At 48.7% G+C, this 55,434-nt stretch overlaps 1 protein-coding gene across 4 annotated transcripts; it reads left to right on the top strand.

Moving 5' to 3' along the window:
• The first annotated feature begins 8,037 nt into the window (after window positions 1-8,037).
• elk3 (ETS transcription factor ELK3) lies at window positions 8,038-54,828 on the top strand. 4 transcript variants are annotated; one of them, XM_055652760.1, is made up of 7 exons: window positions 8,038-8,255; window positions 13,965-14,218; window positions 32,057-32,265; window positions 36,318-37,112; window positions 49,307-49,457; window positions 52,536-52,658; window positions 54,189-54,828. In XM_055652760.1, the coding sequence occupies exons 3-7, from the start codon at window positions 32,059-32,061 to the stop codon at window positions 54,203-54,205; spliced, it is 1,293 nt and encodes a 430-aa protein (XP_055508735.1). In that variant the 5' UTR covers window positions 8,038-8,255; window positions 13,965-14,218; window positions 32,057-32,058; the 3' UTR covers window positions 54,206-54,828. The 4 variants fall into 4 exon arrangements, with proteins under 4 accessions (XP_055508735.1, XP_055508734.1, XP_055508737.1 ...); XM_055652759.1 differs by lacking the exon at window positions 13,965-14,218 and having other exon boundaries at window positions 8,043-8,255; XM_055652761.1 differs by lacking the exons at window positions 8,038-8,255; window positions 13,965-14,218 and adding an exon at window positions 27,054-27,073.
• The last annotated feature ends 606 nt before the right edge of the window (window positions 54,829-55,434 follow it).

Here is a 55,434-nt window from a genome sequence, read left to right as displayed (position 1 = left end):
TAGCTAAGTTTTTGTTTTTTTAGGTTGTGTTTCTGTGTGTGGGGGGGGGTGGGGTGGGGGGTGGGGGGGTGGGGGGTTGAAACGGGACTTGCCGTCTCTCCCTTCGGGGGAATGCGACTTTTTCGTCGTATCCCCCTTCTCTGCCTCCGTCAGCGCTGAGGCCTAATGGCGGAGCTGGCAGCCTCGAGACTCCGGAGGCAGCCTGTCAGGACTCGCCTTGGGCTCGCTCCCATGAGGGCGGCCCATCTCGGGGCTGGAACAGCGCTCCCGTGAGGGGCTGAGACGCTCCCGTGTGGGCGGCCTGGCTCGAGGGTAACAGCGCTCCTGTTCTGGCGGCCCAGCCTGAGGGAAACGGCGCTCCCGTGAGGGCGGCCCAGCCCGAGGGTAACGGCGCTCCTGTGAGGGCGGCCTGGCGTGGGGCTGAGACGCTCCCGTGAGGGCGACCCGGCTCGGGGCTGGAACGGTGCTCCGGTGGCTGAGGCGCCGTTCTGGTGGCGGCGGCCTGAGACCGGGGTTCGGCCGAGGGCCAGTGGACGACGTCGTCAACAGCTGCGTCCGCTGGACAGGAGGGCGGCAGCTTCGACCACCCCGGGCCGCGGTGTTTGAACCGGTCCGTTCGCGGAGCTCGGTGAGCCGCGGGACTGATTTACTATCGCCCGGTGGGGTATCACCTCAGCGCAGAGGGAGAAGAGGAGGGAAGAGACCGCAGCCCTAAGATTTTTGCCTCCATCACAGTGAGGAGGTGCTTGGTGGACTCACTGTGGTGGATGTTAATTTGTGTTTACTGTCTGTTCTGTTGTCTATTATTGTATTATTGTATGTATGACTGCAGGCACAAAATTTCGTTCAGACTGAAAGGTCTGAATGACAATAAAGGAAATTCAATTCAATTCCATTCAATTCAATTCAATTCAATTCAATAGAGCTCTAGAGGCTGAATCAAGGGATATGGGGAGCAGGCAGGCACGGGTTACTGATTGTGGATGATCAGCCATGATCACAATCAATGGCAGTGCAGGCTTGAAGGGCCAAATGGCCTCCTCCTGCACCTATTTTCTATATTTCTAGGAGTGCAGGTGCATCGTTCCTTGAAGGTCCTCGGGTATATAAGGTGGTCACAAAGACATTTGGCACATTGGTCTTCATCAGTCGGGGTATTGAGTATAGAAGTTGGGAGGTCATGTTGCAGTTGTATAAGACGTTGGTGAGACTGCATTTAGAATATTGTGTTCAGTCTGGGCACCATGTTATAGGAAAGATATTGTCAAGCTTGAAAGGGTTCAGAGAAGATTTATGAGGATGTTTCCTGGACTATAGGGAGAGGTACTATTCCAATGAATTCCAAGGAGCACAGGAGGATGAGGGGTGATCTTGTAGAGGTGAATAAAATCATGAGGCGAATAGATCGGGTAGATGCACAGAGTCTCTTGCCCAAAGTAGAGGAATCGAGGACATAGGTTCAAGGTGACGGGGAAAAGATTTAATAGGAATCTGAGGGGCAAGTCTTTCACACAAAGGGTGGTGGGTGTATGGAACAAGCTGCCAGATGAGGTAGGTGAGGCTGGGACTATCCCAACATTTAAGAATCCATGTACATGGATACGACAGGTTTGAAGAGACCAAGCACAGGAAGGTAGGACTAGTGTAGCTGGGACATGTTGGCCGGTGTGGGCAAGTTGGGCTGAAGAGCCTGTTTCCACAATGTATCACTCTATGACTCTTTGTCTATGGCTCTCTATCATATGTTAACCCACTCATTGATGGGATCATTGTTGTAAACTTCCTCTGGACCCTCTCCAGAGCCAGCACATCCTTCCTCAGATATGGGGCCCAAAACTGCTCACAATATTCCTAATGCAGCCTGACCAGTGCCTTATCGAGCCTTAGCTCTATGCCTCTCAGTACATGACAAAGGCCTGGATAGAGTGGATGTGGAGAGGATGTTTTCACAAGTGAGAGAGTCTAGGACTGGAAGCCATAACCTCAGAATTAAAGGACTACAATTATAAAGGAGATGAGCAAGAATTTCTTTAGTCAGAGGGTGGTGAATCTGTGGGATTTATTGCCGCAGACAGCTGTGGAGGCCAAGTCAATTGATATTTTTTTATGGCAGGGACGGGCAGAATCTTGATCAGTGTGGGTGTCAGGGGTTATGGAGGGGAGGGCAGGATAATGGGGTTGAGAGGGAAAGATAGATCAGCCATGGTTGAATGACGGAGTAGACTTAAAGGGCCGAATGGCCTAATTCTGCTGCTAGAACATGAACAGATAAAGTACCATTGAACCATTGAGATGGTTCTGGTGACTGGAGGTGATTCAGCTCAGCCATAGAACATTTCTGCGGGCATTCCTCCCAATAGTATCCCTGGCCTAACCATGTTCAGTTGCTTCATCAGCAGCTTTCCCTCAGTCACAAGGCCAGTAGTCAGGATAAATACTGATGATTGTACCATGTTCAGCACTGGTCGCTACTCCTCACATAATGAAGCTGTTCAGAAACCAAAGCTGCACGACTTGGACAATACCTGGCTGGCCTGGCCTGGGCTGGCAGGTGGCAAGTAACATTCATCTAACACAAGTGCCAGGCAATGACAATATACAGGGAGAAAGCAGGAACAGGGTACTGATTATGAATGATCAGCCATGATCATATTGAGTGCTGGCGCTGGCTCGAAGGCACGAATGCCTAATCCTGCACCTATTTTCTGCGTTTCTAGGTAATATCCAACAATGGAAGCTCCACCCCCACCCCCACCCCCCCCATCTGAAGAAGGGTTTCGGCCCGAAACGTCGCCTATTTCCTTCGCTCCATAGATGCTGCTGCACCCGCTGAGTTTCTCCAGCAATTTTGTGTACCATGGAAGATCCATAGTGAGTCGGAAGGAACTTTGATTATGCTGCATCTAGATTATTGTGTGCAGTTCCGTCGTCCCATTATAGGAAGAATGTGGAGTCTTTGGAAAGGGTACAGGCTCTCAACGCGAAACATCACCCAATCCTTCTCTCCAGAGATGCTGCTGGTCCCGCTGAGTTACTCCAGCATTTTGTGTTTGTTATCAGTGTAAACCAGCATCTGCAGTTCCTTCCTACATAGAAGAGCTTTACCAAGATGCTGCCTGAATTAAAGAATAATAGCAATAAAGAGAAGTTGGAGAAATTTGGTGTAGGAAGGTGCACCGAAGATAGACACAAAAGACACAGATAAAGGGCCTGTCCCACTTTCACGACCTAATTCACGACCTTTTTTACTTGTGAACATTGTTCATCATGCTAGAAAAAACTCCCCGGACTACTTGATGCCACGAGTACCTACGACTAGCATCACGGCCAGATACAACCTACCTATGACCTTGTGACGACCATGCTGCGAGTATGAGTCAAGGGCAAACTCAGCAGAGGTCGTGAATAAGGTCGTGAAAGTGGAACAGGCCCTTAGCTCAGCGGGTCAGGCAGTGTCTCTGGAGAAAAGGAATAGGTGACATATCGGGTCGAGTCTGAAGAAGGGTCTCGACCAAAAACATCACCTATTCCTTTTCTCCAGAGATACTGCCAGAGCTGCTTAGTTACTCCAGCACTTTGAGTGTATCTTCAATGGAAATTACAGCTGTTATCCCCTGGCATTCAATGCCAATGCTATCGCTGAATGCTTCCACAATCAATATCATTGACCGGAATATGAACTGGGGTAGCATGTACATAAATTGGCTATAAGGAAGGTGGCGCAATGGTAGAGTTGCTGCCTCACAGCGCCAGAGACCCGGGTTCGATCCTGACTATGGGAGCTGTCTGTACGGATTTGTACATTTTCCCTGTGACCACAAGGGATTTCTCTGGGATCTCCGGTTTCCTCCCAAACTCCAAAGATGTACAGATTTGCAGGCTAATTGGCTTGGTATAATTGTAAATTATCCCCAGTGTGTGTAGGATATTGTCAGTGTGCGGGGATCGGTGGTCGGCACGGACTCAGTGGGCCGAAGGGCCTGTTTCTGCATCGACCAGTGATCCCCGCACATTAACACTATCCTACACACTAGGGACAATTTTCTACATTTACACCAAGCCAATGAACCTACAAACCTCTAGGTCTTTGGAGTGTGGGAGGAAACCAAACATCTAGTAGAAAACCCACGCAGGTCACGGGGAGAACGTACAAACTCCGTACGGACAGCACACGTAGTCAGGATGGAACCCGGGTCTCTGGCATTGTAAGGCAGTAGATCTACCACTGCACCACCCTGCTGCCCTGAGTGTGACTGTCTTACCAGAGAATTCCAGCTAAATGTGTTCCTTGCATGAATGGCCACACTGTTGAGCAGCTGGAAAGGGTGCAGAGAAGTTTTACGAGGATGTTGCCAGGACTCGAGGGCCTAAGCTATAGGGAGAAGTTGTGCAGGCTGGGACTATTCCTTGGAGTGCAGGAGAATGAGGTGATCTTATAAAGGTGTACAAAATCATGAGTGGAATAGATCGGGTAGGCACAGAGTCTCTTGCCCAGACCAGGTGAATCGAGAACCAGAGGACATATGTTTAAGGTAAGGGGGGAAAGATTTAATAGGAACCTGAGCAGTAACATTTTCACACAAAGGGTGGTAGGTGTATAGAACGAACTGTTGGAGGAACTAGTTGAGACAGGTACTTACTATGTGTAAGAAACATTTGGTCAGGTACACAGGCCGGCCAGGTTCAGAGGGTTATGGGCCAAATGTAGGCAGGTGGGACTTGTGTAGATGGCACATGATGGGCGGTGTGGGCAGGTTGGGCTGAAGGGCCTGTTTCTAGAGTATCTGTATGGCTGTGTGACTAACAGGGTCAAGGAAGGTTATTGGGAGATGGAAACTGTGGGTAGCTTTGTGAGGATATTATGGAGGAAGAAGGTTTAGGGAGGGCAGATTTATGAAGTGTGTATTATGGAGAGGGCTGGATTATGGAGAATGGTGAAGAAGGAGATGAGTGGTTGAAGATTAAAAAAGGGGAGGAGAGCATGCGTGACGAAAATGATGAAGTCACGGGGAAATGAGGGGGGTGAGAAGAGGAGAGTTACTGAGGATTGAAGGAAGAATTACGAGGAAGTTTTCTTGTAATGTTTTAGGGAAAAGAGAAGAGGTGGGTTTTGGGGAGGGGCAGATTGGGGTGAGAGGGTTATGGGGAGGTGATTGATTTTAGGGGACAAATAAGCAAGAGTTAGGTTATAGGGAGAGGGTGGGACTTTAAGATTGGAAGGGAGAAGGTAGCAGTGGGAAATTGAGTGTTTTTTTTTGGAGAAGGGTTACAAGGAAGGAAAGATTATGGAAAGGGGAAGGATGTATTTTTTGGAGAGGATTATAAAATAGATTACCAGAAGGTTTGAGAGGTGGAGACAGTTATGGAGAGTCCAGGTTAATGGGAAGGGAATGGTTGTGAAGGAAGGTTATGGGGCAGGTTGAACAGAGTATCTTTGGAAGATTGAAGGGGTGTGATATAGGGGTTGGGTGATTACTGTGAAGTTTAAATTATGGGGAACTAATGAGAGAAAAAATGGAGAGGAAATTATGTGGAGACTGTGGAGATGGGGAAGGGAGAGGGATGTGGAGGGGGGTGGGGGAGATAGTGGGGAAGTTTAAATTATGGAGAGGGGAAGTTATGTTGAATACAGAAGAGGGAAGGTGGAGATTGTGGATTATGTATGGTAGGTTATGGATGATGCGTGGGACTGTGGAACAAGAGTTACAGTGAGTTATGGAGTTACAGTGGGACATGAGTTATAGTGAGGTGTGTAGGAAGGAACTGCAGATGCTGGTTTAAACCAAAGACAGACACAAAATGCTGGAGTGACTCTGCAGGTCAAACAGTATCTACGGAGAGAAGGAATGGGTGATGTTTCGGGTTGAGACCCTTCTTCATAATGAGTCAGGATGGTGAACGATGGGGGGAGGAGAGAAACAGGTAATGTTTGTATGAGGGGAGAGGAGTGTAAAAGGCAGTGAAGCAGGAGGGGTTTGGGGTTTTATTAGAAGGTATAAAAAAGGTAGGAGAGGGTGTGAAAAGAGGAGCAGAGGGTTCAGCAGACTGGAGAGGAGGGGCAAGACACAATATGCTGAAGAACTCAACAGGTCGAGCAGCATCTGTGGCAGATTGGAATTGTCGAGGATTTGGTTTTTGACACAGCATCTGGTTATGGGGAATGAAGGATTATTAGTCAACTATGGAAGTGTGTTGAGGAAGGGAGAGGGGTGGAGCTGAGAGGACAAGGTTTGTGGGACGGGCAGGGGTTGAGGAAGGGGCAGTTGAAAATGTTTGAGGAAAGTTAAAATGGAAACAAAGCGGGTGAGTGAAGGGAGAAGAAGGTTATGGTGAAAGGAAAGGGGTGTTTTGGGGAAGGGGATGGAGAGAGGATTATTGAGAGGGGAGAGAAGGGCAGGGAATGCAGTAGGTGGGGGTAGGAAACAGAGCGAGTGAAGGAGGTGATTATAAAGGGGGTGAGGGGAATAAAGGTGCATCGGGAATGGAGAAGGGTGGGACAATGGCGCAGTGGTAGAGTTGCTGCCGAATTGGGCCTGTCCCACGTAGGCGATTTTTTTTAGGCGACTGCCAGCGACTGCCAAGTTGCCATCAGCCTCCTGAAAATCAGCAACTGGAACGGCGACTGTCAGAGTGGAAAACACACGCACGCGCACACACACACAAACGCACCCACGCACGCACACACACACGCACACACACACACGCACGCACACACGCACGCACACACGCACGCACACGCAAAGACACGGACAGACACGCACACACTCAGACACACCCACACACCCACACACCCACACACACGCACGCACACAGACACACAGAGACACACACACACACACATCGCTTCCTTCACCAGCCCGCTATGCAGGTGGGCGACAGGGCAAGGAAAGGGAGCGCTGTCTGAGTGAAATTCACACGGTGCAAAGCGAAGGTGATAGACACACACCGTGATGAACAGGAAGGTTGGCGCTGTGATTAAGCAATGTATGGTATGTCCTTTAAAAGAGGGGAGGGGGGGGGAGACAACTTTTAAGAAGCTAGAGATTCACAGCTGTGAAGCTCAACAGACATCAACGTTACCGGTCGGTTATCCTTGGTTCTGAAAACTACTGCTTACGGTTTTTTCCCCCAATGAGCCAATGAAATTCACCGGTCAGCACCGGCTACAACCTACGAGAACCTTCGACCTCCCGGCAACCCACAGGGACCTCCTGGTGACCACCCGCGACCATGTGGCGACTGCATAGTCTCCTGCAATCCCCTAAAAAAATCACCTAAGTGGGACAGGCCCATTACAGCGCCAGACGGGTGCTGTCTGTGCGGAGTTTGTACGCTCTCCCCGTGACCGCGTGGGTTTTCTCCGGGTGCTCCGGTTTCCTCCCACACTCCAAAGACGTGCAGGTTTGTAGGTTAATTCGCTTGGTCTAATTGTAAAACAAATGCCCGTCGTGTGTAGGATAGTGGTGGTGTGTGGGGACAGGTGGGCCGAACGGCCTGTTTCTATGCTGTTTCTGTAAACTAAACAAAAAGTATGTTTAGTGAGGGGGGGTGAGAGGGGAGGGGGAGACAGGGGAGAGAGGGTGAGAGAGAGGTGAGAGAGGGGGAAAAGAGAGGAGAGAGGGGAGAGGGGAGAGAGGGAGAGAGAGAGAGAGGGGGGAAGGAGAGAGAGAGAGAAAGGGAGGGGGAGAGGGGGAGAGAGAGGGGAGAGGTGAGAGAGATGAGAGAGGGGGGAGAGAGAGGGAGAGAGATGAGAGAGACGGAGGGGGAAGGGGGAGACAGAGAGGAAGAGTGAGAGAGGTAGAGGGAGGAAGAGAGGTAGAGGGAGGAAGGGAGGAAAAAAAGAGAAAGAGAGAGAGAGAGAGAGAGGGAGAGGTGACACGCCGAGGGGAGGGGGGTGCGCGGGGGGGTCCCGGGGGCGGCCGGAGCCGGAGCTGGGGGCGGGGGGGCAGGTCTGTCCGGGCGGGGGGGACGGGGACGGGGACGGGGACGGGGGGGACGGGTCGAGCCGGGCCGGGCCGGGAGGGGAGAGAGTTGTTTACACAGACTTGCCGAGCGCCCTGGGGAATAACGCGGAGAGGAAGTGATCCGGAGCCCTTGTCTGCCTGATCCAGTTTCCTGCTCCGGGGAGGATCTGGTTACCGCGGCCGCGCTCTCCGTCCGTCCGTCCGTCCGATCGGCCATGGGACGCCGAGGCGCCGATCCGCGCTGAGCTGAGCTGAGCCGAGCCGAGGGGAGCGGCGCCACCGGCTGTCGGGGTAAGACTCGCGGCCCAGGGCGGCGGACACTGGGGTCCCGGACACTAGCGGCCCGGGGGTGGGGGGGGAGAGAGGGGGGTAGGGGACAGGGGAGGGAGGTGGCGTGAGTGTGTCTGGTTGAGAAAGGGTCGGATCAAGTCAGGAGGGTAGTGGGACACTTACACCCCGCACCCCCTGTGGTCTGTGGCTCCTGTCCGGGGGGGTGAAGGCCCTGGGTTTGAGGGGCGAGGGGGGTGGTGGAGAGGGGTGGGGTGTAAGTGGAGGTGGAGGGGAGGGTGTCCGGGGGGTGGAGTGGGGATGCCATCCTGGTCTCTGTGGGGCTGGGGAACTTGGAGTGGGTGATGGTGGGGTACAGAAAGTGTTTGTTCTGTCTGTGGGGGGTGGGGGGTGAATGAGAGGGTCTGTTCTGGGGTGGGGTGGGCGTTTGCAAGGGTTGTAGTGATGTGGTTGTTGTGAGCTGGATCCTGTCTGTGGGGTGGGGTGGGCCGAGTGTGCAAATTGTGCAGTGTGACAGGATGGGCATTGATGGGCCGGTGCGAGCTGGAAGCACTGACAGGTGAGTGTGAGCAGGGAGCACTGACAGGTGAGTGTGAGCAGGGAGCACTGACAGGTGAGTGTGAGCAGGGAGCATTGACAGGTGAGTGTGAGCAGAGAGTATTGGTGGATGCATGTGAGCGGGGAGTACTGGTGGACGAGTGTGAGCAGGAAGTGCTGGCAGGTGAGTGTGAGCAGGGAGCGTTAGGGGGCCTGCCAGTCGAGTGTGAGTGGGGGTGTAGTGGGGGAGTGTGGACATGGAGTCTGGTGGGAGAGTGTGAGAAAAGGAGTGTTGGCAGCTGTGTGCGAACAGGGCATTGGCAGCGGAGTGAGCAGGAAATGCTGGAGAGCAATTGTGAGCAGGAAGTGTTTGTGGACAAGTGTGAACATGGGGGGGTTTGATGGGCAAGTGTGAGCAGGGACGTTGGCAGACACGTGCGCAGATTGCTGGTGGACAGGCGTGAGCAGGGAGTATTTGTGGATAAGTGTGAGCAGGGAGTGTTGGTGAACAAGTGTGAGCAGGGAGTGTTGGTGAACAAATGTGAGCAGGGACTATTGGTCGACAAGTGTGAGCACAGTGTTGGTGAACAAGTGTGAGCACAGGGTCTGGTGGGCAATTGTGAATGAGTGTCTGGTAGGCGTGTGGGAACAGGAGTGGTGACGAGTGAGTGTGAATAAGGCTTGTTGGCAGAGAAGTGTGAGCAGTGGTGTGTGAGCTGTGATGAGTGTGAGCAAGAGGGGGGGTTCATTAGGGAAGGGTGCATTGGACGGGAGGGTGTGAGGGGCACGGGGTCGGGACTGTGTCAGGTGTAGTGGTGGTCAGGGTCAGAGTGGTGACAGGGTTTGTACAGATGGGAGGGTGCGGGGGCAAGTGTGTTGTGCTGCAGAGGTGGGGGGGAGATTGAGGTTGTGTGCAGGGAACGGGCTGAGTGAGTGGGATTCTGAGGCAGTGTGTGGAGAGGAGGAGGGGGAGGGGGCTGCTTTCCGTACTCTTCCTTCGCCTGTCTAGAAACAGCAAGAACTTAATTGCCTGTAGCTTCCGGTTTGAAACTGGCAGCAAGCAACATACTGGGAATGAGTCACCAGTGGAAACAAAGACTCTCTTGGTCTCCAAGTTGCAAGGGGCTGTGAGGTTAACTCCTTGCTGGCTGGCTGTGTCTGCGGCCCCCTGCCCCAGGGCTGTGTTCAGGAGGGGGGGGGGGGAGAGGTTTGACTGAAGTTTGTAGTCTGCCTGTAACCTGATGCTGGGTGCAGGATGTGAGTGGTGCTCCCTGAATTTTCCACTCTCTGCTGCAGAGAAGCGAGTTTAGTCACGACTCAGCAATGTCTGCACACACAGAACCTAAATCTCATTAAAGGCTTTCCGCTTTGCAACACTGCTGTTTTGTACCGTTGCAAAGAAACTGTGTGCGTCTGAGAAAATAACAGTCGCTGGCCCTGCCTGTGTGTCTCGATTTAATGTGTAGGAATGAACTGCAGATGCTGGTTTACACCGGAGATAGACACAAAGTGCTGGAGTACCTCAGCAGGTCATAGGTCACAGAAAATAGGAATAGGAACCCTTCTTCAGACTGCCTGGCCCGCTGAGTTACTCCAACAATTTATGTCTATCTTTTGTTTCTATTTTTGTTTGTTAAATTTTAATGGCTCCCAGACCCTGTACTAGCTGTTCTGCCATTCTGTTCGCTGATGTTCATTTGTACGTTGATTTAGTTCAGTTTAGTTTATTGTCACGTGTACTATAGACAATCGACAATAGGTGCAGGAGTAGGCCATTCGGCCCTTCGAGCCAACACCACCATTCAATGTGATCATGGCTGATCATCACCAATCAGTACCCCCGTTCCTGCCTTCTTCCCATATCCCCTGACTTCGCTATTTTTAAGAGCCCTATCTAACTCTCTTGAAAGTATCCAGAGAACCTGCCTCCACCGCCCTCTGAGGCAGAGAATTCCACAGACTCACAACTCTCTGTGAGAAAAAGTGTTTCCTCGTCTCCGTTCTAAATGACTTCCCCCTTATTCTTAAACTGTGGCCCCCGGTTCTGGACTCCCCCAACATCGGGAACATGTTTCCTGCCTCTACCGTGTCCAAACCCTTTACAATCTTATATGTTTCAATAAGATACCCTCTCATCCTTGTAAACTCCAGAGTGTGCAAGCCCAGCTGCTCCATTCTCTCAGCATATGACAGTCCCGCCATCCCGGGAATTAACCTTGTAAGCCTACGCTGCGCTCCCTCAATAGCAAGAATGTCCTTCCTCAAATTGAACTATAGTGAAAAGCCTTGGTTGTGTGCTAACCAGTCAGCGGCGAGGCAATACTTGATTACACTTGAGCCATCCATAGTATACAGATACTGGATAAATGGAATAATGTGAATAACGTTTAGTGCAAGGTAAAGTCTGGTCAAAGATACTCCGAGGGTCACCAATAAGGTAGATACTAGTTCAGGACTGCTTAAGATGGTTCTATACATTTTGCCTGATGGGAGAGGGGAGAAGAGGGAGCGGCCAGGGTGCGACTCGTCCTTGATTACGCTGCTGGCCTTGCCGCGGCAGCGTGAGGTATAGATGGAGTCAATGGAAGGGAGGTTGGTTTGTGTGATGGTCTGGGCTGCGTCCACTGCTCTCTGCGATTTCTTGCGGTCCCGAACCATGCTGTGATGCATCGCGATAAAATGTTTTCCGTGTCACGTCTGTAGAACTTGGTGAGCAGTTGTCCTGCCTTTGCAGCATTTCCCACGTACCCATCATGGAGTCACAGAATGGTACAGTGTGGAAACAGGCCCTGTGGCCCAACCTGCCCACACCGGCCAACTTGTCCCATCTACATCATGTCCTGAATGGCATCAGCACCTCGTGGAGCTGCTCTCCACATCTGGCCTTGTGAAGAACGTTGTCATTGACCCGAGTCTTGATGCTTCAGAACAATGGAGTTTGCTGCCACTTCACGTGGAGACCACGCGTTGTGTTCACAGTGACACTGACTGGTGGTGGTGAGCTGGAATGGCCAAACCGTGGAGAGAAAGAGCTTGCGTTTGAGTAACGTCACACAGTGGACTTGCCATTCTCATCCCTTGGCCCGATGCACGGCGAAGGAAATGCAGATGCCGGCTTACACCGAAGATAGGCACTAAATGCTGGAGTAACTCAGTGGGACGGGCAGCATCTCTGGAGAGAAGGACGGGGTGGCGTTTTGGGGTCAAGAATCTTCTTCGGATTGCGTGTCGGGTTTGTGAGGATGCCTCCTGGGCCTTGAGACCGTGCAGTGCCAGCGGTCACACACTTGGGCCTGAGTTAGTCCGGTCTTCCAGCCGATGCCTCGAATTTCACAAGCAGCAGTATGGTAAAGGAGCAGAGAGTGCACAGTGCAGCTTTGGAGAGATGTGCCTTGCATATTGTGGCTGTAGAAGTGAGTAAATATCATGATGAATGTGTCCGTGTTCAGACAGGCCCTGTGTTTTGGCTCTTCACGTGTAAGTGACCTTTGGAGAATGCTGGGCTTTACTTAGTGCTGGACTTCAGAATCATCCTGGAATGCACAGTATTTATAATTCTTTAGTCAGAGGGTGGTGAATCTGTGGAGTTAATTGCCATAAACGGCTGTGGAGGCCAAGTTAGTGGATATTTTTATGGTGGCGATTGATTAGTATGGGTGTCAGAGATTATACAGCATGGGGTTGAGAAAGAAAGATTGAACAGCCCTTCATTGAATGACGGAGTAGACTTGATGGGCCGAATGGCCCAATTCTGCTCCTAAATAAAAAACAAAACAAAAAAAATTCTTGAGGACACTGCAAAACGTCCACTGCAGTCCACCATTCAATAGCTTTCTACATGAATCAGGGTACACTTGTCCCTACACCACCTCCCTCCACTCTATCCAGGGACCCTGACATAGAAACATAGAAAATAGGTGCAGGAGTAGGCCATTCGGCCCTTCGAGCCTGCACTGCCCGCCATTCATGGCTGATCATCCAACTCAGTATCCCGTACCTGCTTCTCTCCATACCCCCTGATCCCTTTAGCCACAAGGGCCACATCTAACTCCCTCTTAAATATAGCCAATGAACTGGCCTCAACTACCTTTCAGGGGAGGCAGAGGTTCACTTGTACCTCATCCAACCTCATCTACTGCATCCACTTTTCAAGGTGTGGACCGCTATATATCGGTGGACCATACGTAGACTGGCCGATTGTTTCGCTCAACACCTTTGTTCAGTCCGCCTGGGCCGACGTGATCTCCCGGCTGTTAAACACTTTAAATCCTCCTCCCATTCCCACACTGACCTTTCTGTCCGGGGCCTCCTCCATTGTCACATGCAAACTGGAGGAGCAACACCTCAAATTTTGCTTATTCAGCGGCATGAACGTTGATTTCTCTATTTGCAAATAACCCTTTGCATTCCCTCTCTTTCCGTACCTCCCCCACCTTAGTTGTGGTACTAGTTTCACTGTCGTACTGTTGAGTTTCACCATCTAGATAACTTATCATCACCCAGCCCATGGCCAACAATGGACCATTGTGGGCTCCACCTTTCCTTGATCATCATTACTTTTGGCATATTTTGCATTTCATTTGTTCTTTATCCCTTTAAATCACCGCCTATATCTCTCGTTACCCTTTAGTCTGAAGAAGGGTCTCGACCCGAAACATCACTTATGCCTTTTCTCCGGGGGTGCTGCCTGACCCGCTGAGTTACTACGGCTTTTTGTGTGATTCTTCGGTTCAAACGAGCATCTGCAGTTCCTTCCTACACAACTTGAGAGGGATTTTGTTTTGGCGCGCTCAATAAAGGAATTGAATGATATCACCTTTTAACTAGGTGGCCCAGTTGTGCAGCGGTAGAGTTGCTGCCTTACAGCACCACAGACCCGGGTTAAATCCTGACAATGGGTGCTTGATTGTACGGAGTTTGTACGTTCTCCCCGTGACCTGCGTGTGGTTTCTCCGAGACCTTCGGTTTCCTACCACATTCCAAAGACGTGCAGATTTGTAGGTTAATTGGCTTGGCATTATTGTAAATTGTCCCTGGTGTGTTTAGGATAGTGTTAGTGTGCGGGGATCGCTGGTCGGCGCGGACCCGGTGGGCCAAAGGGCCTGTTTCCGCGCTGTGCCTCTATCTCAAAGCTAAAGGTTTAGTTTGCGTTGTTGTTTCTGCCCCTTTCTGCAGCTCGCCTCGGCAGTGCTGTGAAGCTATAATGAAAGGAAGTCCACAATTAGACCGCTTCACAGTTTACTGAGCTGCCGAGCAGACGGCAATGTGCAGGAAATGCCTTCAGGAAGCTGCTACCTAAATCCCATGAGTGGCACCGCATGCAAAGACATCAACAATTGATAAACATTGTTGGTTGCAGCGATCGTTTCCGCAGAAGAAAATGCAACTTATCATTTAATTAATTTTACACGTCAGCAGTCAATAACAAGGTAACAAGTAATTTAGTGGCCAATTATAATATGAATATTTTAATCAATGCATGTTTGGTTATGTTTTGCAAATATACAACTGTTGCAGCCGTATATATTTGCATGTTTATCCAGCATTTATTATGCTCCTGGTGGTGGACAGATTTCCTGTCAGCTTTCCCCATTATAAATTCAAGTACCTGTTTGTAATGGAAACGGCCTATGTAAACCTCTCACTATGATCCCACACTCTTGCCAATGTTGGTCTGCAGAGCAGCTGAGGAATGGAGTTGATCTTGACCTCCCATGTGGAACGTGAGGGCAGTGTGACCTGTACAATTCAATGACTGCAGGAAGCAGCCACACTCTTTCTATCATCGAACCTTTCTGCATTTCTTTCTTCTTTCCTTCCTTCCAACTCGTTATCTCAGCCATCTTTTTCTGGCCACATTTTATTGGTCTCATTTGCAAAAAAATGCTACTGGTTCTTTTCCTTCAGGTGATATACAGAGTCTCCCAACTTCACGGTCGTTTGTATATTAAAGAAAAATAGTTTTGGGTGTTGTCTGTATGGAGTTTGTGCGTTCTCCCTGTTGATTGCGTGGGTTTTCTCCGGGTGCTCAGGTTATAGGTTGATTGGCTTTGGTAAGTTGTCCTAAAGCCTCTGTCCCACTTTCACGACCTAATTGGCGACCTCTGCCGAGTTTGCCCTTGACTTATACTCGCAGCATGGTTGCCACGAGGTCGTAGGAGGTCTTCGTAACTCTTCCTCATGCTCGTGAGTGGTCTCCACGTACTCGTGGCCTCAAGTAGGTCGCGGCATATTTTCCAGCCTGATAAAAAAATGTCCACGAGTAAAAAAAAAAGTTTGGCGTGGACAAAATGGATACTTTTTACTCGTAGGTAGGTCGTACGTAGATAGTCGTAGGTCGGTAACTGGCCCGAGGAAAAAAAATGCAAACATGACATAATTTTATCATGTGATCATTTTCCACTCATAGCTAGTCGTAGTTGGTCTTAGGTGTGGAAGACTGAGGTCGAGGGGGGTCGTAGGAGGTCGTAGACATAGTCGTGGGAGGTCTTTTACTTCGGCGAGTTAACACGACCGTGACATTTTTCAACTCATCCAGGGTCTTCTAAACTCGTGGATTAGGACGTCCAAGTGGGACAAGCCCTTTAGTGCGTAGGATAGTGTTAGTGTACGGGGATCGCTGGTCGGAGTGGGCCAAAGGGCCTGTTTCCACGCTGTATCTTTAAACTAAACTGAACTAAATCAACTGACTCTGGGCCGTTGAGCTATAAAAACAGAAAATGTTGCAAATGTAGATGAGAGACTTCTAACTTCTTTTCCTTGATGCATATTGTGGTGATTCTGCAGATTCATCACAGCCTGGTGTTATATTTTATTATCTGTGATACCTGATCCAACCTGTAATGATCAAATACCGACCTTGTGATGATGCACATTTACCTACTCGATAAAACGTACACTTCACCACAGCTGCCTGAGCTGCTGCCTCATGGTCGGAGTGACCCAGTTCATAGGTTCTAGGAGCAGAATTAGGCCATTCAGCCCATCATGTCTACTCCGCCATTCAATCATGTTTGATCTATCTTTCCTTCTCAACCCCATTCTCCTGCCTTCTCCCCGTAACCCCTGACACTCGTACCAAACAAATATCTGTCATCTCCGCCTTAAAAGTATCCAATGACGGCCTCCACAGCCTTCTGTGGCAATAAATTCCACAGATTCACCACCCTCTGACTGGAGAAATTCCTCCTCATCTCTTTTCCAAAGATATGTTATTTTATTCTGAAGCTGTGGCCTCTGTCCTAGACACTCCCGCTGGTGGAAACATCCTCTCCACACTCACTCTATGTAGACCCGATTCAATCCCAACCTTGGGTACTGTCTGTGTGGTGTTTGCACGTTCTCCCCGTGACGGTGTGAATTTCCTCCGGGTGCTCCGGTTTCCTCCCTCGTCCCAAAGATGTGCAAGTGTATCGGTTAATTCCCCTCTGTAAATTGTCCCTCGGGTTCAAATGTTTTGCCCGCTGGGGGAGGGGACAGGAGGGAGTGGTCAGGGTGCGACTCGTCCTTGATTATGTTGCTGGCATTGCCGAGGCAGCGTGAGGTGCAAATGGAGTCAATAGAAGGGAGGTTAGTTTGGGCTGCGACCACAACTCTGTGCAATTTCTCGCGGTCTTGGATGGAGCTGTTCCCAAACCAAGCTGTGATGCATCTTGAAAAATACATTCTGCAGCGCATCACTACGACAATCTCGCTGTCGTCCGAACATTCACCCACATTACAGACTCTCCGTTGCACAGTAGCTCCTGTTAGCAGACTGCGCAGGGCTCCTCCAAACCAACCTTTCCTCTTTAGTTTCAATGCAAAACAATGGCACAACTGGATGACAGTGGCTCAGCTGGTAGTGTTGCTGTCCAACAGCGCTGCAATCCTGTCCTCAGTGCTGTCCGTGTGGAGTTTGCCTGTTCTCCCTACGACTCTTCGTAAGTTCATAAGTGATAGGAGCAGAATGAGGCCATTTGGCCCATCAAGTCTACTCTGCCATTCTATCATAGCTGATCTATCTTTCCCTTTCAACCCCATTCTCCTGCCTTCTCCCCACAACCCCTGACACCCGTACTAATCAAGAATCTATTATTCTCAACCTTAATAATATCCATTGACTTGGCCTCCACAGCCCTCTATGGCAATGAATTCCACAGATTCACCACCGACTTAGGAAATTCCTCCTCATCTTCTTGAAGGTACGTTCTTTTATTTCGAGGCCTCTGGTCTAAGACTCTCCCACTAGTGGAAACATCTTCTCCACATCCACTCTATCCAGGCCTCTCACTATTTGGTGAGGACTACAGGAGCGGGGATGCAGACTTCTGCAGGCAGGCCAAGTACAAGCTGAGAAGAGAAAATCAGAGCTGCCAAGGAAAGGTACTCTGAGAAGTTGAGGAGCAAGTTGTCAGCTATTGACTCTTCTTCAGTTTGGAAGGGATTGCAAGAAATCACCAGCTACAAGAGGAAAGCCCCCGGCTCCTTGGACAGTCGTCAGCTGACCAACGACCTGAATGACTTCTACTGCATGTTCGATAAACAGAAACATAACCCTGGTAACCCCTCTCCTCCCCCCACCCCTCCCTAATCACTACTTACACCCACTCACAGCCTGACTCCAGTCTGCAAAGACTGGACCCTCGTCCATTACCCACCCCCTCCTTGCTGCCCAACATCAGTCTGGCCACTTCTCCATCAACAACAATAGCAATTGAGGAGGTGGAGAGGCTGTACAGAAGACAGAGAAGCCGGAAATCTCCACTGTTTCCCCCTCTACCCTCAAGCTCTGTGCTGAACAACTGGCACCGATCTGCACAGCCATTTTCAACCAGTCCCTGCAAACCTGCCTGCTTCAAAGTCTCCACCATTGTCCCTGTATCCAATAAGACAAGGATTACTGGTCTTAATGACCACTGTCGCACTGACCTCTGTAGTCATGAAGACCCTTGAAAGGCTTGTGCTGGCCCACCTGCAAAATATCACAAACCCCCTTCCGGACCCCCTGCAGTTTGCTTACTGGGCCAATAGATCAGTAGATGACGGAGTCAACCTGGGCCTACACTTCATCCTCCAGCACCTAGACCACCAGGGGACCTATGCGAGGATCCTGTTTATGGATTTTAATTCTGCATTCAACACCATTGTGCCAGAGCTTCTACACTCCAAACTTCCCCAGTTGACTGTGCCTGAACCCCTCTGTCAGCGGATCACCAACTTCCTGACAGACAGGAAGCAGCATGTGAGGCTGGGAAAGCACATCTCTGACCCGCAGACCCTCAGCATAGGAGCACCGCAAGGCTGCGTACTCTCCCCTCCCCTCTACTCTCTCTACACCAATGACTGCACCTCCACAGACACCTCTGTCAAGCTTCTCAAGTTTGCGGACGACACAACCCTGATTGGACTGATCCAGGATGGGGAGGAATCTGCCTACAGGCAGGAAGTGACACAGCTGGCGTCCTGGTGCCTTCGTAACAACCTGGAGCTTAATGTTCTTAAGACGGTGGAATTGATTGTAGACTTTAGGAGAGCTTCCCCTCCCCTCACCTCACTCACCATCAACAACACCACAGTCACAACTGTGAAGTCTTTTAAGTTCCTGGGAACCATCATCTCCAAGGACCTTAAATGGGGGGCCACCATCGACTCCATGTTCAAACTGGCCCAACAGAGGATGTATTTCCTGCAGCAGCTGAGGAAGCACAATCTGCCACAGGCAATGATGGTCCAATTCTACACGGCCATCGTAGAGTCTGTCCTCACCTTCTCCATCATGGTCTGGTTTGGCTCAGCCACCAAGTACGACATCCGGAGGCTGCAGCCAATCGTCTGATCAGCTGAGAAGCTGAGGTTGGCTACATCCTTCCACCCCCTCCATTGATGAACTGTACACTGCAAGGGCCAGGAAGATCATCTCTGACCCCTCTCACCCTGGCCACAAACTCTTTGAATCACTTCCCTCTGGAAGGCGACTCCGGACTGTCAAAGTCGCCACATGCAGGCATAAAAACAGCTTTTTTCCCACGAGCAGTAACTCTACTCAATAACCAAAAATCTGTAGCCTCCTTTTGCTCTGGTATTTTATTTCATTCACATGTTTAAACTAATATTTTATTCTTAATGTTGTAATGTTTTATGTTTTATTCTTAATTGTTTACTGTATGTCGTGTTAGTTACTTGTGAGCGGAGCACCAAGGCAAATTCCTTGTGTGTGGACATACTTGGCCAATAAACTTATTCATTCATTCATTCAATGCGGTTCCCCCTCATCCTTCTAAACTCCAGCCAGTAGAGGCCCAGTGCTGTCAAACGCTCATATGCGTGGGTTTCCTCCGCTTTCCTCCCACAAGTCAAAAATGTGCAGGTTGGTAGGTTAATTGGTCAGTGTAAGTTACCCCTGATGTACACTCTCACACCATTTAAACAAGTACATAGATAGCTTCGTTTATTATTTTCATAGGTGCAGGGAAAGGTTTTTTGTTGCATGCTATCCATTCAGCAAAAGGAATGTACATGATTCCAATCATGCTGTGTACAGATAGAGGATAATGGGAATAGGTGCAAGATAAAGTCCGATTAAAGATAGTCCAAAGGTCTTCAATGAAGTCGATGGCAGGTCAGGACCACTCTGGTTGGTGAAATGATGGTGAGCTGAGAAGAAACTGTCCCTGAATCTGGAGGTGTGTATTTTCACCCCTTGCCTGATGGTAGAGGGGAGAAGAGGGAGTGGCCAGGGTGACTCCAGGATAGGAAAGGTTTAGAGGGATATGGGCCAAATGGGACTAGCTTAGATGGGCCATCAGTTGGCATGAACAAGTTGGGCTGAAGGGCCTGTTTCTGTGCTGTCTGATTCTGTCACTCTGTGCAGGTGAATGGTTGGAATTGCTGGGAATGTGGGGAGAATGGGCAGTTGTTGACGTGTGTGTGTGGGTCCAGCTGAACTGCCTGTTCCCGCACCGTATCTCAATGACTCCAGACATTGATAGAATACCGAAAGAACCCACCACAAAAAAGGCGAGGACTGGAAACTGGCTGATGCCACTTAGTTATCGGCTGAAAACCAAAGCTCTCAACAGAAAAGAAAGCAAAGCAAGTTTCCGATGGCAACGCGTTTGGTAATAAGAATCAGTCCGCGGAAGATTAATAAATACATCTTGGGAGCATATTTCTCCGAGTGCCTGCAAGGCGTTTGAAGGAAGTGGTTTCTTGTAGACTTCCTCTCACATTGATGTTTGCAATGATTTACAGGCTTCGCCTTGTGTTTAAGAAGGAACTGCAGATGCTGGAAAATCGAAGGTAGACAAAAATGCTGGAGAAACTCAGCGGGTGCAGCAGCATCTATAGAGCGAAGGAAATTTCCTTCGCTCCATAGATGCTGCTGCACCTGCTGAGTTTCTCCAGCATTTTTGTCTACCTACAGGCTTGACCTTGTTGGTTGTTAGTTGTCTACATGTGCTGCACTTTTCCTGGCGCAATCAATGGAAATAAATATCGAGATGTATACTGCATGAGGTGTGAGCTGACTTCATAGGTTCATACATTCTAGGAGCAGAACTAGGCCATAAAGTCTACTCTGCCAATCATGGCTGACCTATTTTTCCCTCTCAACCCCATTCTCCTGCCTACTCCCCATAACCCCTGACACATATACTAGTCATGAATCTATTAATCTCCACAATAACAATATCCATTGACTTGGCCTCCACAGCCCCCTGTGGCAATGAATTCCAGATTCACCAACCTCTGACTAAAGAAATCCTCCCCTCATCTCCTTTCTAAAGGGACATTCTTTAATTCGGAGGTTATGGCCTCTGGTCCTAGACTCCCCCACTAGAGGAAACATCTTCTCCACATCCACTCTATCCAGGCCTCTTACTATTCCGTAAGTTTCAATGACATCCCAATGAGCAGCATCAAAAGGGAGATGAGGAGGAATTTATGCATTCAGTTTCTTTGGGTATTTTAATGCGGAGATTGACAGATTCTTGATTAGTGCAGGTGTCAGGGGCTATGGGGCAAAGGCAGGAGAATGGGTTTAGGGGAGAAAGACAGATCTGCCATGATTGAATGGCAGAGTAGACTTGATGGGCCGAATGGCCTAATTCTGCTCCGATGATTTATGAACATGAAAACAACGATAGAATATTTTGAATACGTGAATAATCTTGACAAAATAATCAAATGTGCTGCCTACATTTATCAAAATAGGCAGCATCTCTCCACCGCCCTCTGTGGCAGAGAATTCCACAGACTCACAACTCTCTGTGAGAAAGATAAACTCATATCTAGCTGGCAGCCTCCAGCCACATCTTGCCCAGTCTGCTTTCCACCGGTACACAACCCCTACCACCGACATCACCACCACCACCACACCCGCCCCACACCCCGGCAATTTACTCTCAACCCTGTGGCTTGCGTTTACTAAACAGATGCGTCCTTCTTCATAGTTTTATCAGTGAGCGGTGTTAGTGGGCAGATCTGAGCACCAGTGACTCGCTGGGATATTCTGAGTTTTCCATCCGTCTAGTTTGATCTGTCTAGTCTGTTTCTTTATACACATTTTATGATCGGTTTGCACTCTGTGTATTTTGTGGGCTGTAATTTTGCAACAGGCTATATATAGCGTTGAGCCTTAAGTTAATACAACAACATCTTCGCATTAAGAGACGCAAAGTCCTGGAGTAACTCAGCGGGTCAGGCAGCATCTTGTAAGACATGGATAGATGATGTTTCAGTTCTGGAGCCTTCAGGGCCCCGACCCGAAGCTTTGCCTTTTCATGTCTTCCAGAGACGGTGCATGAATTGCTGAGTTACTCCAGGACTCTGTGCCTTTTTTGTAAACTAGCATCTGCATTTCCGTGTGTCAACACCTTAGCATTGCAAGTCTGAGTTCTCTACATCCTAACTCCGGCAGTAATCTAAATATTAGGACGCTGGACATCCAGCAACAAAGAAACAACGCCTGTCCCTATTCCTCCTCCCTCGACTCCATCCAGGGATCCCGACAGTCCCTTCAGGTGAGGCAGAGGTTCACTTGCACCTCCTCCAACCTCATCTACTATATCTGGTGTTTTTGGTGTGAAATACTATATATCGGCGAGATCATGCGGCAGGCTCGGTGATCGCTTCGCTGAACACCCTCCGCTCAGTCCGCCTAGGCCTACACTAACTCCTGGTTGCCAAATATGTCAACACTTTAATTCTCTTTCCCATTCCAGCACTGACCATTCTGTTCTGGGCCTCCTCCACTGTCAGAGTGACGCTACTCAAATTGGAGGAACAGCACCTCATATTTAGCTTGGGCTGTGGTATGAATATTGATTTCGCCGTCCCTCCCCCACCGTAGTCCTGCTAGTTTCACTGTTCGTATCCTTCTGCTATCACCGCTGCCACAGCCAACAATGGACCATTGTGGGCTCCACCTTTCGTTAGGCACCAGTGCTGGCTATGATTTGTTTGAAACCTTTTCATACCTCTAGTCTCCCTCTCCCCGGACTCTTAGTCTAAAGAAGTGTCTTGACACAAAACATCACCCATTCCTTTTCTCCAGAGATGCTGCCTGACCCACTGAGTTACTCCAGCATTTTGTGTCTATCTTCGGTGTAAACCAGTATCTTCAATTCCTTCCTACACAGATAGTTTTTGAAATGTGGTTATTGTAGTTGTTTAGGAAATACCAGTGTGAGTTTATATAGTGAAAACTTCCTCAAATGCAGTGGGATAATGGCCAAATGATTTTAAAATTGATGTTGAGGAAAGGATAATTGATGGCTCGGACACCAAGGATAGGTTCCACACCACCTGTCAGCAAGATACTGGGCAGCACAGTGGTGCAGCGGTAGAGCAACTGCCTCACGGCGCCAGAGACCCGGGTTCAATCCTGACTACGGGTGCTGTCTGGACGGTGGTTATTCCGGGATCTCTGGTTTCCTCCCACACTCCAAAGACGGATTTGAGTATAGGAGCAGGGAGGTTCTACTGCAGTTGTACAGTGTCTTGGTGAGACCACACCTGGAGTATTGCATACAGTTTTGGTCTCCTAATCTGAGGAAAGACATTCTTGCCATAGAGGGAGTACAGAGAAGGTTCACTAGACTGATACCTGGGATGTCAGGACTTTCATATGAAGAAAGACTGGATAGACTCGGCTTGTACTCGCTAGAATTTAGAAAATTGAGGGGGGGATCTTATAGAAACTTACAAAATTCTAAAGGGGTTGGACAGACTAGATGCAGGAAGATTGTTCCCGATGTCGGGGAAGTCCAGAACAAGGGGTCACAGTTTAAGGATAAGGGGGAAATCTTTTAGGACTGAGATGAGAAAAACATTTTTTACACAGAGAGTGGTGAATCTCTGGAATTCTCTGCTACAGAATGTAGTTGAGGCCAGTTCATTGGCTATATTTAAGAGGGAGTTAGATGTGGCCCTTGTGGCTAAAGGGATCAGGGGGTATGGAGAGAAGGCAGGTACGGGATACTGAGTTGGATGATCAGCCATGATCATATTGAATGGCGGTGCAGGCTCGAAGGGCCGAATGGCTGACTCCTGCACCTATTTTCTATGTTTCTATGTACAGGTTTGTAGGTTAATTGGCTTTGGTAAAATTGTAAAGTGTCCCCAGTGTGTAGGGTCGTGTTAATGTGCAGGGATCACTGGTCGGCATGGACTCAGTGGGCCGAAGGGCCTGTTTCCTTGCTCTACCTCCGCAGTTTGTTTCTTACTCTCGGTGTTTAGTTTATTTTTGATTAGTTTAAAACTGAAATAAATTAAATACCGAGAGCAAGAAACAAACTGCTGGAAATGAAACTCTGCAAGTCAAGCAGCAGCTGTGGAGGCAAACGGGCCATCGATGTGTTGAGTTGAGATCATGCAGTAAGACTGAGATTGGAGAGGAGCAACGGGCTGTAGACTGGAGTGAAAGGGAGGGGTTTGACCGAGGCTGGGCCGTGAGAGGTGGAAGCAGATAAGGGGGGTGGTGGGAAGGGGGGAAGGGAGAAGAGATGATGGGCTGATGGAACCGACTGGAGGAGGGGGGTGGGGACGGGGTGGAGTGGTGCTCCTGATTAGCATTTGGTCACACCGTGACTGCGGAGATAGCTGAGGCCAGACAGGTGGGAATGGGGAGGAAATTGGAAGAACCTGCATCCGGTAGCTTTAGACAGCTTAGTTTAGTTTAGAGACAGTGAGAAAATAGGCCCTTCCCTCACTTGTGATGGAAGGAACTGCAGATGCTGCCTTACCCCGAAGATAGACCTGGCCTGGAGTAACTCAGCAGGTCGAGACCCTCCTTCAGACCTGAAACGTTACCTATTCCTTCTCTAAAGAGATGCTGCGTGGCCCACTGAGTTACCCTAGCATTTTGCGTCTACCTTCGGTATAAACTAGCATCTGCGGTTCCTTCCTACACATTGTGTTGGCCTAGTTTGACACAAAGTGCCGACGTAACTCAGCAGGTCAAGGCAGCAAAACTGGAAAAAAGGAATAGGCAACATTTCAGGTCGAGACCCTTCTGGAGAAAAACTGATGGGTGACATTTCGGGTCAGGGCCCATCTTCAGACATGCCTTCGTGTGTCAGCCGCGTTTGGATTAGGCTCTGAACGCAATCTTTGTGCCCGAGTCTAAAAGCTGAAACTGAACCTCAGAGGGCAGTGTGGACAAACACTTTGTGCCTTCCTCTTAATTATAGCCTTACGCTGAACAAGTCTCCCTGTAGACGTTGGACTGCAGTTCACAGTGCGGCATATTCATAAGTTGATAAGTGATAGGGAGCAGAATTAGGCCATTCGGCCCATCACGTTGACACCGCCATTCAATTGTGGCTGATCTATCTTTCCCACTCAACCCCATTCAACCGGGAGATGAGGAAAGACTGAAAAGGAGATGAGCAGGAATTTCTTTAGTCAGTGGGTGGTGAATCTGTGGAATTTATTGATACAGACGGCTGTAGAGGTCAAGTCAATGGATATTTTTAAGGCGGAGATTGATAGATTCTTGATTAGTACAGGTGTCAGGGGTTATGGGGAGAAGGCAGGAGAATGGGGTTGAGAGGGAAAGATAGATCAGCCATGATTGAATGGTGGAATAGACTTGATGGGCCGAAAGGCCTAATTCTGCTCCTAGAAATTATGAGCTAAGGTTCAGTGTGATGCCAGGCTGTCGAAATGTTCCTTGCAGTTTATTAACTGAGTACTCAGAGTTGTTTATAATGAAGAAAGTAGATGAAGCAATCTGATTCATCCAATTTGAACTGGGCCGAGAAAGGTACCGTGCATGTACGGAGCCCCCTAGTGGTCACAGGGATTGCAGCAAGCCCACAGTACAGTACAGTTGGTGTGGCGCAGTGGTAGAGTTGCTGCCTCACAGCGCCAGAGAGCTGGGTTCAATCCTGACTACGGGTGCTGTCTATACGGCGTTTGTACGTTCTCCTCGTGACCACGTTGGTTTTCTCCGAGAGCTCCAGGTTTCCTCCCACACTCCAAAGATGTACAGGTTTGTAGGTTAATGGGTTTTGGTAAAAATTGTAAATTCTCCCTAGTGTAGTGGGCCAAAGGGCCTGTTTCCATGCTGTATCTCTAAATCTAATCAAAATCTATTGTTCTATGCAGGACATTTTTAGCTGAGGTCCTTGAAAATGGTGTCGCTGGTAGATAGGGTGGTCAAGAAGACTTTCCGCACATTGGCTTTCTCCTCAGAGTATTGAGTATAGAAGTTGGGAGGTCATGGTGCAGTTATATAAGATGTTGGTGAGGCCACATTTAGAGTATTGTGTTCACTTTTGGGCAGCATGTTATAGGAGAGACGTTGTTAAGCTGGAAAAGGATGTAGAGAAGATTTACGAAGATGTTGCCGGGACTAGAGGGTCTGAGCTACAGGGAGAGGTTGAGCAGGCTGGGACTATTCCTTCGAGCGCAAGATGATGAGGGGGTGGTCTGTTAGAATTGTACAAAATCATGAGAGGAATAGATCGGTTAGACGCACAGAGTCTCTTGCCCATAGTAGGAGAATCGAGAACCAGAGGACATAGGTTTCACGTGAGGGGGGAAAGATTTAATAGGAACCAGAGGGGTCATCTTTTCACAGAAAGGATGGTGGGTGTATGGAACGAGCTGCCAGAGGAGGTAGTTGATGCAGGTACCTTCACATTGTTTCAGAAACATTTAGACAGGTGCATGGAAAGGATAGGTTTAGAGGGATATGGGCCAAACACAGGTATGTGGGACATGTTGGTCGCTGTGGGTAAGTTGAGCCAAAGTGCCTGATTCCACCTTGTATGACTGTATGAAGTCCCACTCTCCCTGCCAACAGCCCGGCGTGTGGGAGAGGGGAGGTTGAGGTCGACACACGCTGCTGGGCTGTTCCTTGAGACGTTGCCCTGAGCCACTGAGCTCCGTGATTAGGCTCCCACATTAAGACTAGACTGCCCGAGGGAGGAGAGAGTGTCAGTCGGACAGGCAAATCCTTTAATCGTCTCACCAATCTCAATTATTTCTCCCTGTAATCTTCTACACCCAAGGGACGTACGTAACCTTCCTCGTCTTTGCAAGCTGCCTTCGTGAGTTAACCCTTTTGTCCAGCAGAATATGTTTTTGTGGCCTCTGCTCCACCCTGCTATTCTTCTGTAATTTACCACCCCTTCCCAAAACCTGAAAATTCAGCTCTGTAGATGGACACAAAGTGCTGGACTAACTCAGGCAGCATCTCAGGAGAAAAGGAATAGGTGATGTTCTGGGTCAGAACCCTTCTTCAGACCCGAAAAGTCACCTATTCCTCTCCACCAGAGTTTCCTCAGCCTTTGCGCGCTGAGTTGCCCCTGCATTTTGAGTTGCCCCTGCATCTTCAGTATCAACTAGCTTCTTCGCGGAAAGGGTGATGAGCGTATGGAACGAGCCGCTGGAGGAGGTGGTTGAGGCTGGGACTATCACAAGGTTTAAGAAGCAGTCAGACAGGGTCATGGACAGGACAGGTTTAGAGTGATATGGGCCAAACGCAGGCAGCTGGGTGGAGTGTAGATGGGGCATGTTGGTCGGTGTGGGCAAGTTGGGCCAAAGGGCCTGTTTCTATGCTGTATGCTATCTGCAGTTCCTTCCTGTACAAATTCAGCGTAGAGGTTCATTTGTGCAACGTCAAATGTAGACAGTTGTGTAACGGAAAGTTTCTTGGTGTCTTACTCCACACCTCTGAGTTTTCAGCGGGATTTTTTGTTCGTCCTTTGTTCTTTTGTCCTCGGGTAGATTCTTCCCCAAAATGGCGGCACTGGTAGTTCAATAGATCAAGTGTGATTTTCTTTTCCACTTCACCGGTGAGTAAAGCACTTCTTTGCTCTGAGAACTGTCAGATTTTGCTACTCCCAATTTAATTCATTTTAAATTACTTCTACTTTGATGCCCCCCCCCCCTCCCCCCCCCTCTCCCCCCCCCCCCCCCCTTTCTCTTTGCCCCCTACCTCCCCCCTGGTCATTGAAGCAGTTCCTCAGCTCTCCACATTGTATGCTTCCCTAACCAACAGTAGCCCCACCAGGCCACCATCCTGCCTGAGGTTGTTTGCTGCTAGCCCAGATTGGTCCTGGTCTTTTCTTGCCTCCAGCTCTTGCCTCCAGCTCCACCCCCCCCCCCACCACCCCCGATTTTCAGTGTGAAGAAGGGTCCCGACCCGAAATATCACCTATCCTTTTTCTCACAAGATGTTGCCCGACCCACTGAGTTACTTCAACACTTTGTATCTATCTTTGGAATAAGTCAGCATCTAGTGCAGCACGGTGGCACAGTGGTAGAGTTGCTGCCTTACAGCGCCAGAGACTCGGGTTCAATCCTGACTACAGGTGCTGTCTGTACAGAGTTAAGCCCCCGTCCCACTTAGGGAACCTGAACGGAAACCTCTGGAGACTTTGCGCCCCACCCAAGGTTTCCGTGGGATTCCCAGAGGTTTTTGTCAGTCTCCCTAATGATCGAAAGTGGTTTCCGCTTCTTCTATGTTCCAGGCAATTACTTCAAAAATATTTCAATTCTTTCAAAACCGGCCGCGACTAAAAATAGGTTGCCGTTTTAAAAATCGGTCATTTTTTAGTCGAAGCCGGTTGCAATGCTAGTTGAAGGTGGTTGCCGGAGGTTGCAGGTAGTGGAAGGTCTTACCTGCGTAGAAGAAGCGGAAACCACTTTCGACCACTGGGGAGACTGACAAAAACTTCCGGGTGGGGCGCAAAGTCTCCAGGGGTTTCCGTTCAGGTTTCCGAAGTGGGACAGGGGCACACGTACATTCTGCCACATGGGTTTCCCCGGGTGGTCCGGTTGCCTCCCACACTCCAAAGACGTACAGGTTTGTAGATTAATTGGCTTAGGTAAAAATTATAAATTGTCCCTAGTGTGTAGGATAGTGCTTGTGTAAAGAGTGATCGCTGGTCGGCACAGACCTGTAAAAATCATACGATACATAAAGCACAATCATACTTAAGAATAGTAGATGACACAGAGGCAGTACACGAAGGTGGCACATTTTAGTGAAGGATTGACCCTGTTATCCGGTGCCCTCTCAACTACTACAGCCTCTAATGGTTATTGCTGGCAGATATTGTCACCTTCACTCTTGCATTCCTGGCTGCAGGCTGCCGCTGCCGATTGCTGCCATGGTTAGCTGCTCACCGCCGCATTGGTCACAGCAGCTAAACTCCACACTGTAGCAGCGGAGACCGCATGGATTTGCCGCCAGCCCAAAGGGGCACAGAGTTCAGTTGATGTCGGAAGGAACTGCAGGTGCAGGTGTACACCGAAGATAGAGACACAATATGCTGGAGTAACTGAGCAGGACAGCAGCATCTCTGGAGAGGAATGGGTGACGTCTCGTGGTCGAGCCATACAATCGAGCCATCCACAGTGTACAGATACATGATAAGGGAATAACGTTTAGTGCAAGGTAAAGCCAGTAAAGTCCGATTAAAGATAGCCTGAGGGACTCTAATGAGGTAGATAGTAGTTCAGGACCGCTCTCTGGTTGTGGTAGGATGGTTCAGTTGCCTGATAACAACTGGGAAGAAATTGTCCCTGAATCTGGAGGTGTGCGTTTTCACAGTTCTATACCTTTTGCCTGATGGGAGAGGGGAGAGGGGAGAGGAGGGAGTGGCCGGGGTGAGACTGGGCCAGATACATGATAAAGGGAATAGCTGGGTCTGGGCTCGTGCCCAAAGGCCTTTTCTGTGTCTCTGCAAAGGTCGATTTTTTGTTTGGAGATACAGAGCGAAAGCAAGCCCTTTGGCCCACCGAGTCTGCGCCGACCAGCGATCCCTGCACTCTAATGCTATCCTACACACACTAGGGACAATTTACAATTATACCAAGCCAATTAAACTGCAAACCTGTACGTCTTTAGAGTGTGGGAGGAAACCCATGTGGTCACGGGGAGAATGTACAAACTCGGTACAGACAGCACCCGTAGTCGGGATCGAACCCGCTGGCGTTGTGAGGCAGCAACTCTACCGCTGTGCCATCATGCGGTCTGGTAACTCTGGCAATTCAGCTGGGTTTCTCTAGCGATGGCTTTTTCTGCTCTCTCTCTCTCCCCCCCCCCCCCCCTCTTTCTGCAAAGATCACGCAAGCAATGATTTTAATCCCCACCCCTCCAACGTTCGAATCCCTGGGAGCACTCTCCCGCACGACTCAAATGCCAGAAGAGCCGAGTCATCAATTTTCCAGCCGTATTTATCCCAAAATGAAAACAGATTCAGCATGAGTTCCACAACTTCCTCTTGTTTGTATTACAGCCGCCTTGGCTGAAAACCAACTCGCCCTTGAATCCGATTCATCCGATTTAGGTGCACGATTCCCTAATTGCCCGGTCCCCACTCTCCCCGCTCCACATTGAGAATGCTCTGATGCATCTCTCTCAGCCGCCGTGCAGATTGCCCCCCCCCCCGAATGACTGCAAGGAAATCACACAAACCAACCTCCTTTCCATTGACTCCATTTACACCTCACGCTGCCTCGGCAAGGCCAGCAGCATCATCAAGGACCAGTCTCATCCCTGGCCACTCCCTCTTCTCCCCTCTCCCATCGGGCAAAAGATATAGAAGTGTGAAAAAGTGCTCCTCCAGATTCAGGAACAGTTAATTCCCAGCTGTCACCAGGCAACTGAATCATCCTCTCACCAGCTGGAGAGCAGTCCTGAGCTACTATCTACCTCATTGCGAACTCTCGGACTATCTTTGATTGGACTTTATCTTGCACCTATCGTTATTCATGTTGTTCCCTTTGTCCTGTATCTGTACACTGAGGATGGCTCGATTTTAATCACGTGAAGTCTTTCCGCTGACTGGTTAGCAGGCAACAAAAGCTTTTCATTGTACCTCAGTACACGTGACAATAAACTAAACTCAAACCTCTGTGCGTAGTTGTGTCCGATCACCAATGGCCTCCTGTAGCTCTCTGCCCCCTCGTATCCTCTCTACAATGCCACGTAAAATAGTCTCGGCAGTAAATCCCCAGACACCGCCTCATCTCCCTGCAGCAACGTCATGGGTAATGAAACTAAAGATGATGTCCCAGGGCACGTCTTTAGTTACAGCTAATTTCAGAGCTCAAGTTATCTCCAATCTCAACTAATTACCTCATCAAGTCAATGGGTTTCCTCCAATTCAACATGCTCCAGTTATGTTAACCGTTCCCTCTCAAATGCCTTCTGGAAATAAAACGTAGGTTCCAGTAGGGGAGAAGGCCCTTTGGCCCACAATATCCATGCTGGCCATAATGCCAATCTAACATTAACATTAACACGTTTAACATTACCAGTGGGGCTGGAAACATGGGGATTGGTGTGTACTGCCTCAGTGTAATGTACTATATTACACTCTTGTGCTTCAGTATCATTGTGCTTATGTAGCGTTAGATTTCTACAGAACTGCATACAACAAATAATATCACTGTAACAATAAGGTACCATTGAACCATTTGTCTTTAGTTTAGTTTAGAGATACAGCACGGATACAGATTCGGCCCATCGTGTTTGTACCGACCAGTGATACCCGCACATTAACACTATCCGACACACACTAGGGACAATTTACATTTACACCAATCTCATGAACCCACAAACATCAACTGGTGGTTTATCTTTGCCCCGGGCCACCTGCCTGTCCCTTGTCCTCTCTCCCCACCCTCTCTCCCACAGTCCCTCTCCCTACCCCCATACATACTTTGTTTATTTGTTTCTTTGTGTGTATATATGTGCGCGTATATATATATATATATATATATGATCTACGTATATGTCATTATATTGTTTGCAGAGTACTATGTTTACATATTCTGTTGTGCTGCTGCAAGTAAGAATGTCATTGTTCTATCTGGGACACATGACAATAAAATACTTGTGACTAACTGCATCCTTGCATCATTTGCCCAGAACTCCACAATCCAAAGACTTGCAGCTCTGTAGGTTCATTGGCTTTGGTAAAATTGTAAATTGTCCCTCATGTATTGGATAATGCTAGCGTGCAGGGTGAACGCTGGCTGGCACGGACTCGGTGGGCCGAAGGGCCTGTTTCCACGCTGGAGAAGTGCTGGGGGTAACTAAGTGGATCAGGCAACATCTCTGGGGGAAAAGGATGGGGTGACATTTTGGGTCAACACCCTTCTTCAAGTGGCAGACATGCAAGATCACCAGACGTGCAGCCCTGGGGTAAATCAGCACCAACTTGTACCAACTGGGGCAGCAGGGGTTGGGTGGCCCACTCTTGCTTCTATCCGTACAGTGGTAAAGAGCTAGCAGTCTGTGAACCTCCCGGTGCCGAGGGCAGGGGCAGGGGGCGGGGTTTAAGGTGCTGGTTGAAAGCATGTTAGAGGTTATCAAGTCTGCACGGTGGCGCAGCGGTAGAGTTGCTGCCTTACAGCGCTAGAGACCCGGGTTCCATCCTGACTCACGGGTGCTGTCTGTACGGAGTTTGTACGTTCTTCCCGTGACCTGCGTGGGTTTTCTCCAGGATCTCCGGTTTCCTCCCACACTCCAAAGACGTACAGGTTTGTAGGTTAATTGGCTTCAGTAAAAATTGTACAATTGTCCCTGTTCCCTAGTGCTAGTGTAGTGCAGATCGATGGTCTGCATACTCAGTGGGCGAAGGGCCTGTTTCTGCGCTGTATCTCTAAATTAAACTAAAAAACGAAACAGTGGCTTACAATGTCTTTGTGTGTGTTGCAGGTATGGAGGGAGGGGGAGGGGGAGGGGAGGGGGGGGGGGGGGGGGCGTGAGGGGCTGAAGGCGTGCAGGTCTAACAGTGTCCTGGTGTGTGTGTGTGTTGCAGGTATGGAGAGTGCCATCACCCTCTGGCAGTTCCTGCTGCAGCTGCTGCAGGACCAAAAGCACGAGCACCTCATCTGCTGGACATCGAACGACGGCGAGTTCAAACTACTGAAGGCAGAGGAGGTGGCCAAGCTCTGGGGGCTGCGGAAGAACAAGACCAACATGAATTACGACAAGCTGAGCCGCGCACTGCGATACTATTACGATAAGGTACTGGCTGGGCGGGGCGGCTCTGGGATGCCTGAACCTTACTGATGAACCTTCCCGAGGTGTCATGGGCCCAACTCACAAAACACCAGTGAGGAGAGGAGCCCACTTGATAACCCCAATGATATACTGGCATCTGCCTGCCTCGTTGTGTTGTCCCATACTATGGAGTCACGGTGGCGCAGCGGTAGAGTTGCTGCCTTACGGTGCCAGAGACCCGGGTTTAATCCTGACCACGGGAGCTGCTTGTACAGAGCTCGTACATCCCCCCTGTAACCGGCGTGGGTTTTCTCCGGGTGCTCCGTGAAGAAGACAGACACAAGATGCTGGAGTGGGATGAACGGCAGGTGTGCAAATCTGCCCCACCCCCGGCCCACTAGACTCTCACACTTGGTTCCAGTAAATGGGTGGGTGGTGGGAGGGGGTCTCTGGTGAGCTCTATCTGTGAGCAGCCCGTGGATCATTTTAGGCAGAGGATTGTTTCACTTTCTGCCAGGAAACAGATGAGTGTTGGAATTCAGGGGGAGCACGGATTATCCCACTTCCCCATCCACATCCTACACACCAGAGGCAATTTGCGGAGGCCAATTAACCCGCACGTCCTGGAGATGTGGGAGGAGACCGGAGCACCCAGAGAAAACCCACACGTTTTTGTCATCTATTCTCACTGATTGTGGTTGTGGGTCAGGAGGTCAAAGGTCCAGTGACAGAGGAGTGCTGTCCTAGGTTCTACAAGTTTGAAGATGAGTTTTGTTGGGATTATAGTGTTGAAGGCAGAGGTATAGTCAATAAATAGGAGTCTCATGTAGGTGTCCTTGTTACTTAAATAGTTTAGTGTAGTTTAGAGATACAGCTTGGAAACAGACCCTTCGGCCCACCGAGTCTGTGCCAACCAGCGATCCCTGCACACTAACGTTATCCTATATACTCAAGGAACAATTTACAATTATACCAAGCCAATTAATCTACAAACCTGCACGCGTTTGGAGTGTGGGAGGTAGGACACGGGGAGAATGTACAAACTCCGTACAGGTAGCACCCGTAGTCAGGATCGAACCTGGGTCTCTGGCGCTACCGCTGCACCATCTGATGCTCTAGTGATGAGTGTAGGGCCAGGAGAAGGTGTCTGTTGTGGCCCTGTGGCGACGGTGTGTAAACTGCGGTGGAACAATGTTATCTGTGGAAGCCGAAGGTCACAGCAAGTGGTCACATTGTTTGTAGAAGGGAAAGTGATTCCCCCCTCGACGTTGGACCAGCTATAAGAGTCTGAGGATGTTCTTACTTCAAGAAAGATGACGGTCAATGAAGGTGGGTGTTTCCCCGAGATGGATTAAAGCAGATGCAACAATAATGTGTTGGGAATGCCCAGAAGAGGGTGCTTCTGCGCTTTGTCCATCTACAAAATCGTGGCAGGAATAGATTGGGTAGGCGCACAAAGTCTCTTGTTCAGAGTAGGGGAATCGAGAACCAGAAAACATAGGTTTAAGGTAAGGGGGGAAAGATTTAATAGGTACCTGAGGGGGTAACCTTTTCACACAAAGGGTGGTGGGTGTAAGGAACGAGCTGCCGGAGGAGGTAGTAGAGGCAGGGACTATTGCAGCATTTAAGAAACATTTAGACATGAATCGGACAAGTTTAGAGGGATATGGGCCAAACGCAGGCTGATGGGACTAGTGTAGATGGCAGATTTTGGCTGGTGTGGGCAAGTTGGGCTGAAGGGCCTGTAAGACTCTATGGGCCGCGGGGCCAGAAGGCTTCCTGATGTGCCGCGGCTGAGGACATGGAAAGTGGCCGGAGGCCTTTATCGAGGGCCGGCCGTCTCGATGCCTGCTGGATCGCCGCGTAGAAGCCCAGTCGGGGCCCGGCCGATGGAGCCCGTGGCTGGGGCCTAGGTCGGGGCCCGTGGCTGGGGCCCGGGTCAGCATCACGGAGGCGTGAAGTGGGGCGTTGACAGCGGTGAGGCCTCGTGGCGGCGGGAAGCCTTGTGAGTCGACGAGAGCATGGTGAGGAGGGGGAGGGGAAGAACAATGGAGGACCCGGTGGGGGGATGGGGGTGAAGAACTGTTGGGGTGCCGGGTGCACAAAAGGAGGAGCCGGCGTGCTTTGTATCTGTCTGCACTGTAGGTGGCTGCTATTTGTATACATTGTGTATGCAGCAAAGAATCTTGCTGTGCCTAGTCACATGTGACAATAAAGTATTGTCCTTGTACTCTATCAAATTGGTTGAGGTTTGGTGCGTGCACATGTATGTTGAGGTGTATAAAACTGTGAAGGGAATAGACAGGGTGAATGCACAGTGTCTTTTACCTGTAGTCAGGAAATCAAGAACCAAAGGTCATAGGTTTAACATGAAAAGGGTGAGATTTAATAGGAACCCGAGCGGCAATATTTTCACTCAGTAGGTGGTGGGTCTATGGAACGAGCTGCCAGAGGAGGTAGTTGAGGCAGGTACTAGAGAAGCATTTAAAGTAAGCTTGGGAAGGCACAACAAAAGGAAAGAGGGATATGGGCCAAATGCAGGCATATGGGACGAGCTTAGATGGGCCATCCTGGTCAGCATGGGAATGTTGGGCTAAAGCGCTTGATTCTGGGCCCTGTCTGTGACCTCCTGAGCAGAGTTTCAGTTCAAAGTTCAAGTTCAAAGTAAACTTTATTGTCAATTCAAATAAATTGGATTGAAATTGCGTTTCCCCATACTCCAAATGTGCAAGTAATATTTATAACACAGACAGACAATCTACCAATAAGATAGACAATATACATTATTTAAAATATTCACAGTGTGCCAGAATGTAGTAAAACTTTGAGGTATGTTATTAAGGAGCAAAAATAAAAGGTGCAATATAGAAAAGTGCAAATAGCATACTGCAGACATTGAGTTAAAATTATTTTGACAGACATTTGGTCCTTGTTTCTGTAATGATCATGGAATTTTCTTGAGTGTGTTGAGTAGTCTGATGGCCTGAGGGAAAAAGCTGTTTTTGAATCTGGTGGTTTTGCTCCGCATGCTGCGGTAGCGCTTGCCAGACGGTAGGAGAGTGAACAGTTTGTGTGCTGGGTGGGTGGTGTCTTTGATGATATTGCTTGCTCTCTTGCGACAGCGAGATGGGTATAAGTCCTGGATTGCAGGTTGTGGTGATCTGGTGATCTTCTCGGCTGTCCTCACCACTCTCTGTAGTGCCTTCTGGTCAGCAGCAGAGCCCAGGTTACATAGTCATAGAGCCCGCACCAACCAACGTGTCCCATCTACACTAGTCCCACCTGCGTGCGGTTAGTCCATGTCCCTCTAAACCTGTCCATGTACCTGTCTAAATGTTTCTTAAACGTTGCAGAGTTTTCCGAGAGACAAAAATGAGAAATGGCATCTCCATTGTTCATCAATCGATGTTAAAGTAACTTCACCGCTTTACTTTCTCTGCGACCCGATTAGCAATCAAATAACTGCTTTTGTTTAGACACAAAATGCTGGAGTAACTCTGCGGGTCAGGCAGCATCTCTCGAGAAAAGGAATAGGTGGCGTTTCGGGTCGAGATTCTTCCTCAGACTGAGAGTCAGGGGAGAGGGAAACTAGAGGTACACCTCTGATTTGTTCTTGACCGTTTCATACCTTTTAGTTTACATTAGTTTATTGTCATGTGTATCGTGATACAATGAAAAGCTTTTATATCTGGTTTCCCTCTCCCTGACTCTGTCTGGAGAAGGGTCCCTCTCTGTCTATCCCTCCCCCACACTAGTCATCCTGCTAGTTTCATTGTTTGTATCCCTTCATTATCACCTCTTCCACAGCCAACAATGGACCATTGTGGGCTCCACCTTTCTCGAGGCATCGGTGCTGCCTGTGATTTGTATTAAATCTTTTCATATTTCCATGTTCCCTCTCCCCTGACTCGGTCTGAAGAAGGGTCTCGACCCACAATTCCTTCCCTCCAGAGATGCTGCCTGTCCCGCTGAGTTACTCCAGCATTTTGTGTCTATCTTCGGTGTAAACCAGCATCTATAGTTCCACCCCCCCCCACATTTTTAACTGCTTTTGTTTTCTTTCTTTCTCTCCACAGAATATTATTAAGAAGGTGATCGGGCAGAAGTTTGTTTACAAGTTTGTCTCGTTTCCGGACATTTTGAAGATGGATCCCCTCGCGGCAGAGTCGGGCCGGGAGCACATTTTACTGCGGGACAGTGAGGCGGGGTCCATTGGCGAGGGAGCAGAGCACCAGCAGGTGACATTGAGCGGCAGTCGGAGTCTCAGTCGCAACGACTACATCCACTCGGGCTTGTACACCTCCTTCACCATCAACTCCCTGCAGAGCCGCTCCGACTTCTTCAAGGCCATCAAGATGGAGAAGCCGGAGGAGAGGGTGGCGAGGAGGTCGGTGCCGGGCGAGGAGGTGCGGACTGTCATCAGATTCGTAGCGAACAAGAACGAGAGGTCGTCCGCCGTGTCGCTGTCGCCTGTCTCGGCCGGGCCGGCGCGCTGCCCGTCGCCGGAGACCGTGGTGTCGCCGACGTTCTTCACGGCCGTCTCCTCGAAGGCAGCGTCCTTCAGCTCGGCCATCGTGTCCACGTCCTCGGGCGCAGCCTTGCCGGCGGGGTACCAAGAGGCCTGCATTATTGAACTCGATACCAGTGACTCCGAGCAGTCCGCTCAGCCGCTGAACCTCTCGGCTGGCCCCAAGACCAAATCCCCCTGCCTGGCCGACCAGAGGCACAGCCACCTACCAAAGACTAAGAAGCCCAAAGGCCTGGAGATTTCAGCACCTTCTTTAGTCATTACTAACACGGACATCAGCTCCATTGCCCTGAACAGCCCAGCACTTCCGTCAGGATCTCTCACTCCCTTTTTCACCGCACAGGTCAGTTGTGTCGTTTGTTACAAAAACTTCATGTCCAACAAGGATCTTATCATCACACACAAGTTTGTCATTGCCTTAAGACAAGTATCAAGGAGTTATATTGTCATATGCACACATACAGAGTTACAGTACAATGAAAAGCTTGCTCACAGCAGCATCACAGGCTCAACACAATCAGCATTCATTTGACTTTAATGGAGGGGAATACTCATGAGAGGAATAGATCGATCGAGTAGACGCAGAGTATCTTGGCCAGAGTAGGGGAATCGAGAACCAAGGGACATTGGTTTAAGATCAGGTGGGAAAGATTTAATGGGAACCCGAGAGGTAACATTTTCACACAAAGGATGGTGGGGTATGGAACGAGGTTGTTGATGCAGGGACTATTTAGTTTAAGAAAGATTTAAATGCTTAAGAAACATTTGGTCAGATACATGGATAGGGTAGGTTTTGACAGATATGGACCAAATGTAGGCAGGTGGGACTAGTGTAGATGGGACATGTTGGCTGGTGTGGGCAAGATGGGTCGAAGGGGCTGTTTCCACGCAGTATCACTCCAATTGTATATTATTTGTGCGTTGTACGTAAAATGATACATGATACATAAATAATAATAATAATAATAATAATAATAATAATAATAATAATAATTTTATTTATAGAGCACTTTAAAAACAAACATAGCTGCAACAAAGTGCTGTACAACACTAATCATTGACAAAAAAGTTAATACACACCAAAAATAACAATTAAAAGAAATAGTAGGAAAAGACATGTAAAATAAAGAAACATCAAAAACACCACAAAGAGAAGCAAAGCCTCAGGCATGGTCAAAAGCCAGGGAGTACAAATGTGTTTTAACACTGGATTTGAAGATGGACAGTAAGGGGGCCTATCTGATGTGCAACAATATAAAATGCACATGGAGTGCACACATGAGTGCATCCAATTGTGCACACAATAGAGCTCAGAGTAGTGCACACACTAGTGCACATACTAGTGCACATCCTAGTGCATATCCTAGTGCACACACTAGTGCACATACTAGTGCAAGAGGTGGGCCATAGTGTTCCGTTGCTGAGGTTGGATTTGAGTTGTGTGGATCAGTTCTGGGACCTGGTAGTCTAGGATTGTCACTGTTCCTGCATCGTGTGATGTGAGACTTCAGGCTTCTGAACCTCCTGCCTGAAGGTAGCAGTGAGAAGATGGCCAGGATTCTTGATGATAGGTGCCATTTTCTTGAGACAGTGCTTCATTGTGATGCTTTTGCTGGTGGGGGTGGGTATGTATAGAGGGTAGATAGACTGGGTTTGAGTTCACCACTCTGCAGCCTCTTGGGTTCCTGTGCTTTGGGATTGCCGTACCAGAGTATGATAAACCTGTCAGTGTACACGGTGACATGCCGAATCTTCCAAGTAAGCAGAGGCGTGCTTCCTTCATGGCAACATATACCTGCTTGGCCCAGAACATGTCATTAACATGTCATCGACCAGGAATTTGATGTTTCTAACTCTCTCCATTAATGAAAACTGCCGTGTGCTCCCCCGTCTTCCCCTTTATGAAATGAACAATTTGTTGCTTGCTTCGTTGCTGTTTTGTGCAAGTATATTTTTAGTTTAGTTTAGAGATACAGGGCGGAAACAGGCCCTTTGGCCCACCGAGTCCGCGTGGACCAGCGATCCCCGCACCTTAAATCTATCCTAGTTTTACAATTAAACTAAGCCAATTAACCTACAAACCTGTACGTCTTTGGAGTGTGGGAGGAAACTGAAGTTCTCGGAGAAATCCGATGCAGGTCACGGGGTGAACGCGCAAACTGTACAGACAGCACCCGTAGTTGGGATCGCGGCCTCAATCAGCAACGCTTTCCAGTCCCGTTCCAGTACTCCAACAATGGTGGTGTCATAGAAACATAGAAAATAGGTGCAGCAGTAGGCCATTCGGCCCTTCGAGCCTGCACCGCCATTCAATATGATCATGGCTGATCATCCAACTCAGTATCCTGTATCTGCCTTCTCTCCATACCCCCTGATCCCTTTAGCCACAAGGGCCACATCTAACTCCCTCTTAAATATAGCCAATGAACTGGCCTCAACTACCTTCTGTGGCAGAGAATTCCAGAGATTCACCACTGTGTGAAAAATGTTTTCCTCATCTCGATCCTAAAAGATTTCCCCCTTATCCTTAAACTGTGACCCCTTGTTCTGGACTTCCCCAACATCGGGAACAATCTTCCTGCATCTAGCCTGTCCAACCCCTTAAGAATTTTGTAAGTTTCTATAAGATCCCCCCTCAATCTTCTAAACTCTAGCGAGTACAAACCGAGTCTATCCAGTCTTTCTTCATATGAAAGTCCTGACATCCCAGGAATCAGTCTGGTGAACCTTCTCTGTACTCCCTCTATGGCAAGAATGTCCTTCCTCAGATTAGGAGACCAAAACTGTACGCAATACTCCAGGTGTGGTCTCACCAAGACCCTGTGCAACTGCAGTAGAACCTCCCTGCTCCTATACTCAAATCCTTTTGCTATGAATGCTAACATACCATTCGCCTTCTTCACTGCCTGCTGCACCTGCACGCCTACTTTTAATGACTGGTGTACCATGACACCCAGGTCTCGTTGCATCTCCCCCTTTCCTCATCGGCCACCATTCAGATAATAGTCTACTTTCCAGTTTTTGCCACCAAAGTGGATAACCTCACATTTGTCCACATTATACTGCATCTGCCATGCATTTGCCCACTAACCCAGCCTATCCAAGTCACCTTGCAGCCTCCTAGCATCCTCCACACAGCTAACACTGCCCCCCAGCTTTGTGTCATCCGCAAACTTGGAGATGTTGCATTCAATTCCCTCGTCCAAATCATTAATATATATCGTAAATAGCTGGGGTCCCAGCACTGAGCCTTGCGGTACCCCACTAGTCACTGCCTGCCATTGTGAAAAGGACCCGTTTACTCCTACTCTTTGCTTCCTGTCTGCCAGCCAGTTCTCTATCCACATCAATATTGAACCCCCAATACCATGTGCTTTAAGTTTGTATGCTAATCTCTTATGTGGGACCTTGTCGAAAGCCTTCTGAAAGTCCAGATACACCACATTCACTGGTTCTCCCCTATCCACGCTACTAGTTACATCCTCGAAAAATTCTATAAGATCCGTCAGACATGATTTACCTTTCATCAATCCATGCTGACTTTGTCCAATGATTTCACCACTTTCCAAATACCATCTTAAATAACTGACTCTAGCCCCACTACCGACGTTAGACTAACTGGTCTGTAATTCTCCCGTTTTCTCTCTCCCTCCCTTTTTAAAAAGTGGGGTTACATTAGCTACCCTCCAATCCTCAGGAACTACTCCAGAATCTAAAGAGTTTTGAAAAATTATCACTAATGCATCCACTATTTCTGGGGCTACTTCCTTAAGTACTCTGGGATGCAGCCTACCTGGCCCTGGGGATTTATCGGCCTTTAATCCATTCAATTTACCTAACACCACTTCCCGGCTAACCTGGATTTCACTCAGTTCCTCCATCTCATTTGACCCCCGGTCCCCTGCTATTTCCGGCAGATTATTTATGTCTTCCTTAGTGAAGACAGAACCAAAGTAGTTATTCAATTGGTCTGCCATGTCCTTGTTCCCCATGATCAATTCACCTGTTTCTGACTGCAAGGGACCTACATTTGTTTTAACTAATCTTTTTCTCTTCACATATCTATAAAAGCTTTTGCAGTCAGTTTTTATGTTCCCTGCCAGTTTTCTTTCATAATCTATTTTCCCTGTCCTAATTAAGCCCTTTGTCCTCCTCTGCTGGACTCTGAATTTCTCCCAGTCCTCTGGTAGGCTGCTTTTTCTGGCTAATTTGTACGCTTCATCTTTTGTTTTTATACTATCCCTGATTTCCCTTGTTATCCAAGGATGCACTACCTTCCATGATTTATTTTTTTGCCAAACTGGGATGAACAATTGTTGTAGTTCATCCATGCAGTCTTTAAATGCCTTCCATTGCATATCCACCGTCAACCCATTAAGAATCAATTGCCAGTCTATCTTGGCCAATTCACGTCTCATACCCTCAAAGTTACCTTTCTTTAAGTTCAGGACCCTTGTTTCTGAATTAACAATGTCACTCTCCATCCTAATGAAGAACTTAACCATATTATGGTCACTCTTGCCCAAGGGGCCACGCACAACAAGACTGCTAGCTAACCCTTCCTCATTACTCAATACCCAATCTAAAATAGCCTGCTCTCTCGTTGGTTCCACTACATGTTGGTTTAGAAAACTATCCTGCATACATTCCAAGAAATCCTCTTCCTCAGCACCCTTGCCAATTTGATTCACCCAATCTATATGTAGATTGAAGTCACCCATTATAACTGTTTTACCTTTGTTGCACGCATTTCTAATTTCCTGTTTGATGCCATCCCCAACTCCGCTACTACTGTTAGGTGGCCTGTACACAACTCCCACTAGCGTTTTCTGACCCTTAGTGTTTCGCAGCTCTACCCATATCGATTCCACATCCTCAAAGCTATTGTCCTTCCTTTCTATTGCGTTAATCTGCTCTCTAACCAGCAACGCTACCCCACCCCCTTTCCCTTTCTGTCTATCCCTCCTGAATATTGAATATCTCTGGATGTTCAGCTCCCAGCCTTGGTCACCCTGGAGCCATGTCTCCGTGATCCCAACTATATCATAGTCATTAATAGCTATCTGCACATTCAACTCATCCACTTTATTACGAATGCTCCTTGCATTGAGACACAAAGCCTTCAGGCTTGTTTTTACAACACTCTTACCCTTATACTATTATGCTGAAAAGTGGCCCTTTCTGATTTGTGCCCTGGTTTTGTCTGCCTGCCACTTTTACTTTTCACCTTGCTACCTATTGCTTCTACCCTCATTTTACACCCCTCGGTCTCTACGCTCACACATTTAAGAAACCCTTTCCCTTTAAATCCATCCTCAACTATCCCATTCGACACCCCACCCCCCTTATTCAGTTCTCTGGCATTTGTAGATGGCGTTGGAGCTGTGCTCAACCACGCGGTCTCGGGTGTGAAGAGAGTGGGCCGGGGATCTACACACGCAGCCTGAAGCTACACCTGTGTCGTTGGTCAGTGAGGAGGAGTTATTGATATCCCCCCACACTGATTTTCATCATGAGGAAGTCTTAGTTTACTTCAGTTTAGAAACAGGCCCTTTGGCCCATCGAGTCTGCATCAACCATACACTATCACTATGATACAAACTAAAGACATTTTACAATTTTACCAGAGCCAATTAACCTACAAACCTGTATGTCTTTGGTTAGTGGGAGCAAACCGGAGCTCCCGTAGAAAACCCACGCGGTCACGGGGAGAACGTACAATCTCCGTACAAGCAGCACCTAGTCAGGATGGAACCCGGGTCTCTGGCGCTGTGAGGCAGCAACTCTACCGCTGTGTCACCGTGCCACCCTACAGTGGTACAGCAATGGTCGAGTGTGTCATGTCGTCTGGTGTTGAAGGTGACGTGTGGATGGTAGTGGGGCAGAGAAGTCTCCGAGCTTGTCTGTTTGAAAACACCAGCAGTGATAGGGAAAGCTCCAGGGCACACTGTCCTGTGCTCGCTGATCGCAGTGCTCCACTTCCCAAGTGCCGGCTAGACGTCTGCCTGAGGCAGGCTGTGGACTGCGGTCAAGGTGATGGTGGGGATCTTTCACGGAAGGTAGAACAGTTGGCACTGCCGGATGTTACAGGTGGGGAGAGCACAAAAGCAACAAAAAGACTGCGGCGGGTTTAACATGAAGCAGATGATACCGCCTGCAACATGCAGGGAGCGGAAACCCTCAGCTGGAGTGTCACGTACTGAGAGTGGGGTGGGGGGGTGAGCCTTGCCTCCGTGAAACAGGGTACACAGCACTGTCTCCAGCATCTCTCTGACACAGCAGTCTTGCTGATATGTCTTCTGTCTTGAACGTTGGCCAGAAGGAATGAAGGGGTGGTGGGGCCAAGGCCCCTACACTTCAGACTTACCTGCCAAACACATTTCTAGTACAGTGGAGGCCTCCGCCATGTGTAGCAAGGAACTGCAGATGCTGGTTGACCCCACAGATGGACACAAAGTGCGGGAGTAACTGAGCGGGTCAGACAGCGTCTCTGGAGAAGTAGAATAGGTGACGTTTTGGGTCGGAACCCTAGTTCAGACTGAGGGCTAGCAAGTGCAGAGTGCGTGTTTGCTTGGTTGGGTGAGTGTGTTCCTCTGTCGTGGAGTCAGAGAGCTGGAGAGCATGGAACTGGGACATGTTCAAGGAATTGTCAGAGGACTTGAATGACTTTAGGGGGGTTGCACATAAGGTCACCAGGTCATAGGGCTTGACACACGGAGCCGCCAATCCATCTGGAGGACATCGCAGCTTCCAGTATATGTTGCTAATACACGAAGCGCGTACTTTCCTACCTGTTAAAAGCCGCCAAAATTGTGAATTTTTGCGCTGTAAAAAATTGTGGAAGTCGGGGTAAGCTTGAGGGACATTTATCCTACTTCAGAATTCCAAAAGTGAGGAGAAATGACGGTAGATAGAAGCGAGAGCTGAAGGGACAACACGCTTATCCCGATTTCCATAATTATTTACAGTGCAAAAACTGACCATTTCAGTGGTGGGGTTTTAACGGGCCCGCTACGCTGGAAACAATGGTCAGTGCGTACCTGCAGTTCATCGTGTGTCCTCCAGTTGGCGTAGCGTAGCAACAGTACGGGTCATGGGTCGTGACCCGACTGCCGTGAAACCTCCCTATGCCTGAGCCGTATCTTGAAACGAAACTAAACTAAACCACTTGATGTCACCTGCGAGGAAAGGAATGAAAGCAACAAATCAAAGTCGGCATCCTGGCTTTGATTTGTCCTTTTGTGTACCTTTCATTTACTTGTTTTTTTGTACTTTTTCGTACCTCTCCCCTTGATTCTCAGTCTGAAGAAGGGTCTCGACCCGAAACGTCACTCATTCCTTCTCTCCAGAGATGCTGCCTGAGCCGCTGAGTTACTCCAGCTTTTTGTGTCTATTTTCAAGGCCTCCCTAATGCTCACAGTTGCCATGCTTGTATTCCAGGGGTCCCCTGAGCTCATCGGATCCATCAGGCCATCGTAAGATCACCCATGCATTTAAATGGCTTAAAAGCACCATTGCCACTGCTGTAGTCATGGCTGCAGACCTCTGCTTCCAAGATTCAAGATTCAAGATTCAATTTAATTGTCATTTGGACCCCTTGAGGTCCAAACGAAATGCCGTTTCTGCAGCCATACATTACAAACAAATAGACCCAAGACACTACATAATTTACATAAACATCCATCACATCGCTGTGATGGAAGGCCAAAAAAACTTATCTCTCCACTGCACTCTCCCCCACCGATGTCAGAGTCAAAGCCAAAGCCCCCGGCTGGCGATGGCGATTGTCCCGAGGCCATTAAAGCCACGCCGGGTGGTGCGAGGTCGCACACCGGGTCTTGGTGTTAGAGCCCCCGGCGGGCGCTCGCAGAGTCCCGCGGCCATTCCAAGCCGCGCGGGGCGGTGATGTCATGCCCTGCTCCAGGAGCTCTTCGACCCCGCAACTCGGGCGGGAGAAGTCGCCGTTGCGAGAGCCCTGAAAAGCGGTCTCCCTCCAGGGACCCGCGGGCTCCTGGTGCCGCCGTCCGCCAGAACCGCAGTTGCAGCCTCCGAATCTCCGGAGGTCGGGCCGCAGCAGCAGCAGCAGCAGCAGCAACTCCACCACCGCTCCACCCGCTCTGGACTCGGCCAGCTCCGCGACGGTGACGGTGAGTCGTCGGCACCAGAGTCCCCGGTCTTCTCCTGTTGGAGGCCGCTCCTCGTTGCAGCCCCAACGACAATGGAGACCCGACAAGAAAAGGTTGGGTCTCCCCCGTGCAGGGAGAGATTTAAAAGTTACCCCCTCCCTCCCACCCCACCCCCCCACACACACACCCCAACAAAAAATAACAAAAACTACATAGAAACATAGACAAAAAATAATAAAAACGCGGACGGGCTGCAGAGGCCGCTGCTGACGAGAGTCGCGCTGCCAAAGGCCAGAATGTGTGGACAAACGTTCACCCACACGCTGCCTGCAAAATGTCACCTCTGTCCGGAACCACTTTGTTCCCTTGATAAGTAAATGTAAATTAATACATTTTTTTAATGTTCATAAGTTCATAATTGGAGCAAATTAGGCTATTCAGCCCATCCAATCTACACCGCCATTCAATCATGGCTGATTTATCTTTGCCTCAACGCCATTCACCTGCCTTCTCCACATAACCCCGGACACTAATCAAGAATCTATCTATCTCTGCCTTAAAAATACCCATTGACGGCCTCCGCAGCCGTCTGTGGCAATTAATTCCACAGATTCACCACCCTCTGACTAAAGAAATTCCTAATCTTCCTAAAGGAATGTTCTTTTATTCGGAGGCTATGCCCTCTGGTCCTAGACTCTCCCACAAGTGGAAACACCCTCTCCACATCCACTTCATCCAGGCAATTATGCATTACATTAAAAAAAAATGCATCTTCAGAAAGAATGTGAATGTTTTATTTTAACAAATGTTCATATATCATGATGTTGGAACAAAGGCTCCTCTGAGCATAATCCACATGCAGACCTGGGAGGTTAGTGAGAGCACCGTCTGGACAATGGAAGTCCCTCTGTTTTGCTCTCCCACTGAACCCAGACAGAACGGCAACAAAACATTTCCTGCTGAGTTTGTCTGCGGGCTCCGTTTCCCTCTGCTTGTAGCCGCAAGGAGGGAGAAGGACAAAGAGAGAGGGAGGGAGAGGTTGGGAGGGAAAGGGAAAGATCATTTCAATTTTAAAAGTATTTAAAAAAATGTTTATGTGGGCGGCGTGGAGACGCAGTGGTAAAGTTACTGCCTCACAGTGCCAGAGACCCGGGTTCCATCCTGACTTTGGGTGCTGTTTGTGTGGTGTTTGCACGGTATCCATGTAACCTGCGTGGGTTTATCTCCGGTTTCCTCCCACACTCCAAAGTCGTACAGGTTTTTTATGTTAATTGTGCTCGGTAAAGATTGTGCATTCTCCCTATTGTGTGTAGGATAGTGTTAGTTAGTGTATGGGGATTGCTGGCCACCACCAAACAGCCTGTTTCCGAGCTGCATCTCTAAAGTGAACTAAAGGACATTTGTAATCATTGGCTGTTTATAAGGACATAACATATATAATGACTGTACATTAACAGCTTCAGATGTTTATGGGTTTCAGGCACGGTTCTATGGCAGCATCTTGGGGGATTCTGACACTAGTGGTTTGAGCTCCAGCTTGTAGGCCGGCCTGTATCACAGTTAGTCAGGTAGCTGCACCATCCGCCCACTCACATACGATGTTAAAATCACACCAGCTCAGCCTGTGGCAGGAAGGAGAAAGCTGTATCAAGGTGTGCTCATGTGTCAGCAACATTTATTATAAAGCAGTGGTGTCACGGTGGTGCAGCGGTAGAGTTTCTGCCCTGCAGCGCTGGAGATCCGGGTTCCATCCTGACTGCGGGTGCTGTCTGTGTGGAGTTTGTACGTACTCCCATTGACCGCGTGGATTTTCTCCGGGATCTTCGGTTTCCTCCCACACTCCAAAGACGTGCAGGTTTGTAGGTAAATTGGCTTTGTATAAGTGTAAATTGTCTCCAGTGTGTGTAGGATAGTGTTAGTGTGCGGGGATCGCTGTATCTCTAAACTAAACTAAAGTTGCTGCCTTACAGCGCCAGATACCTGGGTTCGACCCTGACTATTTATGCTGTCTGTACGGAGTTTGTATGTTGTTCCTCTGACCCATGTGGGTTTTCTCTGGGTGCTCTGGTTTCCTCCCACATTCCGAAGGCGTGCGTGTTTGTAGGTGAATTGACTTCTGTAAATTGTCCCTAGTGTTCGGGTGATCGCTAGTCATCGCGGGATGTTGCCACGTGGTATCTCTAAACTAAACTAATAAACTGAACTAAAACATAGAACAGTGTGGCCCAGGCCCAGGCCCTTCACCCCACAATGTCTATGCCTAACATGGTACCAAGATAAATAGAAGGATATGGATCATATGCCTGCACATGATCCATATCCTTCTATTCCCTGCATATCCATGTGCCAATTTAAAAGCCTCTTAAATGCCAACTGTTATCTTATAAATTCATGAAATGGGATGGAGTTTCCAGGGTTATTCAGGATTTTCCAAGTATCGTGCTATAATGTAACTAATCTGAAGGGTGTTTGATATTAAGGTGATTGGCCTCTTGATTCCTGCTTTCTGTCTCCCTTTTTTCCAATGTAGGAGTTACATCCGCTTTATTCCAATTTCTTGGAATTTTCCCTTAATCTAGGGAAGTTTAAAAATTAAACCAAGAGAATTTTCTCACCAAAACAACACAAAGTGCTGGTGTATCTCAGCGGGTCGGGCAGCATCTCTGGAGAACGTGGATCAGTGACATTTCGGGTTAAGACCCTTCATTAGCCCTATCCATGTTCTCCAGAGATGCTGCCTGACCCGCTGAGTTAATCCAGCTGAGTTCATAAATTCTAGGAGCAGAATTAGGCCATTTGGCCCATCAAGTGTACTCCGCCATTCAATCAGGGCTGATCTATCTTTCCCTCTCAACCCCATTCTCCTGCCTTCTCCCCGTAACCCGTACCAATCAAGAATCTGTCAGTCACCGGCTTACAAATATCCATCGACTTGGCCTCCACTGCCTTCTGTGGCAATGGATTCCACAGATTCACCACCCAAGAAATTCCTCCTCATCTCCTTCCAAAATGTACTTCCTTTTATTCTGAGGCTGTGCCCTCTGGACCTAGACTCTCCCACTAATGGAAACATTCTCTCCACGGTCACTGTATCCAGCCCTTTCTGTTGTGTTCTTTTTGTGTATAAAGCAGCACCTGCAGTTCCGTGTTTCTGCACATCTAAACCTTCTCAGCCAAAGATAGACACAAAATGCTGAAGTAACTCAGCGGGACAGGCAGCATCTCTGGATAGAAGGAATGGGTGACGTTTTCAGGTCAAGTCAACTCAAGTTTATTTGTCACATACACAATGCTCGCGGACTTTTGTGCAAAAGACAAACAACCAAACAACCAAACAAATTATAAACACAATCATAACAAACATATTCTCTTACATAATAAATAATGGAAGGAAAAACGTTCTGTAGAGTTAGTCCCTGGTGAGATAGGCGTTTACAATCCGAATTGCCTCTGGGAAGAAACTCCTTCTCAACCTCTCCGTTCTCACCGCATGGCAACGGAGGCGTTTGCCTAACCGTAGCAGCTGGAACAGTCCGTTGCAGGGGTGGAAGGGGTCTCCCATGATTTTATTTGCTCTGGAGTTGCACCTCCTGTTGTATAGATCCTGCCGGGGGGCGAGTGAAGTTCCCATAGTGCGTTCGGCCGAACGCACTACTCTCTGCAGAGCCTTCTTGTCCTTGGCAGAGCAATTCCCAAACCAGATGGTAATATTTCCGGACAAGATGCTTTCCACAGCCGCTGCGTAGAAGCACTGGAGGATCCTCGGAGACACTCTGAATTTCCTCAATTGCCTGAGGTGGTAAAGGCGCTGCCTTGCCTTACTCACGAGTGCTGAGGCGTGTGATGCCCATGTCATATCCTCGGAGATATGGACTCTCAGATATTTAAAACAGTTCACCCTATCCACAGGATCCCCATTTATCCTCAATGGAGTGTACGTCCTCGGATGATGTGCCCTCCTAAAGTCCATGATCAGCTCCTTCGTTTTTTTGATGTTCAAGAGGAGGCTGTTATCCTGGCACCAGAGTGCTAGATCAGCCACCTCCTCCCGGTAGGCCTTCTCATCGTTGTCTGATATCAGGCCCACCACCACAGTGTCATCAGCAAACTTAATTATTGAATTGGAGCTGAACCTAGCCACACAGTCATGTGTGTACAGGGAGTACAATAGGGGGCTGAGGACGCAACCCTGGGGCGATCCTGTGCTCAGGGTGAGGGACTTCGATGTATTCCCTCCCATCTTGACTACCTGGGGCCTGGTGTTGAGAAAGTCCAGGACCCAGGCACACAGGGAGGTGTTGAGCCCCAATTCCATTAGCTTCCCAGCCAGTCTGGTGGGGACTATCGTGTTGAAGGCTGAACTGTAGTCTATGAACAGCATCCTCACGTAGCCCCCCTTCTGGCTGTCCAGATGGGAGAGAGCGGTGTGCAAGACCTGGGAGACCGCATCGTCCGTGGACCTGTTCGGACGGTATGCAAACTGCAACGGGTCCATGTTCCGAGGGAGGAAGGCGCAGATGTGATTCTTCACCAGCCTCTCAAAGCATTTCATGACTACCGAGGTAAGGGCCACCGGACGGTAGTCATTCAGGCAGGCTGGGGAGGTATTTTTTGGTACCGGTACAATGATGGATTTTTTGAAGCAGGCAGGTCGAGACCCTTCAGACTGAATCAGGGGGGAGGGAGATACAGAGATAAGGAAATATGAGGCGTGAAAATGAGACAAAGGGGATGAAGATTATGGAAACTGTAGACTAGATCATTGTAGAATAGAACAAGAAAGCAAACAGAGATAAAATGTAAACCAGGACAGTAAGACTAGTGGGAGAACTGGGAAGGGGGGAGGGATGGAGAGAGGGAAGGCAAAGGTTACTTGAAGTTAGAGAAGTCAATATTTATACCGCTGCCTCAAATGGTATCCCACCACTAGCCACATCTTCCCATCTCCACCCCTTTCCGCTTTCCACGGAGACCATTTCCTCCCTAACTCCCTGGTTGACTCGTCCCTTCCCACCCAAACCACCCCCTCCCCAGCTACTTTCCCCAGCAACCGCAGGAGATGCAACACCTGTCCCCATACCACCCCCCTCGACTCCGTCCAAGGACCCCGACAGTCTTTTCAGGTGAGGCAGAGGTTCACTTGCATCTCCTCTACCCTCATCTACTCTATCCGCCGTTCCAGGTGTGGACTCCTATTTATCGGTGAGACCAAGCGCAGGCTCGGCGATCGTCTCGCTGAACCTCCGCTCAGTCCGCCTAAACCTACCTGATCTCCCGGTTGCTAAACACTTTAACTCCCCCTCCCATTCCCACACTGACCTTTCTCTCCTGGGACTCCTCCATTGTCAGAGACCCAGCACAAATTGGAGATACAGCACCTCATATTTCACTTGGGCAGCTCACACCCCAGCGGTATGAACATTGGCTTCCCTAACTTTAAGTAACCTTTCCCTTCCCTCTCTCTCCATCCTTCCCCCTTCCCAGTTCTCCCACTAGTCTGACTGGCCTGGTTTACATTTTATCTCTGTTTGCTTTCTTGTTCTATTCTACAATGATCAACTCTACATTTTCCTTGATCTCCATCCCCTTTGTCTCGTTTTCACACCTACATTTCCTTATCTCTGTATCTCCCTCTCCCCGATTCAGTCTGAAGAAGGGTCTCGACCCAAAACATCACCCATTCCTTCTATCCAGAGATGCTGCCGGTCATGCTGAGATACTCCTGCTCTTTGTGTCCTTGCTATAACATTTCTCACCAGCCATTTGTCGGCTGTAGACCCTTGGTGTCCAATCCTTGATGTATATCTGAATTGGACATAAATACGATAGATGCGAGAGCGGGGCAGAGACTGGGGGTCCAGTGGATAAAGACTCACCTCCTGACACATCAAAGCCTTGCCACAAGGTGCAGGTCAGAGGTGTGCTGGAATACTCTCCACTTGGCTGGATGAGTTCTGCTGCAACAGCTCTCATGAGGCTCAGCATCATCCAAGATGAAGCAACTGCCTGCTCAGCATCCCATCACCCTAAACGTTCATTTCATTCACCACCAGTGCACTGTGACAGCAGGGCCCACTGTCTACAAAATGCATCATAGTTACTCACTCAGTTCATAAATTCATAGGTTCTAGGAGCAGCATTAGGCCATTCGGCCCATCAAGTCTATTCCACCATTCAATCGTGGCTGATCTATCTTTACCTCTCAACCCCATTCTCCTGCCTTCTCCCCATAACCTCTGGCACCAAGATCAAGAATTTTGTCAATTTCGGCCTTGAAAATATCCATTGACAGCCTCCACAGCCGTCTGTGGCAATGAATTCTACAGATTCACCACCCTCTGACTAAAGGTCCATCCTTTTATTCTAAGGCTGTGCCCTCTAGTCCTAGACTCTCCCACTAGTGGAAGCATTCTCTCCACATCCACTCTATCCAAGCCTTTCACTATTTGTTAAGTTTCAATGAGTTCCCCCTCATCCTTCTAAACTCCAGCGAGTACAGGCCCAGTGCCGTCAAATGCTCATACGCTACCCAACTCATTCCTGGGATCACTGATAAATCTCCTCTAATTAGTCTACTATTGCAGCACATCTTGAACCCACACCTTCTATCAACATGAAAGGCAAGAAACACCTCCAAGTCCAGCTTTCCCTCCAAGTCACAGCTTTTGGGCGTCACCGTGTGGAATAGCCCCGATATTTACCATTGAAGAGGGCCTTGGACCTTTCAGATGTGACGTGTCATGGGGCTGGTGCTGCTCTGCCCCTGCGCTGGAGTGCTAGCTTAGATCTTCGTGTCCAAGGTGAGACATGGCCACAGTGTCCACGGCCAGAGGCAGATTGTTATCAATGTGATTAATAGCTGACGTAGAACATTGAACTGTACAGCACAGGACATGTGGCATGGTGGCACAGCGGTTGAGTGGCTGCCTTCCAGTGCCCGAGACCCAGGTTCGATCCTGACTCCCGGTGCTGTCTGCATGGAGTTTGCACGTTCTCTCCGTAACCTGCGTGGGTTTTCTCTGAGATCTCCGGTTTCTTCCCACACTCCAAAGACATACAGGTTTGTAGTAAAAATTGTAAATGATCCTGAGTGTGTAGGATAGGGCTAGTGTGCGGGGATCACTGGACAGCACAGACACGGTGGGATGAAGGGGCTGTTTCCGCGCTGTATCTCTAAACTAAACTGGAACAGGCGCTTCGGCCCACAATGTCCCCGCACTGATGATGCAAATTAAACTGTGTAGGAAAGAACTGCAGATGCTGGTTTAAATCAAATATAGACGTGAAATGCTGGAGTAACTCAGTGGGACAGGCAACTTCTCTGGAAAGGCGAATGGGTGACATTTCGGGTGGAGACCCTTCTTCAGTGATGGAGTGGGTGGTACAGGGATATAATGTAGTTGGAGACGGTAGGACTGGTGGGAAAAATGGGAAGGGAGAGGGAGAGCAAGGGTTACTTGAAGTTAATAGTCAGTGTTCATACTGCTGGGGTGTAAGCTGCCCAAGTGAAATGTGAAGTGCTGTTCCTCCAATTTGCACTGGGCTTCACTCTGACAATGTATAGTGAGATGTAAATTAAACTGATCTCCTTTGCCTGCCACCATTCATCTGTCTAATCATCATGTTTCTTACATTTATAGACACCCAGTGGGATTCTGTTGACACCAAGCCCCTTACTCTCCAGTATTCATTTTTGGAGTACACTAAGTCCAGTGGCTCCCTTGAGTCCCGCCAGACTACAGGGACCAGGCTCCTTATTTCAGGTATGTGCTTATTAATATCAAGGTGAATTATGTCTCTCGTCAGGCTGTTAATTCAAAGTGGTAATCTAAATTAAAGCACAAGGAACTGCAGATGCTGGGATGTTGCACAGAACACAAAGTGCTGGAGTAACTCAGCAGATCAGTCAGCATTGCTGGAGGACATGGATAAGAAGATATGATCTGAAGAAGGGTCCTGACTCAAAACGTCGCCTAGCCATGTTCTCCAGAGACGCTGCCTGACCCGCTGAGTTACTCCAACACTTTGTGTTCCACAAATTGATTTTAATTGACAGATTGTGGTTCATAGCCAGAGATTACAGTTCTTAATGTGAAACATTGTGCACTTTCATTTAAGGTAGTCATTGATTCCAAACTTGTGTCAATGTTTTCTTAAATGAATTTATCAAATTGTTTTCGTAATTTGGTAAATTAATTCATTTCTCCTCTAAATTCCTAATTTGTGAATTTCACGCTTGCGCAAGAGGGTGTCAGAGCTCCGTTTCTCTGCTACGCAGCTTGAAATGTTCTCAGCGGTTAAGTCAGTTTAAGGAAGTGTAAACTCAATGAAACAATGAAAAAGCCGATGACGTATATTTCCCTTTGCGCAATTCATTTGTGATGCTGGTACACAGAGACGGGAGGGGGGAGAGAATGAGAGAGGGGAGAGGGGGAATGAGAGAGGAAGAGAGGGAGAATGAGAGAGGGGAAGAGGGAGAATGAGAGAGGGGAGAGGGAGAATGAGAGAGGGGAGAGGGAGAATGAGAGAGGGGAGAGGGGGAATGAGAGAGGGAAGAGGGAGAATGAGAGGAGGGAGAGGGGGAATGAGAGGGGAAGAGGGAGAATGAGAGGGGAAGGAGAGATGAGAGAGGGGAGAGAGAGAGAGAGAGGGGAGAAGGAGAATGAGATACAGGAGGGAGGGAGGGAGAATGGTGTGAGTGAGAAGGGAGGGAGATGGGAGAGAGTTGTGGGCAGAGAGGGGGAGAGAGATATGGAGGGAGAGCGAGAAAAGGGGGAAAGAGACAGGAAAAATAAGAGGGCACAGAGGCAAACTATAGGGGAGAGACAGTAGAGGATGAGAGGGAGACTGAGAGAAAGTGAGAGAGAAATAAATTAGAGGAGCGAGAAATGGAGATGAGGAATCTAGAGGGAAGGGTGAGGAAAGTGACAGTTAATATTACAACAAAATGCCAGGGGAAAAGTGAGATGCTGCAATGCCACTCGGTGTTAATGATGGTGCTATACCACCTGAATGTGTTGTATATTCTATTGCTGAACCTCGTTGGATCTATTGGGCATTGTTAGATGACGGAGTGCTGCCCTTCATCACTTTGAGCAGAAACCACTCTATTCTAGTGTAAGGAGATGGTGTAATTGGTGGGACTTCGATATTACACCTTGTTGGGATGGGACAGTGGGTTTGAACGTTTGGCTGTCAGGGTTCTGTAAGCTCCTATGTATTTGTTTTAAATCTGCTGCCATTGCTCTGAGCATTAAGGTCATTTTAATTTTGTCCTATTTTACTGCCCGCAGTTCCCAAGCTTGGTTAATGGACACATGCCAATTCCAATGCCTAGTTTGGATGGAATTTCTCCGTTGCTGCTTTCATCAAACACCCAGAAATCATGATACTGCCTTATTGAAGGACCAAAAGGGACCAATTAAATACCAAAATGTCAGGCAATAATCAGCTGTTATTTTTATCAGTGATCTTGCATCATTGGTATGAAGTTGTCAATCATATTATGAAGTATAGATTAAATACCTTTTATATGTGTTTATAATTAGTTTTGTTCCCAGTGTTTTATAATGAAGTTGGCAATAAATATATTATCTTTTCTTGTACCTTGCGTTTTATGCACTGTGCTTTTAATGAATGTTAACCAGCTGTGCCTACTTATGCTTAGTTTATGTAAATGACCTGTAAACCTGTTGTAATGGCAAGTTATTAGCATTATTAAATAATTGAAGCTTTGTATCAGTTTTCAATTATTGGTTATTAAAGGACGATACTATGTATTAGCAAAAAAGATTTATGCTATTTTCAATGTAAGTTTTTTTTAAAAAAAGCATTGCAGTTTATATGTTTTATAGATGGATTTGCCTTGTCTTTGTATTTTGGCTACAGGTTTGTAATTAACATATTTCAATAAATACCAGAAACCTAACTAAATCTTTCATTTGTTTTTTTCCCCCCCAAAGTCCCAGGACAATTAATGAGCACTCTCCCAGCAAGAGAGGTAAAAAAACAGCAGGTAGACAAAAATGCTGGGGAAACTCAGCGGGTGAGGCAGCATCTATGGAGCAAAGGAAATAGGCGACGTTTCAGGTCGAGATCCTTCTTCAGAGTTATGTGAGGGTGGGAGGGGCGGGAAGAAGAAAGGAAGAGGTGGAGATAGTGGGGTGAGGGAGGGCTGGGAAGGGGAGGAGAAAGCAGGGACTACCTAAAATTAGAGAAGTCAATGTTCATACCGCTGGGGTGTAAACTGCCCACCAAAATATGAGGCGCTGCTCCTCCAATTTGTGGTGGGCCTCACTCTGGCCATGGAGGAGGCCCAGGACAGAAAGGTTGGATTCGGAATGGAGTTGAAGTGCTGAGCCACCGGGAGATCAGGTTGGTCATTGCGATCCAAGCGGAGGTGTTGGGCGAAGTGATCGCCAAGCCTACGCTTGGTCTCACCGATGTTACATGCAGCCGACACCTAGAGCAGCGGATGCAATAGATGAGGTTGGAGGAGGTGCAGGTGAACCTCTGTCGCACCAGGAAAGACTGCTTGGG

Source organism: Leucoraja erinacea, chromosome 22 (assembly GCF_028641065.1).
Source record: "Leucoraja erinacea ecotype New England chromosome 22, Leri_hhj_1, whole genome shotgun sequence".
In the NCBI taxonomy this organism is placed as follows: Eukaryota; Metazoa; Chordata; class Chondrichthyes; order Rajiformes; family Rajidae; genus Leucoraja; species Leucoraja erinaceus.
Note: the sequence above shows the minus strand (reverse complement) of the source record. Positions and strands in the feature narration are given on the sequence as shown.

Bases quoted from the DNA above. Each gene is read 5' to 3' on its own strand.
- elk3 (XM_055652760.1), top strand. From the start codon at position 32,059: ATGGAGAGTGCCATCACCCTCTGGCAGTTCCTGCTGCAGCTGCTGCAG. The intron at 32,266-36,317 runs GTACTGGCTGGG...TTCTCTCCACAG, and splicing joins TGCGATACTATTACGATAAG to AATATTATTAAGAAGGTGAT. The intron at 49,458-52,535 runs GTAAGGGCCACC...TTACATTTATAG, and splicing joins AGCATTTCATGACTACCGAG to ACACCCAGTGGGATTCTGTT.